General features: G+C 41.6%; 1 long non-coding RNA gene across 1 annotated transcript; it reads right to left on the reverse strand.

The window, feature by feature from the left end:
• Positions 1-22,854: 22,854 nt before the first annotated feature.
• LOC107977306 lies at positions 22,855-50,442 on the reverse strand. The gene is made up of 5 exons (XR_003481997.2): positions 50,393-50,442; positions 43,482-43,554; positions 35,474-35,545; positions 26,987-27,077; positions 22,855-23,972 (listed from the first exon to the last, which is right to left on the reverse strand). It is a non-coding gene; the product is annotated as an uncharacterized LOC107977306 (long non-coding RNA).
• Between the last annotated feature and the right edge of the window lie 21,647 nt (positions 50,443-72,089).

Below are 72,089 nucleotides of genomic sequence, written 5' to 3' on the forward strand. Positions count from 1 at the left end.
CTAGAGCTTCATAGTCAGTTGCTGTCTTGATAAAAGAAAAGGGGCAGCATTTGGGAGTCAGGTAGGAGGGCCAGAAGATGGCTCAGTGGTAAATAACCTTTTTTTGGTTTTTTGAGGCAGGGTTTCTATGTGGCTTTGGAGGCTGCCCTGGAACTCACTCTTGTAGACCAGGCTGGTCTCGAACTCACAGAGATCCACCTACTCTGACTATCAAGTGCTGGGATTAAAGGCATGTGCCACCACCGCCCAGCCAGGTAAATAACCTTTAACTTCTCTTGCAGTATAATGAAGCAGCTTTCTGGAAATCTCAACCCAAGTGATTGGTCCCAACCCACAGGGAGTGCAAATCATTGTGAACACAGCTGTGCTCTGCACCCCATTTTGAACCTAACCTAAAAGGACAACCTGGTCTGCAAAGAAGAACTAGTCACTTGCTTAAGAACACAGGATGCCCCCTTCTGTGTCTTCTTCCTTCTAGTAAAAAATTCCTACTCGGTAAGAGAGGCATGTTTGATTACTGTGAGCTCTTCTTGGATTCTCTGAAATAAACCCTCCTGCATTTGAGTCCATTCTCCTGACCTCTTCTTGCACATTAGTTCCTAACATGGTTCTCAATCCTGGGACAGTTTCTTCGAGCAGGAGACCCTCCTGCAACCCAGACAGCATTGCAGCAGTAGTAGGGCCCCAGGGATAACCCTTGGATCCTGAGGAGAGCCTGAGTTAGTTCCACCCTGTCTCTGAACCTCCCCTTTTCCCCACTCACCCTTCCTCTGCCCAACTTCTGGATTAAGCATTGCAGATTGCCTTGGGACAATAGCTGTCCATACAGACTGCTAGATCCTGGCATGGGCAACTCTCCAAACACTTGGGATTGTTTCTCCAACTGCCCCAAATTTATTCCACCTGGCCTTCCTCTTTTCTCTCCCTCCCTCACCTAAACTCCATCTCCCACTAATTGGCCCCAGAAAACATGAAGGCCATTCCCCCCATCCCCCCATCCAGGTGATGGACTTTTCCTGTGATGATTATGAAATGCCCTTCTTCATCTCTTTTGATTGACTTTAGTTTGAACTCTAATTTGTTAGATATTAGGATGCTACATCAGCTTGATTCTTGGGTCCATTTGATTGCAAAATCTTTTCCCAACCCTTTATTCTGAGGTACAGTCTGTCTTTGAAGTAGAGAGTTGTTTCTTGTATGCAGCAGAAGGATGGATTCTGTTTTTGTATCCATTTTGTTATCCTGTATCTTTTTATAGGCAAGTTAAGACCATTGACATTGTGGGATATTAATTATCATTGATTGTTGATTCTTGTTTGTTTTGGATTTGTTGGTGGTGTTATTGTGTATGGATTGTTATTTGGTGTTTGGTAAGGTGGGACTATCTATTGCCTATGGTTTTTTGAGCATAGTTATCTTAATTACATTGGAGTTTTCCTTCCATTAATTTTTGTAGGGCCGGATTGGTGGATATGTATTGATTAAATCTCATTTTGTCATAAAATATCTCGTTTTCTCCATCTATAGTGATTTAAAGCTTTGCTGGATACAATAGTCTGGGCTGACATCTATGTTCCCATAGAGTTTGTAGAACATCTATCCATGATCTTCTGGCTTTCAAAGGTTCTATTGAGAAATCCGGCATAATTAGGATAGGTCTGCCTTTGTACGTTACTTGGCCTTTTTCTTTTGCTGTTCTTAATATTTTTTCTTTCTTCTGTAAGTTTGGTGTTTTGATTATTATGTGCTGAGGGGACTTCTTTTTGTGGTCCACTCTATTTGGTGTTCTGTAAGCTTCTTGTACTTTCATAGGCATATTCTTCTTTAGGTTGGGGAAGTTTTCCTCTATGATTTTGTTGAATAAGTTTCCTGTACCTTTGAGCTGAATTTCTTCGCTTTCTTCTATACCTATTATTCTTAAGTTTGGTCTTTTTTGTGGTGTCCCATATTTCCTGGATATTTTGGGTTAGGGATTTGTTGGACTTGAGATTTTCTTTGGTCGATGACTGTATACCATCTAATGAGTCTTCAACACTTGAGATTCTCTCTTCCATCTCTTATATTCTATTGTTTATGCTTACATCAGTGGTTCCTGATAGTTTACCCAGATTTTCAATTTCTGGCATACCCTCATTCTGTGTTTTCTTTATTGTTTCTAATTGTGCTTTCAAACTGTGAACTGCTTGAATTGTTTCCTTCATTTGTTTGGTTGTTTTTTCTTGGTTTTCTCTAGATTCTTTAAGCGAATTTTTTTTATATTTCTTGAATTTTTTGGTTTGTCTTTTCCCCCATTTCATGTAATTTTTTGCTTGATTTTTTTCTATTTCTTTAAGGGATTTTCTTGTTCCCTCTTTAATGATCTCCATCATTGTCATAAGATAATTTTTAAGGTCTGCCTCTTCTTTATCCTCTGCGTCAGTTCTTGCTGGTGTGTGTTGTGGACTCCCTAGATTCTGGTGGTGTCATATTGGTCTTTCTTTTGTTGAGTGTGTTCTTACTCTGTCGTCCCTCCATCCCTTTTTCCAGTGGGTGCAGGTGGGGTCTCTCTCTCTCTCTCTCTCTCTCTCTCTCTCTCTCTCTCTCTCTCTGTCTGTCTCTCTCTCTCTCTTAGGTGGCATGTGGAGGGCTCAGGCTCAGGTGGCAGCCGTAGGGCAGAGGGCAGTTGATGGACAAGGATGAGGTGTGTCTGGACTCAGGGTGGGCCTTCTGATCTGGGCAGGTCCACTCTTGTCCAGGGGTGTTCAGCCAGATTGGAACATAGGTTGAGGGGGGAGGTTGGGGGCAGAGCAGCGACCAGACTCATCTGAGGCTCAGGTGCCAGCCGGAGGGCAGAGGGCTGAGGGCAGACAAGGGTGAGGTCTGTCCAGACACAGGGTGGGTCTTCTGGTCTTGGCAGGTCCCCTCCTGTCCGGGGGCGGGTGGGGGGGCTCAGGTAGAAGAGAACAGAGATTGATGGGGGAGGTTGGGGCCAGAGCAGCACCTAGACTCACCTGAGGCTCGGGCACCAATTGGAGGACCACATACTCATCTCCAATGTGACTCTGAATACAGTTCCCTGCAAAAGTTTTTCTGCTGCTGCCCTATGGTAATTAGACCTTGTGCCAAGAGCTTTAGCCTAGGACCCTGCTTCCACAGATGGTCACTAAGAATTGTACTAGGAGCTTTTTGATAGGAATATGCTATTTCATGCCAGTTAGGTGATTCCCCAGATGCCATCCCCAATCCTATATAATCTCTGCACTCTGGAATAAAGCTGAGCAGACACAATGAAGCTGTCTCCTGAATGGCTATCTCTGTTGTACTCACTGACTAAACAAGGCCATGCTTGCCATTCTTCCCCGTTTTCCCCTATGGCCTGGTGGCAAATGGACATTGTCATAAGATAATTTTTAAGGTCTGCCTCTTCTTTATCCTCTGCATTGGGACTTTCAGTTCTTGCTGGTGTGTGGTGTCAAGAAGGGAACCCACAAGCCAGGATTACACAGAGAGACCCTGTCTCAAGAAAAGGGGAAATTAAAAAGGAAAGTCATTAAGTAGACACAGTGGGTCAGCCCAAAGGTGCTGGCTACTAAAACTGAAGACCTGATTCCCATCCCTGGTACCCACTGATGAAAGAACTGATCCTCAAAGTTGTGCTCCGACCACATATATCCCCCATACATGCCCACACACATGTGCATACACACACAGTTGAGCTCAAATTCTGAAACCCCCCAAATCACCAAGAGGCCAATTTCGATGAAAAAGCAAAGAGAGTTTTATTACAGTTCTTTAAGAAACTAACCCCATTAGCTCGGGCCTTTCATCAATCAACTTCAGCAGATGGTTTGAGAAAAGACCCAGAGAAACCACAAGACAGGGATCTTATAGGGCAATGTAAGGGGAGTGTCTAGGGGTGTGCCACAGTTTCAGGATTGTTGCACTTCCAGGATTGGACCTCCTGCCCTTTGTTGATTAGTTAACTGGCTGTTATGGCCTATAGACCCTCCCTGGGCGGTTGGTATGCTCTGCACATCACTGCTGTGCACTTGCATGTAAACCACACCCAGAGCCATAATGCACAGCTCTGCCAGATAACTTCTGATTGGTTCCTTGCCACGAGGATGGCATCTTACCTCCTAGTAACCAGGACAGGGGGAGCACGGTCAGGCTGCTAAAATGGGGAGAAGACTCTGGTCTCTTCAACACAAAATAAATAAATAAAATGTACTAATGTAGGGCTAGACCCAGGCTTTGCTGTCAGAACCCAGAGCCATTGTAACCAGTTCCAGGGGATCCAAGGCTCTCTTCTAGCCTCTCCAGGTACTAAGCACGTACGTAGTTTACATATATACATGCAGGCTAACACACATATACATAGAATAATTGAATAGGTCATTTTTAAATGTAATAAAAACTACAGAAAGGAAGATGGGCTTGGTGCTAGGAAGTCAGTCAGTAAAGGGCTTGCTGCAGAAGTGTGAGAACCTAAGCCGGAACCCACATCCACAGGTGTAGGGCCCAGCACCTGTGACCCCTTTACTGAGGAGTAAGGACAAGAGGATCCCTGGTGCTTGCTGGCCAGTCTAACCACAGCACCAAGTTCCAGGGCTAATGGGAAGCTGTGTCAAAAATAAGATGAGAGGGATTGAGAAAAAACCTGATGGGTCTCTCTCATGCATCCCAGGTTGTGCTGTGGATGACCTTGAACTCTTGCTCCTCCTGCCTCTGCATCAAAGTACTGGATTATAGGCCTGGGCCTCCAGACCTACTATAGAAATATAACTTTGCAAAGTTATATCAACCATTTCATGTAAAATGCTGCACCAATAAGTCATAGTAGCACACACCTTTAATACCATCACCTGAGGCAGTTGCAGGTGAATCTCTGTGAGTTCAGGCCAGCCAGGGCTACATAGTGAGTCCCTGCTCTAAAGAAAATTGTCCTGGCCAAGAGGAGACTGGTTCTGTTGACAGGCCTGGGGACAGATAGCATTTCCCTACCTGTGGTTAGTTGTTGAAACCACCCCACACCTAAGATGAAGTCTACAACCTGTTCTCTTATAAAATAGAGGTATCATCTTTCAGGACAGCACATCATGGGTGTGAACAAACACACACACACACACACACACACACACACACACACACACACACACACCAAAAATAAATACAATACAAATTATTGTTAGGGCTCCAGAGATGGTTTAGCAGTTAAGGTCACATACTGGTCTTCTTCAGACTTGAGTTCAGACTCCAGCAGCCTCATCAATTGGCTAACATCTACCTGAAATTTCAGCTCCTGGGAATCTGACGTCCTCTTCTGCCCTCAACAGGAATCTGGACTCAAAGGCACCCCCCCCCAATTACAATAGTTAATAAGTTCAGGGCTGGAGAGATGGCTTACTGGTTAAGAGCGCTGGCTGCTCTTACTGAAGTCATACAATTAAATGAAAAATGTCTCTCTCTCAGCACCCACATAAAGGGCCAAAACTGTCTGTAACTGAGTCCAAGCTGTCTGTCACACCCTCTCCTGACCTTCATGGGCATCAGGCATACATGTGATATACAGATATACATGCAAGCAAAGCCCAAATACATATAAAATAAAACATAATTTGTTTTAAAAGAAAATAACATTTTGATCAGGCATTGTGGTCACACTTATAACCAAAGCACTGAGAAGACTGAAGCAAGAAATTAAAGAGAGTTCAAGGCCCTGAATTGGAAATGCATTGTATCAAAAAGAAAGGAAAGAAGGAAGGAAGGGAAGAAGAAAGAAAGGGCGGGAGGGAGGAAGGAGGAAAGGAAGGAGGGAAAGGAAGGAAGGAAGAGAAGAATCACTGTTCTGTCTCAGGAGTCCACCATAAAGAATCCAACAATATTCCCTCATTTTTGCAGCCCAGGCCTCTCTTCCAGGCGTCTGCATGGCTGGCCCCTCACTCCTGCTTCTAAGACACTGTGGGTTCAGAAGAGAGGAAGGACACACTAACCTGTGTTCACAGACAGCCATGGGGAGGATTGAAGGGAAAGAGCCTTCAGATTAGAAACACAGAGGGAGTGTCTGGATCTTCCACATCACCAGGATTTGTGGGATGTTACATATCATGTGACCTGTGTGTCATCAGCCTCTAAGGCATGGGATATGGGACCAAGACTATGTAGATGCATGCAATCCATAAATTAACATCAAGCTGGAAGTTAGCTTTGTGTCTCTGGTTGGAACAAGTTTTATCAGTATGAATTGGTGGAAATTATTCTGCGATGCTAAAGATAAGATAAATATCTTCCATGGGAATTCAGTGATGAAATCAAATATTTCATTCATAGTTTGTATATTACAAATAGAGAAGAAAAATTAAGGATTGCTGTTGTGGGATACTTGTCCACTATGTGAAGGTGTATTGCTGTGATTGGTGTAATAAAAACTGAATGGCCATTAGGTACCCAGGATTTCCAGGAGAGAAAAAAAAAAGGAAGAGAATCTAGGTGGGCCAAGGTTTGAGGGCTGTGATTTATCTGTCAACCAGAAACCTGCTTAGAATTATAATCCTATATCACCATGACCAGCTTTCCTCAGCTCCAAAGGGTTTGTATTGTTGCTATTGTTATTATTTTGTTTAAAGAATTTGTTTATTTTTATGTGTATGAGTGTTTTGCCTGCATTTGCATAAGTTCACTATATGTGTGCTTGGTGCCAGCAGAGGCCAAAGGATGGTATTGGATACCTAGAAATGGTGATATAGATGGCTACAAACACAATGGATGCATTGGGAACTAAACCTGGGTCTTCTGTAAGAGCAGCAGATGCTCTTAATGGTTGAGCCATCTCTCTATCCATAAGCTTAGGTGTACTACTTTTCTGGCTAAAATGGAAGTTGTTCTAATTTTTCTCAAATATCCATGTCTTTTTAGACTTGGGTATTGAATCCAGGCCCTCACAAATGCTAGACAAGCACTCTACCACTGAGGTATGCCCTCTGCCCTATCTGTTTTTTGTGTTTGGGGTGGGTTTTTTTTTGTCACAGGACCTAGATCTCACTATGTAGACCAGGCTGGCCTGCAACTCAAAGATTCACCTACATCTGTCTCCCTTTGCTGGGACTAAAGGCATGGATCACCACACCTGGCCCAAGCTAGATTTTTTCAAAGGTATTGAAGGAGGGGTTTCTTAAGGAGGATAAGATGCAATGTAGGGATTCAGAGGAGAGGGCAGTGTTGGCAGACAGGGGTCCCCCACAGGGGAAGTGGAGCTGATTCCACACAGCTGTTGTGAGGTTCTGTGCACTTCACTGCTGTGAGGGGGTGGGGATGGGAATGATGGCAGCAGAGTGACTGAGCAGTAGGAGGACAATGGTCTGCAGATTTGGACTGCAGAGAGAACAAGGAATGAAAGTTGGGAAGTTTAAGACATCTGTGGAGTCAGAGACAGAGCATGCACTGGAGAGAAGTCAGTTAGGTGGATCTCATTGGGGAGACCAAGGCTGACTGGAGAGTAGGGAATCTGTGCACTTTTATGTTTGGGTAAAGAGGCAGACTCAGCAGTCAGAGGCCTGTGGGTAATTTTCCTGACTAAAAAGCTTGTGGTAAGACTGAGGAGGACAACAAGTTCATCTGTCTAACTATGTTCATAGCAACGTTATTTGTAATAGCCAGATACTGGAAGAAACTTAGATGCCCCTCAACTGAATAATGGATGGAGAAAATGTAGTACAGTTACACAATGGAGCACTACTCAGCGGAAAAAAAAACAACAATGGAATCTTGAAATTTGAAATCAAATGGATGAGACTAGAAGAAACCATCCTGAGTGAGGTAACCCAGTCACAAAATGACAAACACGAAATTTACTTCTCATATGGACTTTAAACATAGAGCATAGGATTACCAGCCTACAATCCATACCACCAGAGAAGTTAGGAAACAAGGAGGACCCTAAGAGAGACATATATGGTCCCCAGAGAGGAGGAAAGGAACAAGATCTCCTGAGAAAATTGGGATGTGGGAAGAGGAAAAGGAGTTAGGAGAAAGAGAAGGCAAGAAGAGGACAGGAGAGAGCAGGATGATCAAGTCAGGGGATGAATAGAGGAGAGCAAGTAAAGAGATGCCATAATAGAGGGAGCCATTTTAGGTTTAAAGGGAAATCTGACACTGGGGAAATGTCCAAAGATCTACAAGGTTGACCCCAATTAATAATCTAAGCAATAGTGGAGAGGCTACCTTAAATGCCCTTCTCCAATAATGACATTGATGACTACTTTATATGCCATCCTAGTGCCTTCATCCAGTAGCTGATGGAAGCAGAGGCAAACACCCACAAAAAACACTGATCCGAACGCTGGAATCCAGTTGCAGAGAGGGAGGAGTGATGAGCAAAGGGGTCAAGACCAGGCTGGAGAAACCCACAGAAACAGCTGACCTGAAAAGGGGGGAGCTCATGGACCCCAGACTGATAGCTAGGAAACCAGCATAGGATTGTTCCAGACCCTCTGAATGAGGAAGTCAGTTTGAAGGTCTGGTTAATCTAAGTGGCCTCTGGTAGTGGGTCAGTATTTATCCTTAGTACATGAATGGACTTTGGGAACCCACTACACATAGAGGGATGCTCTCTCAGCCTAGACACATGGGGGAGGGTCTAGGCCCTGCTACAAATTATATGACAGATTTTGAAGATTTCCCCCATGGAAGGCCTCACCCTCCCTGGGGAGCAGGAAGGGGATGGGATAGGGGGGGTCAATTGGGGGCAGGGGAGGGGAGGAAGAGGGAACTGAGATTGACATGTAAAATAAGCTTGTTTCTAATTTAAAGAAAACAAAAGACTGAGGAGCACCATCCAGCTGTCAGAGCTCTGTGAATGGTGCCTGAGAGAGGCAATGAGAGATAGCTAGACCACGGCTGGGTGGTGTGTAGTAGAGCTGGTGGGGTCTAGGAAGAGATGCTGGCTGGGCAGTGGGTTGCTTGTCAGAGGTAGATGGGCAAGGGGCATTTTTCCCAGCTGTGGAGGCCGTACACCGAGTCACTCTGAAGCTAAAGATAAGGAGACCAGGTCTTAAAATGAGAAGTGGCTAAAATGCCAGGTGTTTTAACGGTTCAGTTAAGAATCCATGTGTGGTGGTGAGCTAATCCCTCCAGAGGCTGAGGCAGGTGGATATATGTGAGTTTGAGGCCTGCCTGTTTACTGGGCCAGTTTTAGCTCAGTCAGGGCCATAGTGGGTGTGAGTGTTGAGGTTAGACTTCATATTGATGAAGGGGAACATGTAATGACTTCACTAGATCCAAGATAAATGATAAATGCATGCTTATTGGGGAACACTTACGTATAGAAAAATACAAAGAACCTTGGGAACATTTCTCTGCCCTTCCTAAGGGATCCGCTGACCCACCAGAAAGCATTTGCAAACAGAAGCCAAGCCTCATGCTTCCCTCCTTCTGCTCTCCTCTGGCTGAAGCCACACCCCAAGGGGTGTGACCACTATTACAGGTTCACAGACAAGATGCCTACATGTTGGGTACCATTTGGTCACCTTTTGGTCTCGTGATATTTCTGGAACATGAGTGACTTAGGTTGTATCGGTGTGCAGGGGAATGAGGGGCATAGATTGTCTGGAGTGTAGTCCCAGGAGCTCTTTTTAAGGAATGCTCAAATGATGCCAGAATAGCAGGATTAGTTTGATTGAAAGATCCCAGGGATCAGAGGGAAAATTTTAGTTGTTGTATTTGGAAAGGGTACAAACTAAATAGGATAAAAAAAAATCATCCTGGAATAAATTGGACAGTTTTCAAAGAACACACAGTTCTTCTCTGCTATGATAGAGCTTAGAGCGGAGGCAGAATTCAATTCATTGAGGGCACATAATTGTCATTTCCATGTCCTTACATATAAAATGGGAGCATTGAATAAGGTAGTTTGAAGGGCAGAAGAGGAGCTTCTGGTCTGTGGTAAAGCTCTGAAGAAATGTCCCCCAGTGAAGTGGAAAGGGCCAAGAGCCCCTGAACAAATTGGGAGCATGGGGGAGGGGGAGGAAGATAGAAGAAAGAGGAGGGGAGAAAAGGAGGGGGAGGAGAAAATGAGGGATCAGGAATACTGAGTGGGGAGAGGAATAGAGGAGCGCAAGAAAAGAGACAAATCAATAGAGGGAGCCACTATAGGTTTAAAGAGAAATCTGGCACTAGGGAATTGTACAGAGATCCACAAGGATGACCCCAACTAGGAACCTAAGCAATAGTGGAGAGGCTACATTAAATGCCCTTCCTTAAAAGCCATCCTAGAGCCTTCATCCAGTAGCTGATGGAAGCAGAAGCAGAGATCCACAGCTAAGCACTGAGCCAAACTCCTGGAATCCAGTTTCAGAGAGGGAGGAATGATGAAGAAAGAGGTCAAGACCACGCTGGGAAAACCCACAGAAACAGCTGACCTGGGCAACTGGGAACTCATGAACCCCAGTCTGAAAGCAGGGGAATCAACTTAGGACAAAACCAGGCTCCCTGAGTGTGGGTGTCAGCTAGGAGCACTGTGCAGTCTATGGGTCCTCTGGCAGTGGAACCAGGATGTATCCCTAGTGCACAAAGGAACTTTGGGAGCCCATTTCCCATGGAGGGTTACTCTCTTAGCCTAGATACACAGGGGAGGGCCTAGGCCCTGCCCCAAACGACTTGACAGGTTTTGATGATCCCTCATTGAAGACCTCACCCTCCCTGGGGAGTGGATGGGGGATGGGATGGGTGGGTTGGTGAGGGGCATGGGAAGATGGGAAGGAGAAGGAACTAGGATTAATATGTAAAATAAGATTGTTTCTTGTGTGTGTGTGTGTGTGTGTGTGTGTGTGTGTGTGTGTGTGTGTGTGTGTGTGTGTCAGCATTGGCTTTGCTGCAGGAAATTCCTAGGATGTGTCTCCTGGCAAGGGCGTGGCTAGCTGGGTTCCTGCAGGCTTCCTGATTGCCACCAGGAACCCAAGTGCTTGTTGGTGTCACTGAGCTAAGATGATGTTATCTGGTTCCCAGTGGCTCCTGTGTGTCTGTCTTCTTTCCTGGTATTGTGATGCCCGGGTGCTGAGGAGTATGGATCCTGTGTCAGAATCACAGCCAGTACCTGTGGTGACCTGGTATGAGAAAGGTGAGTGAGGAGTAGATAGGCACAGGGCAAGCCAAACTCTTACTTTCCCCATCTGGGTTCACATCTGCAGAGCCACGGCTGGAAGGTCAAGGACAGTGATTCTACAGCAGCTGCCTGACCTAGGTATTGGGTTCTGGGGTTTTATCTGCACAGGAATGAAAGGAGCCAGGTGTCCTTGGTGAGGGCTCCAGAAGAGCTGTGCACTGCAAGGGTTTTAGTGTCCTTGTTAAAATTCTAGCAGTGGTGGCTTTAACGAGCAGCATGTGACAGTCAGGCCATTGATCCCTGCAGAGCCAGGCAGTGCACTCATGCTTTCATTCTTTCACACACTAAATGGAGATCTTTCAGGTAACTGCACATCCTTTATACAGTTACCACACCTGAGCATGACACAGACTGAACTCTCTGCCCTTCTGGAACTTACTTTCCAGCAGGGAAACATACTAAAAAGAAATAAGGAAAATTGGAGACAGAGAGCCTGGAAGGAGATAGAGCTGGAGGTGTGAGTGTGAGTTTGTAGAGAGCAATGTTAGGAAAGGACTCTCCTGGAGAGTGACGACTGAGCAGATCTGAAGGGGATAATGGAAGATGCCATATGGATGTGTGGTCAAAGGAACAGCAGAGACATAATGGCCCTGAGTTGAGCATGTGTTGTCCCGATCAGTGCAGCAGGAGGAGGGAGCACAGGAAGAGAGGGGGACACGTCTGCTGGGGCTCTCAGTACATATAGTGGAAGGACTTGGAACTGGACTAGGAAGTTTTGAGGGGATGGGTAGCACAAGCTGCCTGCTTTACATTTGCAAGGAATTGTTCTGAGCCCAGTGTGTAGCTAGTGCTGTAGGCACAAGGTTAGGAAAGGAATTCACCTGCATTCAGGAGGCAGAGGCAGGAGGACATGTACAAGTTTGATACCCACCTCATCTACATGGCAAATTCCAGGTCAGCCAGAGCTACATGGAGAGACCCATAAATATAACATAGATTTAGCTAAAGTAAAAAGTCAAATGAAAGCATTATTCTATTGGTGATGCTAGATGTAGTAGCTTGGTGTGTGGGCACATCTGAGGTGGACGTGTGTGTGTGTGTGTGTGTGTGTGTGTGTGTGTGTGTGTGTGTTAGAAAGAGTGTGTGAGAGACAGACAAACATACAGAGACAAAAGCAGAGAGAGATTAGAGAGATAGAGGACATTATTCTTTTAAACCAAACAATGTGGCACCAGAGAGTAATCCCATCACTGAGATGCCAAATCCAGAGGAGCCTGACTTTGAGGCCAGCCAAGCTGACACACGTAGCCAGACTCCTGTCACAAGAGAAATTAAAATTAGATTCTGCTTTTGGGATTGATTAATTTACTGGTCTTTATTTTTGTTTGGAGTTTTTGTTAGTTTTGGCTTTTAAATAGTGTGTGTGTGTGTGTATGTGTGTGTGTGTATGTGTTCCCTCTTACACATGCATGCACAGGTCAGCACATGTGGAGATCTGAGGGTGATTTTGAGAGTCAGTTCTCTCCTGCTACTATGTGGGCCCTAGGGATGGAACTCCGGTCATTGTGCTGATCACCAGTTAACTTTATACAGTAGAAATATTCCAGCCTTTTGTATTGGTTTCTTTAATCACATATAGTCTATGGTAATCCAGAATTTTCTACTTAGCCAAGGATACCCTTCATCTCCTGTTCCTCTTGCCTCTACCTCCAACTGCTCAAATTACAATCATATGTAACCACACCTGGGTAATTTGATTTTTGGAGTCAGTGTCTCATGTAGCCCAGGCTGTCCTGGATTTGATTTGTAGCCAAGGATGACCTTTTCCCTTTTTTCTTTCTCTCTATATTATTTTGTTTTATTTTAAGACAGGGTTCCAGTCTGTAGCAAATGCTATCTTGGAGCTTACTATGTAATCCAGGGTAGATTCAATCCTTCAGTGATCCTCTTGCCTCCACCTTCTGAGTGCTGGGACTGCAGGAGCCACAAAGCCAGGGTCCCAAAGAATACCTTGAATTCCTGAACCTCTTCTTCTGTCCAGGTTATGAGGTTGCAAAAAGTGTACCCCTATGCCCAGCTCTTTTTTTCTGAGTGAATGGAACTGTGTTTTGACACCGGGATCAGTGTATAGACCAGGCTGACTGTGAATCAAGATCCCTGTACACCCTGGGGTGCTGGGATTACAGGCATGTGATGGCTCACCCAGCTTTGGATTTAGTAAATCTGATGCCCTTTTTATAGACCTGGGAGTTGATACAAGGGTGTTTTCAAAGATGGGGACTTTAGTTCAGAGCCATTGGCTTCTGGTTTAAATTTAAAGTCCTGTCCTGGGGTAAGGTCACCCCAGGAGTGAATGTGCCAGCTTCTGAAGTTAGAGTTGACAATGAGGAAACAGCCCAGGAGAGAGACATGAGGAATCATCCTGAGAGGTGGAGGGAGGTCAGGAGAGTTCTATGTCCTGGAAGCCACTGAAGAAAATGTAGAAGGAACAAGCCAAGAGTGATGGCTGACACCTGCAGTGCCAGGGCTGAGGATATCCATGAAGATAGCTGGCTGCAAGTTCAAGGCCAACATGGATCATCTAGAGATTCTAGTGAGTTCCTGCACAGTCTGGAGTGATATCCTACCTCAAATACAAACAACAAATAACAATGAAAAGGAAGACAGCAGGTCAATGGAGCACAGGTAGACAGGTCCATCAGGAGCGGCCTGGGAACTGATTATTGGACTTAGCCATGTGAAGACCTGTGTCCATCATTACAGAAGCAGTTAGAAGCTGATCTTTTTGGGCCAGGTTAATGAAAACCACAGAGAGGAATTCAGTCAGTGTAGCTCTTGCAACACTGCTTCAGACTCCAGGGCTAGAGCCAGGTTCACAGAGGATTGAGATAGATGCTGCGGTGTCCAGCACTCGGGCTGTCACTGAGCAAAGCTGTGTTGTCCTGGAATGCTTGAGGTGCAGGGGTAAAATAACTCACCAGAGCAGAACTGATGTTAGTGTTTTAATGAAGAATAGACTCTGTGGACAGAAACACAGCAAGCTGGTTCTCAGAATGAAATGCTCCCAATTAGGTGTTGTGTGCCTTTTCCTCTGAGAAAAGTTACCTGGCCTTGCTTCATTTTGCCCCTTTTGAACTTGTCTGATGGGACAGAGATGGGCAGTGTTAACCCCATCAGTTGAGAATAAGACCACTAACACAGTTTAAAGGCAAATTTGAAGCAAGCTGTAATTAAATATGGCCAGGTGGATGGGTTTTGGCCAGGTCCATACTTAGGTTCTCAGGAAATGGCTCTGAATCATGTTTTACAGGGGCTTAAAAAAGCAAAACCCATTTCACCACACTTCGCATGAGGTCCAATCAGGGAAATTTTTGTTTCATGGATCTCTTAGGCAATGTAATTAAAACTTAAAATATAACTCTGGCTCTAACAGTCCCCCCTTGAGTTGTACCCTGAATATGCACCCTTGACTATGTATCAGGTAGCTGTTTATATTGGGATCTAATAACCATCAGCTTAATGGTACATGGACAGAAATTGTCACTTAATTATCGGTTATCTAAGAGCCAACCGAAATTTTCAGAAGCAGAAGAGCCAAAGGCCCTGTGATGGCTAACGTCAGAGATACTGTCTAGAAAGAACTGGAAATGAGAATGGGGAACAGTTATTTACTTCATCTCAGGGCCCCCTTTCTGCAATGATTTTTAGGGTACAGGCAGATTACTTCTAATGATTCCTGAGTGGTTTGTAGAGAAACAATAATTTTTCTTGAAGCTGTACAATATTTATTTATTTGTTTTGAAGTTTCTCAAGTTTGTTTTCTTCTATGTGTATGAGTGTTTTGCCTGTATGTGTATCTATGCACCATGTTCGGGTAGTTCCCACAGGGGCCAGAAGAGGATGTTATAGTTCCTAGAAATGTTTCAAACAGATGTGAGCCACCATGTGGGTGCTTGGAGGAGCAGTCAGGGCTCTTATCTACTGAGCCATTTCTACAGTTCTATTTATTTATTTTGAGACAGGATCTCACTATCTAACCATGTTGGTCTGGAACTCAGTATGTAGACCAGGTTGGCCTTGAAATTCCAGAGATATACCCCTGCCTCTCCTACAGCATGTTGGAAGAAAGCCATCCACCACCATGAAAGATGGAATTTTTTTAATCAGGGTCTGGAAAAAGACTGAGTTGTTAAGAGCATTAGATACTCTTGCAGAAGACACAGTTTGGGTCTCCAGCACCCACGTGGCAGCTTAAACTTTTTGTTTCCACAGCTCAAGAATATTCAGGGGCCTCTCCTTGACTCAACAGACACCAGGCACACAGGTAGTGCACATGCATCCATGCTGGCAAAATCCTCACAGATGCAAAATAAAAATTAAATCTTTTAAAATATATTTATGAATATGTATATTGTGTGCTCAAAGATGATCCGTAGGCCGTAAGGCTAAGATTTCTTTATTTAGATAAACACCAGCCAAACGCAAGCCAGAGAATGCCCAGAGGCCACAAGCTAGTGAGGCCAAAGATAAGGGGCCTCCACGTGTCCCAGGCTCCTTAAGAATTGCCCCTGCGTCATCTTCGACTTCCCCTGACCACTCCCTCATGGGCGTGGCCAGGCACACCTGTAGGGGCTACTAGGAGGCGGGGCTACAGTGTCTCCCTACATATGTATGTGTGTGAATGTATTGTGTGCAGGTACCCACAGAGAACAGAAGAAATATTTGAACACAGAGTTGGATTTAGGGTTGGTTGTGAGTTACCAGGCATCAGTGATGGGACATAGGCTCTCTGCAAAAGCAGACCACAGCTTAACCGCTCAACCATCACTTCAGTCTACACCACCACACACACACTTACACTCAACCTTGTACACGCATATCAAATTAATGTCTCTTTCTATTATATTGTGTTTCAATGTTAGATTTTTACAATTTTCTGTTTGGTAGAGCTGGATAGATAGCTCAATAGTTAAGAGCACTGGAGGACCTAGATTCAGTTCCCAGCACCCATATGGCAGCTTACAAGTGTTTGTAACTCCAGTTCCAAAGGACCTGAGATGCTCTTCTGGTCTCTGTGGTTAATGCATACAAGGGGTTTACTGACATACATGTAGGAAAAAATACCCAAGCACACAAAATAAAAATTAAGTAAATCCTTTACAAGTGATGTTTTGATTCATGAATTCCATCAATGTTTTTGTCTTCTAGGATTCTACATAAGCAAGATAAGCACTAACGAGATTATTGGAAAGGAAATACCTGGAATTTATGTCCTGCCTCTAGTGATTGGGAATAACATAACAGAGGTAAAATGGCAGCTCATTCCCTGACAGATTTGCTGAGGGCTTTGATAGGCAGGGCTATTTGAATACTTTGCCAAGAAAACTGTATCACCACTGGTTTGGTTTGGTTTCGAGATACATGATTTTGCTTTGTAGGCCAGGCTGACCTGGAACTTGATGTTCCTGTCCCAGCCCCCTGTGTGTTGGGATGGCAGGCATGTGTCATATTCTCATCAATTCTAATGGAGATAGGAGGGTCTCACCCTGTATATGTCCCCTTTCTTCTGGTGTGATAACAGCACCATAATGAAAAGCAACTTACGTAGAGTTTATATGGATTTATAGTTCCCAAGGGATAAGAGTTCGTTGTGGCAGAAAAGCATGGCAGCAGGAGAAGGAAGGTGAGAGAGCACAGCTTCCACTGCAAACAGGAAGCAGGGAAAGCAACCTGGCAGTGAGTCAAGGCTATGAGCCCTTAACTTCAGCCCCAGTGATGTATTTCCTACAGCAAGGCTGCACCTTCCCATGTCATCCCCAAACAGCACACCAACTGGGGACCACGTGTTTAAATATCTGAACCTGTGAGTGACATTCTCATTCAAACCCTATGCAACTTACGTTCAGTTAGCAGCAATCCCAGCCTTTGATTTCTCACTGCTCCGATTTTAGGAGATGGAGAGCAACATCATGAATAGCAGTTCCCAAGTATGTGAGATTCTTGCTAAGTATTTTGCTAAATTGCAGCAAGGCTACATTGTTGTTACAGTCTCCAAAAGACTCAAGAACATGTAAGTATCCTTTTATCCCATGGTAGCATTTACATGGTATTGATATTACTTCTATTTCAATCAATTGGCTGTAATGATTCAGATCCTCCTATAGCAATGAAAATCGGCTATCCTTAAGGTGTGTGTGTGTGTGTGTGTGTGTGTGTGTGTGTGTGTGTGTGTGTGTGTGAAAATGTTCCTCTGTGTGTGTGTGTGCACATGTGTGAACATGACTGTGGAAGTCACAGGTCAGTGGTGGCTGTCTTCCTCTACCTTAACATTTTTGAAATTTTATTTTATGTTAATTATGTGTGTATGTGATAGGGAGGGGTGGCCATGGGCACATCTGTATGCAGTGCTGACAGAGGCCAGATGAGGACATCAGATCACCTCAAGTTGGAGTTACAGGTGATTGTGAACTACCCATTTTGTTTGTTAGGGGCTGAACTTGAGTCCTCTGATAGAGCAGTAAACACTCTTAAGCACTGAGCCAGCTCTCCAGCCCTCTACTTTATTTTAAAATTTTTAAACTGTATTTATTTACTTACTGTGTGCATGCTGGACACGATGATGATGGAGATGATGATGATGATGATGATGATGATGATGATGATGATGATGATGATATTATGAACTTGTAGCTCCACTGCTGAGCTAGACTGGCTGATTTCGAAGCCCCAGAGACCCTCCTGTCTCTACCTCCTCAGAGCTAATATTACTAGATTACTGCTGTGCCTGGATATTTTGAATTTTCTTTCTTTTTTTAAGGGGAATATGCAATCCAGGCTCAGTTCCTCATGCTTGCATGACAAGCACTTCACTGAGTGAGCCATCTTTCCAGCCCCTCTTGATTTATTTTCTATGAAGATTTGTGTTCAGCCTTAGAGGAGAAAGATTTTGCTACCATGTGGTTTGGGGACCCATGGTGTACTAAATATTTTAATCTGTGAAGTAACAGTTGATACATTCCAGTCTGACAGCCACCTTTGATTTCTCCAGGAAGGAATTAGCTGAGAGATGCCCCATACCTCCCATGAAAGATATGATCTTAGTTTCTGAAAGAAAATTTAAAAGGTAAATTACACTTTTTTCTTTTTTATTACTTATTCATTCATTTATTTTATATTCCAGCCACAGTTTTCTCTCCTTCAAATACTTCTCCCCACGCCCCTTCTGCTCACATCCCCCAATCCACTCCTGCACTGTTCAGGAAAGGGATCTCCTATGGATATCAATAAATTATGGCATATCAAGCTACAGTAGGACTAAGCACCTCCCATGTATTAAGGCTGGGTAAGGTGACCCAGTATGAAGAGTACGGTCCCAAAATCCGGTAAAAGTGTCAGAGACAGCCCCTGTTCCCACTGTTAAGAGTTCCACAAGATGACCAAGTTACATAACTTTAACATATATTCAGAGTGGCTATGCCAACCCCATGCAGGCTCCCTGGTTGTCAGTTCAGTCTTTACAAGCCCCTATGAGACAAGGTTAGTTTATTCTTTGGATTTTCTTGTGGTGTTCTTGTATCCTTTGGCTCCTATAATCCTTTTCCCCCTTCTTCTGTAGGATTCCCCGAGCCCTCCCTGAAAATTACCTGTGGATCTGCATCTGTTTCCCTCGTAAAAGGATGAAAACTATTTGATGAGAATTACGCTAGGTATCAATCTATGATTATAGCAGAAGATCATTGGGCATCGTTATTTTGTTTTTTCCTATCCAGTTGTATTTGATTCTATCCTAGGTCTATGTGTGATCCAGTCTTTGGGTCCTGATGCTTCAGGCAATATCAGGGGTAGGTTTAACCTCCTGGCATGGGTTTTAGACTAGACAAGCATTAGTTGGCCATTCCCTCAATCTATAGGTCACCCTTATCCCAGCACATCCAACAGGCAGGACAGACTGTAGGTCAAAGTTTATGTGGCTGGGTTGGTTTCCCACTCCCTCCTCTTGTAGTCTTGCCTGGTCACAGGAGATGGCCAGGTGATATATCTATGATCACTAGGAGTCTTAGTTAGGATCATCCTTCTAGACTCCTGGGAGATTCCCTTGCACCAAGCATTTACCTGACCTTGAAGTGCCCCCTATTTCCAGTAGTTTTTTTCAGTACTCTTCCCTCTACCCCTACAATTGGATCACTCAGGTTCCCATTCCCACCTGCCTGCAGTCAACTCATGAAATCTTTTTCTATTTTTCCTTCCCAGGTAGATCCAGGCATTCCCCCTCTTGAATAATCTTTGTTACCTAGCCTGTGGACTGTAGCATAGTAATACTTCATAATACAGCTTTTATCCACTTCTGAGTGAGAACATACCATGTTTGTCTTTGTAGGTCTGAATTATCTCACTCAGGAATATTTTTTGTAGTTCCATCCATTTGCCTTCAAATTTCATGATGTCATTGCTTTTAATAGCTGAGAATAGTTCGTTGTATACATGTACCACATTTTCTTTATCCATTCCTCAGTTGAGGGACATCTAGGTTTTTTCCTAGATGTGGTATATACCCAAGAGTGATATAGTTGGCTCTTGTGGTAGATTGATTCCCAGTTTCCTGAGAAACTACAATACTGATTTCCAAGTGCCTGTACCAGTTTTCCCTATCATGAGCAATGGAGGTGTGTTCCTCTTGCTCCAAATCCTTACCAGCAGAAGCTGTCATCATTTGTATTCTTTTTATCTCAAACATTATGCCAGGGACAAAATAGAATGTCAGAGCTGTTTTGATTTGCATTTCCCCAATGGCTAAAAATATTGAAATTCCACATTTTAAAAAAGTTTTTTAATTATTTTATGCACATGGGTGTTTTCCCTATATGTATGTCTAAGAGAATGTCTGATTATCTGGAATTGGAATTACAGACAGCAGTGAGGGGCACAGTGCTGGGAAGCAAACTGAAGACCTCTGGAACTTAACTCACTTAAGAACCTCAGCACTGAACTGTGGAGCCTTCTATCCAGCCCCAACTTTCACTTCTTTAGCCCTGTTGCTCTCTTTTCTAACCTGTATCCACCTGATACTTTGAATTTCTCTTTTCTTTGATATAAAGGCTTGCTTTGTATCCCAGGCTGGACTGAAACACTAACAACACTTCTGCCCCAGACTTCTAGGTGCTAGGACTATAAGCATGTGCCATCACACCCAGCACCCACTCAATTAAAGAAAAAACTTAGTAGTTTGATTATATTTGAAGTCAACTGCCCTTGCCAAACTTATTTCTGCATCATAATCACAAAGAAGCCATCTCTAAGGAGGAAGCAGGAAGTGTCTTGTGATTGCAAAACTCTATGGCACAGAAGAATCATTAGGTGCCATCCCCTCTCTCTCCAACATAATTGAAGGATTTTGTGGAGGTGAGAAGGTTCCAGCCATGTGGCAGGTAGTAGTTGGAGAGTGTGTGTGTGTGTGTGTGTGTGTGTGTGTGTGTGTGTGTGTGTCTGTGTCTGTGTGTCTGTGTGTGTCTGTGTCTGTGTGTCTGTCTGTGTGTGTGTGTGTGTGTGTGTGTGTGTGTGTGTGTGTGTGTGTGTGTCTGTGTCTGTGTGTCTGTGTGTGTCTGTGTCTGTGTGTCTGTCTGTGTGTGTGTGTGTGTGTGTGTGTGTGTGTGTGTGTGTCTGTGTGTGTCTGTGTCTGTGTCTGTGTCTGTGTCTGTGTCTGTGTCTGTGTCTGTGTGTGTTTAGACAGGCAGTTTGACGGTGGTGTGGAGAGACAGGATATAGACTCCATTTATAAGCACAGTTTGAGATGGCAAACCAATGGAGCTGTATTTGAGGCCATTGGAAATGTGTGTCTGAAATTCAAGATGGTGATAGGGCTGGAAACATTCACAAGTCTCAAAGTTTAATATACATTAATCTTGTTTACTTTAAGTTTTATTATGGGGAAATTATAAATATATATGATAGCAGAGAGTAATATAGTGACTACTTATCTACTTACTTTCACCCCTCATTAATATTGGGTAATTTTGGTCTGGTAAGATGGCTCAGTGGACTAAAAGTAGTTGCCAGGCAAGCCTGAACAGATGACTTAGACTGTCCAATCTCTGGAGGAAGGAGAAATCAACTTTAGAAAGTTGTCTCTGCCCTACACACATGTGTTGTGGTACCCACATTCATACTCAATCTTATTTCATATCTCCACCTACATTCCCAGAGTCCATACTGTGACTCATAAATATTTGTAAATTAAAGAGAAGAAGCATTTAAACTGGGTGTGGTGGCTGTAAGAACAAGGTAAACTGGAGAGGATCAAATTAACTCCATCCTCAGAAAAAAATCTCCTTAAGAAATTCCCTGTGGGGCACAAGTCTAATTCAGCTCTAGCCAAGGAAACATAAACAGTTCCAAGAAGCACTCAAACTTTGCCCACCGGACAAAGTGACCCCATCTGGGTGGTCAGGCAATGGCTAATTTTGGTAAATAACATCTTCTTGTTGCAACGGTCCTTGTGGGCAACTGTTAGTAACAATTTTGAAGTTCCCCTAGCCCCCACATCAGTGAATCCAAAGGTCATCTACTCTTACCCAATCTTGAACAGCCAAGGTACCTACCACCCTACTTGCGGCTTTTTCCTTTAAAAAAAACACTTACAATTGAGGCCAGGCACCCTTTTCCTGCAGCTGCTGTGCCAGTTTGCTGGACAGGGTCCCTGCCGAGGCTTGTAATATTAAACCTTATGCATTTGCATCAGTGAATCGGCTCCTTAGTGGTCTCTTTTGGAGTCTCACAAACTTGGCATAACAATGGTATATGTCTTTAATTCTAGCCTTCAGGAGATGGAGACCATAGGATCTGAAATTTGAAATCAGTCTTAGCTACATAGTGAATTTGAGGCTAGCCTGGGATACATAAAACAACAGCTTAAAAAAAAACAAAGACCCCAACTGAGGTTTAGAAATATACTATTTACTGAAGACCTTGATGGAAGAGTTTAATAAAAATTGGTTCCAAAGTAGCTGTAAAAGCTGGGTGTCATGATACAAGCTTTCATCCCAGGATTTGGGAGGCAGAGGCTGTCAGCTTTCTGAGTTTGAGGACAGCTTTGTGTAAGCATTAAGTTCCAGTACAGCTAGAGGTACATGGTGAGATACTGTCTCAGAAAAAAAGGGGGCTTGGGGTTTAGGGAAGGTGGGCTAGAGAGGTGGCACAGTGGTTAATAACCATTAATTGTTCTTGCAGACTGGTAAAGCCACTTTGCAGCTGTCTTAGCTCCAGCATTTGGTCCCCAGGCAAACCAACAGTGAGTCCAAAGCATCATGAACACAGGTTCTCTGCAACCTATGTTGAACTCTTGAGATACAACCTAACTGCAATAGGTCAACCCTGTCTGCAAAGAAGAACCAGTAACTTCCCTAAACACACAGCCCCCCCTTCCTCTCTCCTCCTAGATTGGTAAAAGTTTCCTAGTCTGTAAGAGAGGCATGCTTGCTTAATGTGAGCTCTTCTCAGTTTTCTCTGAAATAAACCTGCCTGCATTTGAGTCCAGTCTCCTGACTTCTTCTTCCACATTATTTCCTAACATGGTTCTCAATCCTGGGACAGTCACTCTGAGCAAAGACCCCTCTTGTAACCTAGGGAGCATGTGCAGCACCTGGGCAACCCAGAGCTAACCCTTGGATCCTGAAGGGTCCCTGAGTTAGTTGCCCCTGTCTCTGAACCTCCCCTACTTTTTCCCCTCCCCTTTCTCTGCCAGCCCTCTGGATTGAGGATTGCAGATTGCCTTAGACTGAAGACCTGTTCGTTCATACTGATGGGTCCTGGCAACTCTCAAAACACTTGGAATTGTTTTCCAACTGCTCCCTAGTTAATCCACCAGGCCTTCCTCTTTTCTCTCTCTCCCTTGCCCAAACCTCTGTCCCCTCCACTCTTTCTCTCCCCAGTTGGCCCCAGAAATAATTAAGGTCATTCTCCCCTTGCAGTCAGACATCCAGCCTGAGGCCATCCTCTGGTCTGTGAGATGATGAGTGTCTTCTGTCTGGACGAGTCTTTGGGACTCCCTCATCTTCTCTGTGCTCAACCCTTCTCTCCAGGAGAGGATCACCATCTCTGTTAGAGCTAGGGACCCCCATCTTCTAACAGACACATTTACTTCTCACCCCTCCTGGCTTCTTAAAAACTCAGTTCTTTGGGCTTGTCTTCAGCTAACTCAACCACCAAGTAGATTTTATTTCAATATATCCACGTGAAATATGAGGTGAGGTCCACAGAGACCGCAGCTCTTCCACACTGGAAGAAGAGGCTGTGTGGAAGAAGACAGGACTCTCTCTGCCTTGTGTTGGGACTGGGGAAGGAGACTTGATTTCATCCAGGGCTGGTCATAACAGGGTGGTGTTTGTTCTGACTCTGAAGGAAAGCTAGGATTCCAGAGGAGGAAGCTTTAGCTAGTGAGAGCAGGAGGAAGGTGTCTTATTAGAGATCCAGCCAGGGACGCAGACTGTCAAGGAGGGCGTGTCTTGAGTACAGCAGAGAGATGTGGTAGCATAGCTTCTTTCTCCCCATGCTGCATTGTGGTTTATAGCCACAAATTTCTTGTCCCCTAAGTTTCTCCTCGTTGATACATTGTGTTTCCTGTGGCAAGATTCTTTCTCTCATTATAGATAATCCTCTCATTTAACTGCTCAAAAAATTTTTATTGAAAATGTTTGAAAGAATTTGTTAAGTAGGATGCCAAGTAGAGTGGGATTCTGAGACACCGACTTTGTAAAGGAGGAAGTGATGAAGTTGTATCAGGATGACACACACTTTTAACTGAAGCACTCAGGAAGCAGATGCAAATAGATCCCCATGAATTTCAAGGCCAGCCTGGTTTGCATAGAAAGTTCCAGGAGATCCAGGATTACACAGAGAAACCCTGTCTCAAGAAAAAGGGGAAATTTAAAAAAAAAAAGTCCAGAGACTTTGGGGAGCCCCTTTTGAGGGCCTTACCCTGCCCAGGGAGTGGAGAGGGATGGCTAGGGGCAGGTGGGATGTTGGGGGGAAGGGGAGGGAGAGGGAGAAGGGATTGACATCTGAAGCAAGCTTGTTCCTAATTTGAACTAATAAAATTTTAAAAAAAAAAGTCCAGGTAGCTATACCAGAGGAGCAGCAGGTGGCAATTGAATATCAGGGGTCCAGCTCACCAGAATGGAAGACACTGATTATTGAATTTCTGATAGGCAAGGCCCCAAGGACTTTGGCTCTAGAATGTCCCTTGCTACTGCTGTGCCTTTACATGTTTGCTGCTGCCATTTTTCTCTATGAAAATGGTGTGAATTGGTTTGGGGGAATCCCCACTGCCTTTAATGTATTGTGATTACTCATGGAACTATCCTGTTCTATTGGGCAATTTTACCTGTGGGTTATTATAAAGATGATTTCTGCTTAAACTGTACTATTTGGTTGAAGTAATGATTTTGTACAATTGTAGTGATAGCTTAAATAGAGTTTTGATAATTAAGGGTTTTTAATAAATGTAGCAAAGGGATTATGATAAAGGTTATTTTATTGGGAAATTAATATAAGTATGGGAGGAAATAGTGGTACCCCCACCCCTGTTAAAGCAGAGCCTGCAGAGGATAGAAAATAGGAACAAGGAAGAGTCACACAGCTAGGACTCAAGTGTTTTACTTGAGGAGCCATACAGAATGGTTTACATTAATGATTAAGGGGGAAAAATCGAGTCCTAGGAGTCAGACTGGCTTGGGTTCTTTTATCTTGATGTTGGGAAATGTGTTCACCAGTTTCAACAAACAAAGCTTTAAATAATGACTTCGAGTAGCTCAAAAGCAAAGAATTGGATGGTCATTTAAGATAATTGGACTGGACTCTAAAACATAAAAAGCATGTAACATGAAAAATAAATGACCCAGAGACTGATATTGGGGTTCAAACTTAAGATGAATATCAGAAAAGCAAAGCAGCCAAGCCACCCGCTCTTAACTCTAGCTCATGCTGAAAGGGCTGATCTATGAACCATATCTTCACCAAGTCTCAAACTGCTGCCTCTCCTCACTGTGGTTGGAGAATGAATGCCTCTCTGAGACCTTGCTTCTGTCTTCTGTCTTATACACTTTCCTAATGCTGGGATTAAAGGTGTGAGCTATGAAACTCTTTTAGACTGATTCACTCTTGGGTGGCCTTGGACTCACAGAGATCCCTCTATTTCTTAATCCTGAGTCCTAGGATTAAAGGGGTGCGCCACCACCTCCTAGCTTCTGGCTGCTGGTATTAAAGGTGTATACCTGGCTTCTATGGTTTGTGGCTGACTTTGCTTTCTGAATCCTCAGGCAAGCTTTACTAAATCATAAATAATATCTCACCATAAAAGTGAAACAAGTAACCCGTCTTTCTGGAAATTATAAAAACTACTGCCTATGTGAAAGGTTATGGCTCAGTCTCCTGATCTGTGAGAAGTCTAAAAGAGAAATGTTTAACTGACCTCATGCTCTTAATGAGCATAGCTCTGCTTATTGCCCTCATGGGTCACCACATCCGCAATAATATGAGTTGTATGAAAACTCTAAGTGGGTTTCTAGCCCCTCACTTGGTAGTGTAACTGGTATGTACAGTAGTAGTAATCAACTTTTTCCAAACATTGCTGCTGGAGAGGATTAATGACTCAAACACATCACCCTTAGAAAGAAGTTAGACATGTATATTGTTAGTAAAGTTAGGTTAAGATGTTTTGGTAATGACTGTGAGGTAGAAAACCATGGGGAACAATTTAATTTTAGAAAGGCACACTTTCAATAGGTGAGTGAGAGAATCGCTTTGGTCATGGAACAAAAGAGTGGAAGCCTGGCTATTGTTGGATTTCATGCTAGGATGGATTGGTGATCAAAGGTGATGATTAATTTCTTGTACACATTTCTGCCCTCAGCTTCCCGATGTGATTTAATAAAAAACTGGCTGGGCGTTGGTGGCGCACACCTTTAATCCCAGCACTCGGGAAGCAGAGGCAGGTGGATCTCAGTGAGTTCGAGGCCAGCCTGGTCTCCAGATCGAGTACCAGGATAGGCTCCAAAGCTACACAGAGAAACCCTGTCTCAAAAAACCAAAAAAAAAAAAACTGAGGATTTAAAGTAGACATGAATGGTTGTTTTATATATAAAAGTTTGGATTTATGGTTCTTTTAAGATTTTTTATAAGGTTATCTTTTGAGTTAAGTAATAAAATACTTGATTCTTTCTTTGTAGTCACCAATCTATAAGAAGTTTCTTGGACATGAATGTATGTGGGTTCTTGGGGATAATTTTTTTACCTGTAATACATAAAATATTTAATTATGTAAGGCATATGGGAAACATGCTATTTTTACTTGTATTCATTGTAATCATGCACTTGGAAACAGAATGTAATCACATTATAATTTTTATAATGCTTGAAAGATTCTGCTTTGGTATATAAGCTGTAATGGAAAAAATAAAGAAGTGAGAAGGAAGTTACCAGTAAAGAGAAAGAAGGGAAACATCAGAGTAGAAGAACAGAATAGAAAAAGAATTGAGTAGAACAAGCAACAGAAAGGATAATAAAATAAAGAACTAAGTTTGACCCTCAGAAAAGAAATCTGTGTTTTTCTTGACAAGTCTGTGTCATGCTCCCAGTCTCTCTGACCTGCAGAAGGCTGGACTGACTGCAAGAAAGAAAGTCATTATGTCAGCACAAGCTCAGGGGGTAATGGTTGGCTACCAAACCTGATAGCTTGAGTACCATCCCTAGTACCTAGATAGTGGGAGAAGAGAACAGATTTCTCAAAGTTGTTCTCAGACCACATATTCCAACATGACATATGCATAACCACACACATATGTCTACACACAAAATAAATCATTAAAATTTAATAAAAATGTAGGGCTAAGAGATGATCCACTGGTTAAACATACTCACCACTTTGGTAGAAGACTTGGACTTGGCTGCCAGAACCCAGAGCCATCTGTAACTTCATTTCCAGGGGATCAAATGCTCTTTTCAGGCCTCTCTGGGTACCAGACATTTACATGGCTTACATACATGTAGTCAAACACATATATACATAGAATTGAAAGAATCTTTTTTTAAAGACAATATTGACAACAATGAAAAGAAAAATAGGTTTGGATCTAGGGAGACACTCCATCAGTGAAGGGCTTGCTGCAGAAGTGTGAGAACCTGAGTCAGATCCCACATCCACAGGTGTAAGGACGTGCTCCTGTGATCCCCGTGCTGAGGAGTAAGGACAAGGGGGTCCCTAGGGTTGCTTCCCATACAGTCTAATCACATCAACAAGTTGCAGGGCTAATGGGAAACTGTCTCAAAAATAAGGTGAGAGGGATTGAGAAAGAAACCTGATAGGTCTCTCTCATGTAGCCCAGGTGGTGCTAGAACAGTCTATGTACCTGTGGATGACCTTGAACTTTGGCTCCTCCTGTCTCTGCCTCAAAAGTGCTGGAATTATGGGCCTAGGCCACTATGCCTGCTATGGAAACATAACTTTACAGAGCAGAATTAAATGATAACATACACATCAACAGTTTATGTAAATTGCTGCACTGACCAGTCATGGTAGCACACACATACTAACACTTGAGGCAGAGGCAGGTGAAGCTCTTGAGTTCAGGCCAGCCAGGGCTGCATAGTGAATCCCTGCTCTAATCGAAACTGGCCTGGCCAAGCAGACAGGTTTTTTCAGACAGGCATGGGGACAGGTGGCTTTCCTCTCTCTGTAGTTGGTTGTTGAAACCAATCCATATGTCAAATGACATTTACATCCTGTTTCTTCATAACACAGAGGTATCACTTTCCAGAACAAACAAACAGAAGAGCAGAACAGCATGGATGTGAACGCACGCGCGCGCGCACACACACACACACACACACACACACACACACACACACACTAAAGCAATCAACCAACCAACAATTAAATAAACAAATACAAATTAATGTTAGGGTCTCCAGGAATAGATTAGCAGTCACAACTGACTGCAATTCCAGCTCCTGCAGATCTGACGCCCTCTTCTGCCCTGCATGGGAACCTGCACTCACAGGCACATATCCTCACATACAATATTTAATGAATCATTTGAAACTTAAAAAGTTGATTTCAGGGCTTATTGGTTAAGAGCACCTGCCTGTTCTTGTTGAAGTCACAGATGAAATAAATATTTCACTCTCAGCACCCACATGAGGGATCAAGACTGTCTGAAACTCAGTTCTTGCTGGTCTGACACCTTCTCCTGGCCTCCATGGGCATGTGATATATACACATACGTGCAAGCAAAGTCCCATACATATACAATAAAATTTATATTAAATAATTAAATTTAAAAAGATAATGTCATTTTGGCCACACATAAAATCAAAGCCCTCAGAAGACCAAAGCAAGAAATTTAAGTGTTCAAGGCCCTTACATAGCAACATGTTGGATCACGAAGGAAGGAAGGAAAGAAGGACGGAATGAAGGAAGGAAAGAAGGAAGAATTCTGCTGTGTCATGAGTCCACCATACAGAATCCCACAAGACTCCCTCATTTCTGCAACCTAGACCTCTCTACCCTGGCATCTTCACGGCTGGTGCCTCACTCCTGCTTCTGAGATACTGTGGCTCCAGTAGAGAAAAAGGACACATTAACCTTTAGCAGGGATTTAGTTGGAGAGCTAGAGCATTGTGTTCACAGACAGCCATGGGGAGGATTGAAGGGAAAGAGCCTTGAAATTAGAAACACAGAGGCAGTGTCTGGCTCTTTCAGGTTTCCAGGAATTGAGGAATGTTCCATGTCAAGCACAGGATAAAAGTAAGGGCAGCAGATGCATACCTCTGTAGTTGCACACATGCCTCTATAAACTCAAGTCAAGCTGGAAGTTAGGAAATGAACTTACAATTTTGCCAATTTTGGGGTTTGGAATGTTATTTTGGTTTTTACACCTGCAAGGCCATGGGACAGCTAGTGGTTTTTCTGGGAATGGCGTGACTTATACTTATTTTCAAAACTTGGGTGCTTTGGAGCAAGGTAACCCATAACAATTTTTAGAAACCAGACAGTCGTTGAAGATAATAGAAACTACTAATAATAACAATTTCCAGAGACTGGTCATCATGACAGACCATTTCATGTGTTCTTTGTCCCATGTGTGTGTAGCCAGAGTGATTTTCAACTACATGCTGGTGGGTATCAGTCTGGGTTGAGTTAGGGTCTTTCATTATCAGGAAGCTGCATGTGACAGTCAGGTCATCGGTCCTACAGAGCTGGGCAGCACACTCATGCTTGCATTCCTTCACACAGTAAATGGAGATTGATCAGGCACCTGCACGACCTTTATATGACAACACCTCAGTATGAAACAGACTGAATTCTCTGCCCTTCTGGAACTTATTTTCCAATGGGGAAACATAGCATAAGGAAATATGTGGAATGTGTCATACTGTGATGAGTGGAGACAGTGGAGGAGTGGAGACAGACAGAAAGCCAGGAAGAAGACAAAGCTGGAGGAGTGAGTATGAGCTTGTAGAGAGGAATGTTAGGAAAGGACTCTCCCAGAAAGAGACAGCTGAGAAGGTCTGAAGGGAATGAGGGAAGATGCCATATGGATGTGTGGTCAAAGGAATAGCAGAGGCAAAGGCCCTGGGCTGAGCATGTGATGTTCAGATCAGTGCAGCAGAAGACGGGAAGCACAGGAAGACAGGGGTGACACATCTGCTGGGGCTCTCAAGATAGGATTTCTTGCAAAGATTGACTTCAGCAGTAAATAGAATGATACCAAATTCAGAAGATAGACAAATAATAATTGATTCTCTGGCTTTTTGAAATGCTAATTCTCAATGCAAAAAGATAATTAGGCCTTTAAAAGCAAGGTCAGCACCTTTGGAGGAAAGGATCTGAGATACAATCAATTTTGAACCTAATGACCATGATGATGCATGTATAGGAGAGGTGATTTCCAGAAGTTTGAAGAAACATCTGCTGTCAAATGTTTTAATTGTGGCAAACAGGGTCAACTTAAAAGGGTCTATAAACAGGAAGTTCTTAGAAACATTGTTTTTTCTAAGCACAATCCAAACAGAACACCCTCCCCTTCTGGATTATGCAAAAGCTGTGGCAAAGGCAAACATTGAACTAGTGCATCAACAAGGGACATGCAAGGTAACGCTTTGCCATTGGGAAACTACTTGAGGGGCCTCTCGAAGACCTCCAAGTCAAATTCAGCTCAGTTGTCTCCTGTCATTATAGAGGAAACTCCTTCCCAGAGCAATTTAAAACCTAGTGCCTATTGTAAAAACCCATACTGCTCTGGATGATAGAACAGATTTAGAAAAGTAAAGCAAAAAATTCAGGAGAAACCATAAAGCAAATATTATAAAGATTAGATTTGAACAAGACAGACCTTTTGATTAGAAGAGGTGATAGTTCATCAAACAGCATGACTATTAAATCTAAACTAACTTATACAACTAACAAATGCTTCTCATTTGGTCAGATATAAGTTGCCAAAAGGGAAACTCCCCAAAGTTAGGGTTGGTGACAATTTTGTTTTGTCTTTCCAGGAAAATAAAAACAAACACCTTGAGCAATTTAAAGAACTTGGGAAAAATAAAAACCTAAAGTACAAGGGAGAACTATTGGGAAAAACTAGTAAGAAAAGGATTAATCTGAACTAATGCAATCTCTGAAGTCTCCAAAAAGAAGATGGAACCCCACATTGACAATTCCACCAGGACTATTATTATACCACTAAGCTGAAAACATCACCTAAAGACTGGCTTTGGACTACAAACTGCTCAGGACGATTTTGAGGTGGCTAGCTGAGATGATCCAGCCTCACAAACTACTCTAGCCAAGACTTGAGACAAGCCCTGCACTTTTCCATTATAAAGAGACTGGACAAAAATGATACAGCTACCTCTCCCAGGACTTAAACTTAACCCAAATTTTGATTTTCGGGATCCCTAAAGATGCTGTTGCCCCTAGACAGCTGGAAGTAAATTTAAGAACATGATGTCCAGCCCATATTCCCAAGAGGTGGGGTGGGTGATTTTTGGTCTTTCATTGGGTTATGGATATTTGTCATTGTTTAGGGTGATTGGTTACAATTTGATATTGGTAAAGGTCAGGAAAATTAAACAAAGAAGATTAGATTCAGGGTTCTTGTTTTGAAGAGGAAAAAGAGGGATACATAAATAATAGGATAAAGAGATAGATTATTGACTCTACTCTGAAAAGAAAAGAGACAGTATATAGATATAAGATAAAGGTTAGATTATTGAATCTACTTCCAAAAAGCAACTACTAGTCTTAAATATTTTACATGGAACTTTTGTATATTGTATTCAAATAATGTATATTGATACAAATTTGAGGTTAATTTTGTTAAAATATATGGTACATGCCTTTCTAATCTTGTTCAAGGTATTGTACCTATGCAACTCATTTAACAATGTAATGCAAATTTTTAACCCTTTAGGGTTAAAAATAATTGGTATTATTACCAATTATTTAGGATAATAAGGAAATGCAGATTAACAATTAGTCACGTATTATAGTTAAAACTGTAGTCATATTAGGTATGTTTTCAAGGTCAAAAGAGATATAGTTTAGCTAGGCAGGTCATTTTCCAACATTTCAGATATCTACAGAATATGGCATTTAAGATGTTGTTAATAACATGCACTTCTCTTTTTTATGACAATGAGACATGCCTGCTCCTGGCAGTACCAATCTACATCAAAGAAACTCTACATGGAGTTTACTTTCTTTGTGGCAAAAGTAAGCCTCTGGGCAAGAAAATGCCCTTATGATGTGGAATAATGTTCTTTTTTACTGTAAAGATTTGTCACTGGAATTCATTTAATAAAATGCTGATTGCCCAGTAGCCAGGCAAGAACTATAGGCAGGGCTACCAGACTAGGAGAATTCTGGGAAGAGGAAAGGCAGAGACAGAGTTGCCAGCCAGACACAGAGCAAACAAGATGAGAATGCCATACTGAGAAAAGGTACCAAGCCATAAGTATAGATAAGAATTATGGGTTAATTTAAGTTGAAACAGTTTGTTAGTAATAAGCCTGAGCAATAGGCCAAAGAGTTTATAGTTAATTTAAGTCTCTGTGTGTTTATTTGGGACTGGATGGTTGCAGGACTTGGTGGGACAGAACCTTCTGTCTACACCCTTGCCTCAACTGCTGACAGTGTGTTGTCCAAATTGGATAAGCAGGACACAAAAGAAAGGACTGATGAACTTTGCCAAGATAAGGTAGGACAGTTCTTCAGAATATCCTGCTTCTCAAAAAAGTCTGTCAGATATGCTAGGCCTGTAGGTGGAAGATTGAGGCTCAACATTGCAGAAGACTCTTGGGTGATTTTCCAAGAAGTCAGCTGTTTCCATCATTTCTCACATTTTTGGAAGTAGCTTGTGTAAAGTGAATCATTTTCTAAAGTAATGAAAAGAAAAAAATGCACATGTCTAGGGAGACAGTCAGTCAGTAAGTGCTCACTACAGAAGTGTGAGAACAGGGTCAGGTCCCATATTCACAGGTGTAGGAACAGGTACCTGTAACCCCTGTGCTGAGGAGTAAGGACAAGGACATCCCTGGGGCCACATGACCAAGTTCCAGGGTTAATGGGAAACTGTCTCAAAAATAAGGTGAGAGGGATTGAGAAAGAAACCCGATGGGTCTCTCTCGTGTAGCCAAGGTTGTCCTGGAACTCTCTGTGTAGCTCTGGATGACCTTGAACTCTTGCTTCTCCTGACTTAGCCTCAAAGTGTTGGGATTATAGGCCTGGGCAACCATACCTGCTACGGAAACATAACTTTACAAAGGAGAATAAAATGATAACAGCACATTAACATTTTCATATAAAATGCTTCTCCAGCCAGTAATGGCAGCATACAACTTTAATACACAAACTTGGCAGCAGAAGCTGGAAAACCTTTGTAATTCAGGCTGGCCAGGGCTACATCATAAGTCCCTGCTCAAAACAAAATTGGCTTGGCCAAGAAGAGACTGATTTTGTTGAAAGGATAGGGGCAGGTGCCATTGCCCTCCCTGAGGTTATTTGTTGCAGTCACCCCATACACCAAATAAAGTCTACATCCAGTGCCTTTATAACACATAAGCACCACCTTTGAGAACAAACCAACAGAGAAGGGAAATACAGCATGGGTGTGAACACACGCACGCGCACAGACACACAGTGACCATGCCTCCTAACAGCTGGCTACAGGTGTGCCCAACCATGCCTGTCAGGGCATGGTCAAGATGATGTCAGGGTGATGTGAAAGAAGTTTAAAGAATTAGGGAACGCACATGGTAGAGCCTCTTTTTCCCTTCTGCTTTAGCTTGCTCTGCTTTCCTGCGGGTTGGCTAGGAAACTCTGAAGTAAGGCATTTCCCCTAAATAAAATATCCTAACCATTACCCGATTACGTATTGGTAATTAACACCAATACACACACACACTCTAAATAAATAAATAAATAAATAAATAAATAAATGTTATACAAATTAATGTTAGGGTCTCCAGACATGGTATAGCAGTTAAGGACACACACTGTTCTTCTCCAGGACTTGAGGTCAGACCCCAGCACTGTCATCATTTGGTTCACAACTGCCTGAAATTCCAACTTGTGGGGATCTGATGTCCCCTTCTGCCCTGCGCAGGAACCTGCACTCACAGAAACATATCCTCCACATGCAAAATTTAATAAATCATTGAAAAATTTAGAAAAATTAATCTTAGTACTGGAGAGAGATGGGTCATTGTTTAAAAGCACTTGTAACACAAACTCTAATAGACCTTAATAATAAGAGCCCTGAGTCAGATATAGGGATAAAAGCTGAAGGATCAGAAAAATGAAGGAGCAAGCTACAGCCACACCTTATCTTGCCAAATTCCTGGCTGAAAAGAGCTAATTCCTGTTTCCTCCTGCCTATAATCCTTTCTCCACTCAGTCATCTTACTTCCTGTCTCCGCCCAGCCATCTGACTTCCTATCTGTTATCTAGCAGCAAGCTGCACCCTCTGATCTTCGACATCCTTTATTTGTACAAATAAGAAAATACAATATATCCCCTTTTGTCTAAACATAAAAAGTTATAACTAATATAAGAAAAACTATATACAATAAGTACAATAACTACATACAATTATACAGGCAATAAGTACCAACATTGTCTAGTCCATTTGCATTTGACAAATTCAGAGAAAACACTCCATTATCTATCCTATTTTTGTGAGTCCAAAGTCTTGTACCTACTTTACTGTCCATTCAAATTTGCATTATCAAATTATCTTTTAGTGTCTCTCAACATTTTACACTTCACACACCTTTAGTGAGTTTCTTTTCTGAGTCTGTTAAACAGTGAAAATTATAGCAATTATACTATCAATTCTTCAACCCCATCAGAGACCTGAGAGGGAGTTAATATTAACTGAGTAAACAGGAAGTGCAGGCAAGTGACTTCCAAAAACTGTGAGAAATGACAAAAACACATGGGGCTGCTTAGACAGTCACATAAATTTCTTCTACAATGTGTGTGGCATCCATCTGCAGCCTATAGACCTTGCTTCTCTAATGGACCTTTCTGTGAAGCAGGATATTCTGAAGGACTGTCCTGCCTTGTCTTAGAAAGGATTACAGTCAGTCTCTTCTGTGTCCAATTTGGCTGTCAGCAGTCAAGGCAAGGGCACTTTATTGGCCAGTGGCTACTTTTGTCACAAAGAAAGTAAACTCCATGTGGAGTTTTTTCAATGCTTATCATTTTCTCTAAAGTAGATTCGTGCTGCCAGAAGCAGACATGTCTCATTGTCATAAAAAGTACCTATGCTATTAAAACATTTAAAATGACATATTCTGTAGATCTCTGAAGTGTTTGAAGATGATCTGTCTATCTGAAATATATCTCTGTTTGACCTTGAGGACATTACCTGATATGACTACAAGTTTGATTATAACAGTTGCATAATTACTAACCTACATTTCCTTATTATCTTATATAGTTGGTAATAATAACTTTCAAGGACTAGAAATTTGCATTACATTGATAAATGAGCTGTATCGGTACAATACCTTCAACAATATTAGAAATATATGTACATATATTAACCAATTAATTTCAAATTTATACCATTATACAATATTTGTATGCAATAGGCAAAAGTCCCATCCAATGTAAAATATTTAAAACTAGTAGTTGCTTTTTAAGAGTAGATTCAATAATCTGTCTTTTTATCTTATATCTTTTATCTTCTCTTTTTCTTTTCAGAGTAGATTCAATAATCTACCCTTGTAGGCTATCATATCTGTATACCCCCCTTTTTTGACCATTACCAAGAACAACTTGTAACCAATCTTTTTAAACAAGGACAAATATCCATAATGCAATGAAAAACCAAACCCCCCTACCTTTTGGGAATGTGAGAGTTATTTTCTTAAAGTTTCTTCCTGCTGTATGTGGCAAAGCATCTTTAGGGAATCCTGAAAAATAAAATTTGGGTTAAATATCAAGTCCTGGGAAAGGTAGCTGTATCACTTTTGTCCTGTCTCTGCATGATAAAAAAAAAGTGCAGTGCTTGTCTAAAATCTTGGCTAGAGTAGTCTGTGAGGCTGTATTATCTCATCTAGACAAGTCAAATTTGCTCTGAGCCATGTCTGTGAGGCTGGGCCATCTCAGCTGGCCTCCTCAAAATTGTTCTGAGAAGTTTGTAGCCCAAAGTCGATCTTTAGTTGGTATTGTGCAGCTTAATGATGCTGTCATTGTCCTGGAGAGATTGTTGTTGTGGGGCCCCATCCTCCTTTTGGATACTTCAAAGGTCACAGTTAGGCATGGTCAGTGGCTCACTGAAGAAAACTGGTAGAGACTCAAACCTGAAATCATGTACAGGAAGGTAGAGGAAACCTTTTTCAAGAATCAGTTAGTACTCTATATGGCCATTGATATCATGACAAAAACTTTGAAATACATATATATTAATCTTTTAAATATGTATGTAAATATAATATTTATGTTTTAAGAAAAGCTGTTAAAAATCTATATAAACCAAATGATTTAGAGACTAGTGGCAATACAACAGTCCATAAATATTTTTCTTCTGTCTCACAAAAGGTGGATCTCCTGACATGAGAGAGAGATTTAGGATTTTACTTTATGAAGCATGCTTGGATTTAGAGAAGGAAAGAGCCACATTCCAACTCCAAAGCCATCTTTAATCTTTAATTGGGCTAGAACTACAGAAAGGCCATTTGCATTTTATGTCTCTAGAGAAAAGCAGAAACAATTATTTGGGAAGATCTATGAAATTTTATCCTGTTGGAAATATGATGCACCAATAGACGAATTTACTCATTTTCTTGGGACAATTTTTCTGACTTATTTGTTCTTTTTCTTCAGATGTCTCATTTGTCCAGTGGTCACTGGATTCCTTAGCTGGATCTTTGTTCTCCTGAAAAGACAAAAATAAAACCCTTCCCCAACCCTAATTTTGGGGAGGTTCTCTTTTGGCAAGTTATATCTGATCAAGTGAAAAAGCATTTGTAATTTTTATAGGTTAGTTTGGATTAAACGGTCATGCTGCTTGATGAACTATCATCTCTTCCAATTAAGATGTGCCTTGTTGAAATAGAATCTTTATCAATTTGATGGTATCCATAGATTTTCTTCACATGTGGAAACAAAAGCAAAACCTCTTTCCCAATGTAACATATGTCCTGGTTTCTGTTTGAAGGTCAACACATCTTTGAAGTATACCAGTTGATTTAATTCTGTAGATTTTTCTATTATCCAATGTCTCTCCAAAGCTCTTGTTACTTTCTCATTAACGTTCAGAAAATTCAAGGTTAATAAAACACAATACAATCTATTTCTGGGGTTCTTTATTATCCATTTCTGTTTATTTACCATACCCTTTAGAGTTTATTTTATCTTTATATAACTGCCTGCCCTGGAGGATTATGTGGTATACCAGTAAAATGCTTTATATTATAATGAGCAAAAACCGTTTCATTTCTTAGAAACAAATGCTGGAGCATTGTCTGACTTTATTTGTTTAGGTATACCCATGATGGCCATAACTTGTAGCAAATGTGTAATTACTGAATCTGCCTTTTCCAAACCCAAAGTATTTGCCCATTGAAAACCTGAATAGGTATCAATGGTGTGGTGTACATATTTTGATTTTCCAAATTCTACAACAAGGAACACATTCATCTGCCAGATTTCATTCCTTTGAGTACCTTTTGGGTTACTTCTTGAAGGTAGTAGAGTTTGGGTGTTTAAAGAACAAGTAGGAAATCTGCTTGTTGCCATGTGATGGAAAAGTCTTTTCTCAAACCTTTGTTTTTGACATGGTGCTCCTTATGAAATTATGGGGCCTTTAGCACATTTCCTTTCAATAGTTGATCAATTTTATATTTATCATGTGCTAGAGTACCTGGAAGACCCATATGGGATCATATATGAGATATATATGATATGATGTATATATATAGATATAGATATATAGATATATAGATATATGGGATAATTCCTGTTCCTGATCATGACTTGTAACTGAATAAATAATAGTCAATTCTGTATCATCTGTATGATGTATGCCTGTAGGATGCAACCATTCAGTGGTTACAGTATGCAAAATAACTCTTTCTGTATATTGTAAATCAATAACTATGTTGTGAAGTTCTTTATGATCCATTAACACCATGAGAATAGCATATAATTCTGACTTTTGGACAGAATTATAAGGACTTTGATCCACTTAACTTAAAAATTTCTGATTTAAAACCTGCCTTTCCAGATTTATTTGAATCAGTATAGAATTTAGGGGCTCCAGTTATTGGTATTTGTCATACAATGCTAGAAGGATCCAGTTAGTTCTTTTTATAAGTTGAATTCTCTTGCCTTTTGGATATTTGTTGCTACTGTATCCAAAAAATTACTATAAGCTCTTTGACAGAGGACACTTTTGTCAATTTCATTTTTATTAAAAGGTACTATAATTTCTGCTGGATCTATTTCTGCTAATTGATGAAGTCTTGATTTTCCTTTTAGAATCAACTCAGAGGTCTTTTCCACATAAGTTTTTAAATTTTTACTCAGTTTGTGTGGCAAAAAGATCCATTCTATGACATCTTCCCTCTTCATTAATATTTCTGAAGGGAATGCTTAGGGGGTAATATGACCATAATGCAGTTAAGCTTTGGATCCTCATGGACCACAAGTACAATCTGTAATTACTCTTCCACCAAAGCCAATTCTTTCTCAGCTTCAGCTGTTAATTCCATGGAACTATTTAAATCCTTATTACCATCTAAGGTTTTATTTAAATTGATCAGTTGATCAGGTTATATCCCAATAATGTACTGTAGATTAAAATGTCTCTTAGATGCATACAGACACAGCAGACATACAAACTAACAGACAGATAACAGCCAGCCAGTCAGCCATCATACACACACACACACACACACACACACACACACACACACACACGAAAAAAGAATGTCTCTTAGCCATCTTTGAAAGTCATTAAGAATCTGCAATCAATCTCACCTAATTTGCACGTTTTGGGGTCTAACTCTGTGTAAACCTATTTTATAGCCTAAATGGTTAATAGAATATCCTCTTTGTATTTTTTCAGGAGCAATATGCAATCCCCAACAAGGCAAATTTTTCTTTGCTTCTTGAAACATTCTTTCTAAAGTATCTACATTTGAGTCAACTAGTAAAATATTGCCCATTAATTGGTAATTTATAGATTGAATAAATTGCTTACATATCATTTCCAACAGCTGCTGTACAAAATATTGGCACAGGTTGAAGCTATTTAACATTCCCTGTAAGAGAACCATACATTGATATCTTTTGGCAGGCTGAGAATTATTATAACTAGGCATTGTGAATGCAAATTTTTCTCCTTTTTCTTGTAATGGTATCCTAAAGAAATTATCTTTTAAATCAATAACTATGAGAGGCCATCCTTCAGGCACTAGAGAAGTCAAAAGAATTCCAGACTGTAGAGAGTCCATTGGTTGCATCACCTTATTAGCAGCTCTTAAATCTGTTGCCATTCTCCATTTTTCAGATTTATTTTTAATAACAAATACTGGAGAATCCCAAGGGATGGTTGATTCCTCTATATGCTGAACATTAAATTGCTCTTGTAACAACTCTTCTAAAGCCTGCAGTTTCTCAGTTGTTAAAGGCCATTGTGCAAGGCTGTAGGTGTCTTTGGAAGATTAGCAGATGCTATGTCCTGTTCTTGCACAAAGTGAGTGGTTTGTGATTTTTCTTTATAATACCTTCTTTTAAATTTTCTAGAATTGTGTTTTAATTTAGTTTGTGTTTCTAAGATTGGGGGAATGTTTATCTAAGTATCCCATTGCTGTAACAGATCACGTCTGCACAAATTCATTGCAATATTAGCAACACATAGCTTTAACATTCTTCTCTGTCCTTCTGGCACTATACATTGGAGCCATCTCTAGCTCTGTTTTACCTAAGATAAAGTTCCAATCCCTTATTGTTAAATATTTACTTCCTGAAGAGACCAATTTGGATACCAAGATTCTTGTGATATAATTTTTACATCCACACCTGTGTCTACCAGACCTTCAATGATAACATCATTTATTTGTAGTTTTAATTTTGGTCTCTGTCCAATATTAGAAGTTTGCCAATATACTTGTTTTGTGATATTTTTCTGACTTTTTGTTATCTCTTTTATAGCTCTTCTATCATCTAGAGCAGTATGATTTCTTACAATAGGTATTGACCTCTTTAATTGCTCTGGGAAAGTGTTTCCACTGTGATAGCAAAGAACTGAATTATTTTGGGGCCTGAAAGAGAGCCCTCAGGCAGTCTCTGTTGATGGAAGTTTTTATTCCATCTGGGCCCCTAGCCATTTAGTACCAAATAAACACACAGGTTGATATTAATTATAAACTGTTTGGTCTATTGCTCATGCTTCTTATTGGCTAGCTCTCTGTTAGTTATTAACCCATTTCTATTAATGTTTGTATCTGCATGTGATCATATTTTGCCAGAGAATGTCTGAGCCTCCTACATCCCTAATGGCTACATGATGTCTCCTCTGTGACTCTCTTCTGAGTTCCCCTTCCCAGAATTCTCCTAGTCTGGTAGCCCTGCCTATACTTCCTGCCTGTCTATTGGCCAAAACAGCTTTATTCATCAACTAATAAGGGAAACATATATTAACAGCATAAAGAAGGACACCCCCCATCAAGTTTCCCAATGGCAACGAATTGCCTTAATGATCTCTATTGACCTACATTCTTTTGTTCAATGCCTACCTTCGTCACAACTTCTGAATAATCCAGAAAGGAGGGGTGTTCTGTTTGGATTATATTTATAAAAATATATGTTTCTAGAAATGCCCTGTTTACAATCCCTTTTAAAGTGAACTTGTCTGCCACAATAAAAACATTTGACATTTCAGGTTTTTTTTTTCAAGTCTTTTGAAATCACCTTTCTTATGCACACATCATCATCATAGTCATGATCTTCATTATTAATTGTATCTTATATCTGATGGGAGAAGTCCTTCAGTGTGTTTGTCTTATTGGTTGATAAATAAAGAACTGGTGGCCAAGAAGGAAGCAAGATACGTGGGGCTAGGAGTTGAAGAAGATTCTGGGAAATGTAGTAAAGAGGAGAGTCGCCATGTGATCCCGGGAAGAGAGAACACATGCTGCTGACATCCTCAATAAGATAAGTCCTTATAAAAATATATAGATTAGTAGTTGTGGTTGATAATTAAGACAGAGCGAGCAAATAAGAAATCCTAGTCATTGGCTGGCAGGATTGTAACTAATATTAATCTCTGTGTGTTATTTGGGGGTCCTAATGCTCTGGCAGAACTCAGGCAGCTGGTGGAAAGAGTTATCATTTCATATTTCCAATACTCCTAAGCTGCTGACCTTACCTTTAAAGGTTGAATTATCCTTCTGCATTGATAATTAGCATTTTCAATGTCAGAATTACAATTATTTGTCTAACTTCTGATTCTGGTATCATTTTCTTTCCTATTGATGACAGTCTTTGTAAGAAATCAGTGAAGACTTGGGCCCTGAATAAGTTTTGCAAATTTTACTTCCTGCTTCTCCAATTCTTTCCCAAGCATTCAAAGTGGCTGCATGGCATAAACCCAAGAGGTGATCATCATACAGACATTGCCTTTCTAATGTAGCATAATCTCTTCCAAGAATTTGATCTTGGTAAATATCTATATATCCTGCTTTATCCCTTCGTTCAATGTTCCTAGCCTCCTCTCTTAACCAGGAAGTCCATCTGAAATATGATTCAGGCACTGAAACAGCTTTTTTAAAGATCTTATTTATTTGTTATGTATACAGTCTTCTGCCTGCATGCCAGCAAAGGTCAAGGTCTCATTTAAGGTGGTTGTGAGCCACCATGTGGTTGCCAGGAATTGAATTCAGGACCTCTGGAAGAACAGTCAGTGCTCTTAACTGCTGAGCCATTTCTTCAGCCCACTAAAACAGCTTTAATCAAGTCTATCCAGTCTATAGGGATATCCCTACTACAAATTGGCCGCATGTTAATCATCTGCTTCACAAATGGTAAATGCATGCCATATGAGACCACTGCTTCCTTGAATTTCCCTAAATCTAATATTGTCACAGGCTTCCAAGCAGCTCTTATAGAACCATTTTCATTTGGTGATTCCTGTAAAGTTACTGAATTTATTAAGGTTGGTTCTCTTAAGACCTTAGAGTTTTCCTTTTTAATATGAAAATGCAATGTTGAACTTGTTTCCTCATTTAATTTCTCAGTCTGGGTTTGAATATCTTTATAATCTGATTTCATAAGTTTTTCTAAGGCGTGCATCTTGGCACTCATATCAACCAACATTTTTAGAGATAAACCAAGAATTATCAAACTGATAATTTATAGTATGTCAATCCTGGTTGATTTGATTATCTCTTTAATTGTTCCATTTTTAAATCATGCACAGACCAGGTTGTCCTCAAACTCAGAGATCTCTGCCTGTTTCTGCCTCCAGAATCCTGGGATTAAAGCCTGTGTCACTATGCTCAGTTTCTCCATCAACTTTGGAACCCATTTTGATCAAACTGTTGATGAAGGTCTCCAGGACATAGTATATTTTTAACCTTGATTTGAGTTTTTTGTTTTGTTTTTTGAGCTACTGTTTTATGTGTCCCAGTCTAACATCAAATTCACTATGTAGCCAAGGCTGTTCATGAACTTGAGATCCTACTACCTCCATCTCCTGAGGGCTTGAATAAGACATTTGCCACCACACACAGTTTAAATGTTTCTCGTCTTTAGTTGACAAATATTTATGTGTCACAGTATGGGTCTTTGATTTAAACTACTCTGACCCCCATACTCTCTAGTGAGAGAGTATGTGGGGATATTTGATAAGATTGAGACTGAATGTGGGTACCATTCAGTGTGTGGAGTGCAGAGACAACTTTCTGGGGTTGGTGTCTCCTTCCAGCAGGGATCTGACAATCTAAGTCAGCTAGTCAGGCTATCACTATTAATCCACTGAGCCATCTTACCAGACCAAAACTAACAAATAATATCAATGGATAAAATTAAGACCAGAGATACTCACTCTATTACTCTCTGCTTTCATATATATTTATTTTATGTGTATTTTCCCATAATAAAAGTTGAAATAAACAAGATCACTGTACCTAATATATAAATAATTTATATTAATGTTTATATGCATGTCTAAATGAATCCTATCCTGTCACAATCTTGAAATTCAGACATGTATTTTCAATATCCTGAAATTTTTCAATGCTCTATTGGTTTGCCAATCAAACTGTGCTTACAAATGAAGTTTACATCCTGCCTCTCCACAGCATAGTCAATCTGCCTGCCTAAACAAACATACACACATGCCTTCTATTCCTCCCCAGTGACTCTCTGTCTCTGTAAATGTCAATACTATTTAATAAGTTTCTTTAACTGATAGCTTGGAGAAATCTGCTGTCTGTGGAGATGGTACAGTAGGTAAAGACAGATGCTGCCAAGCCTGATGACCTGAGTTTGGTCCCTGAGAACCACATGGAAAAAAGACACAACTGACTCCCTGAACTTATCCTCTACTTTCACAAGCACACCAAGGCACATGTGTGACCTCACACAATACATAAATACATTTAATGGAAATACTATAAGGGGCTTGAGAGTTGACGTATTAGTTGAGCATTAATGCTCTTCCAGAGGACCCAAGTTAGGATTCCAACACCCACAACAGTTGCTTCACAGATGCCTGTACTTGGTGTCCCACAGCTCTCGGTAATTCCTGTTCCAGAGAATCAGACATTCTTAAGAGAATGCAGACACAACACTCATACACATAAAATAATAAAAACAAATGTTTTACAAACCAGAAGTTACCTTCCTGTCATTCTAGCAGAAACTGAGCATGTCTTTCAGGGGAGGTATTAGGCATCTCTGAACCATTGCAGTACTGAAAAAATCAATGTTGACTGTTAGTTCTGAAGGTCTTATTAGAATGTATCAACAGTCACTTTATATATTGAGCTATTTAATCCATCATGGGTTCCCAAACCAGAGTTACATGATCTTCCTACCCTATGGAAGGATACAAAAACAAATCTTTCATAGACTATAAATCACAAGAGGCTGGGGTGATGGTTTAGTCAGTGAAGTGCTTGTCATGCAAGTGTGAAAAACTGAGTCTTTATTACATGTTACCCTTTAGAAATAAATATGGAGATGGAGAGAGAAACAAAGGAAGAATAAGAGAGAGAGAGAGAGAGAGAGAGAGAGCAAAATATCCAGGCATAGCAGTAATATGGTAATAACAGCAGTGAGGAAGCAGAGACAGAAGGGTCTCTGGGGCTTGCCAATTAACCTGTCTAGCTTAATATTGAGCTACCATTTAATGGAGAGACATTTCTCTTCATTTTTACCATCACCATCACCATCACCATCATCATCATCATGATGTGGTCCATAACAAACCTCACATACTAAATAAATATGGTTAAAAATTTAAAGTATCTACATGGTGTAGGGGCATGACTTTAATCCCAGAATTTTGGAGGCAGAAGCAGGCATATCTCTTTGAATTGAAGCCAGCCTCGTCTACAGAATGAGTTCCATGACACCAGGACTACACAGAGAAACCATGATGCAAAAAATCAAGACAACCCCTCCCCCACCCACAGCACCCCCAGAGACCAGGCAGCAGCACCTGCTCAGCCAACAACCTCTCCATTCATCCTCCTCCTGATGCCTCACCAGCAACCACCAGATCTCTTCCTGAACCTAAAGGGATGCATGAGTATCTGAGTTCCAGCCTGGAAAGCCCTGCTCTCCAGGCACTAGCCTTCACCTCTTCCCTACCCAAGGCACCCCCAGCAACCAGGCAGCAGCACCTACTCTGTTTACCATCCTCTGCCACCACTCCAGCAACCACCAGAGCTGAAGGCCCAATTTGCACCCATAGGAAGAGACCCAGCTACACCTGAAGGAAGAGTGACCAGCAGAGCTACAGGCCCCAGCTGTACTTATTGGAGGAAGAGATGGGTAGATGGCAGTGTAAGAATGTATTGAACAATACAAAGAACAATATTGCACCACCAGAAACAAGTGGTCCTACATCAGCAAGACATGAATAGCCCAACACAGATGAAGATGAAGGAAATGTTAAAATAATTTTATGAAGATGATAGAGTCCATTAAAGAAGAAATGAAAAATTCCCTTAAATAAATGGAGGAAAAGAGAAATAACAAATTAGAAGAAATCAATAAATCCCTTAAAGAAAGCCAAGAAAACCAAGAAAAAAAAAACAACCAAACAAGTCCAAGACTTGAAAAACTGAAATAAATTCCATAAACAAAACATGAATCAATGGAATTCTGGAAATGGAAAAGATGAGTAAACAAACAGGAACTGCAGATGCGATCATAACCAACAGAATACAAGAGATGGAAGACCAAGTCTTAGGCATTGAAGATACAATAGAGGAAATAGATTCATTGGTCAAAGAAAATGTTACATTTAACAAATTCTTAACACAAAATATTCTGAAAATCTGGGATACCATAAAAAGATCAAACCTAAGAATAATAGGGATAGAAGGAAAAGAAGTCCAGCTCAAAGGCACAGAAAATATGTGCAGCAAAATCATAGAAAATAACTTTCCCAACCTAAAAACGGATTTGCCTATAAATGTACAAGAAGCTTACAGAACACCAAATAGACTTACCAAAAACAGGTTCCTTTGCCATATAATAATCAAAACACTAAACATACAGAATAAAGAAAGACTATTAAGAGGTGCAAAGGAAAAGGCCAAGTAAAATATAAAGGCAGAACTATCAGAATGACACCTGACTTCTCAAAGGAAACTCTGAAAGCCAGAAGGCCCTGGACAGACATTCTGCAGACAGTAAGAGACTATGGATGCCATCCCAGACTATTATACCCAGCAAAGCTTTCAATCACCATAGATGGAGAAAACTCGATATACCATGACAAAACCAGATTTAAAAATAACTATCTACAAATCCAGTCCTACTAGATATTACTAGAAGGAAAACTCCAACCCAAAGAAGTTAGCTGAACCCACAAAAGCATAGGCAACACATAACCTCAAACCAGCAAACCCCAAAGAAGAAACACACAAGCACTACCACCAACACTATCAAAACCAAGTATAATAGGAATTAACAATCACTGGTCATTAATATCTCTTATTATCAATGGTCTCAATTCACTTATAAAAAGACACAAGCTAAGCCAGGCGTTGGAGGTGCATGCCTTTAATCCTAGCACTTGGGAGGCAGAGGCAGGCTGATCTCTGTGAGTTCGAGGCCAGCCTGGTCTCCAGAATGAGTGCCAGGATAGGCTCCAAAGCCACACAGAGAAACCCTGTCTCAAACCCTCCCAAAAAAAACACAAGCTATCAGAATTGAGAAGAAAACAAGATCCATACTTCTGCATACAAGAAACACATCTCAACTTCAAAGACAGATAATACCTCAGAGTAAATAGGTGGGAAAGTGTTTTCCAATGGAAGAAACCTAAGAAACAAGCAGGTGTAGCTATCCTAATATCCAACAAAAAAGGCTTCAAACTAAAATTATTCAACAGAGATGAAAAAAGTCATTTCATATACATCACAGGAAAAAATCCATCAAGGTAAAGCCTCAATTCTAAACATTTATGTCCCAAATACAAGGGCACCCACATTTGTAAAAGAACCATTACTAAAGCTTGAATCATACATCAAACTCAACATACTAATAGTGGGAGACTTAAACACCCCACTCTCGACAATGGACAGGTCTTCCAGACAGAAACTTAACTGAGAAGTAAGGGAACTAACAGATGTCATGATACAAATGAACTTAATAGACATATATAGAACATTCCACCCAAACACAAAAATTATACCTCCTTCTCAGCATCTCATAGAACCTTCTCTAAAACTGACCACAATCCAGGTAACAGAGCAAACCTCAATAGATACAGAAAATTGGAATAATCCCCTGTATTTTACTGGATCACCATGGCTTAATGTTAAAATTCAACACTACTAATTGCAGAAAGCCAACAAACTCATGGAAATTGATCAGTGCTCAACTGAATCATCACTGGGTCAAGGAAGAAATAAAGAAAGAAATTAAAGACTTCTTAAAATTCTATGAAGATGAAAGCACAACACACTAAAGAATTGGAACAGCATGAAAGCCATGCTAAGAGGAAAGTTGATAGCACTAAGTTCCTACATAAAGAACTTGGGGAAATCTCCCACTAGTGAGTTAACAGCACACCTGGAAGCTCTAGAAAAAAAATGAAGCAAACTTACCCAGGAGGAGTAGATAGCAGGAAATAATCAAATTGAAGGCTGAAATCAATAAAATAGAAACAAAGAAAACAATACAAAGAATCAATGAGACAAAGAGTTGGTTCTTCAAGAAAATGAAGAAGATAGATAAACCTTCATCCTCACTAACCGAAAGACACAGAGAGAGTATTCAAATTAACAAAATCAGAAATGAAAAGGTGGACATAACAACAGACATGAGAAAATACAGAGAATCATTAGGCCATACTACAAAAATTGTACTCCACAAAATTGGAAAATTTAAATGAAATGGACAATTTTCTGGAGAAAAATTAAAATTAAATCAAGACCAGGTAAATAATTTAAATAGACCTATAACCCCTAATGAAACAGAAGCAGTCATCAAAAGACTCCAATCAAAAAGTGCCCAGGGCCAGATAGTTTCAGAACAGAATTTCAAAGAAGAGCTAATACCAATTCTCTTCAAATTGTTCCACACAATAGAAACAGAAGTAACATTGTCAAACACTTTTTATGAGGCTAATGTTACCGTGATACTGAAACCACACAAAGACTCAGCTAAGAAAGAGAATTACAGACCAATCTCCACCATAAACATTGATGCAAAATGTACTCAATAAAATACTGGCAAACTGAATCCAATAACACATCAAAAAAAATCATCCACCATGATCAAGTAGGCTTCATCCCAGAGATGCAGGGATGGTGCAATATATGAAAATCTGTCAGTGTAATATACCTTATCAACAAACTGAAAGAAGAAGCCATATGATCATATCATTAGATGCTGAAAAACCTTCAACAACATCTAACACCCCTTCGTGATAAATGTCTTGGAGAGATTAGGGATACAAGGAACATACCTAAATACAATAAAAGCAATATATAGTAAGCCAACAGCCAACATCAAACTAAATGAAGAGAAACTCAAAGAAATTCAACAGAACAAGGAATGGCTTACCACTCTCTGCATATCTATTAAATATAGTCCTGGAAGTTCTAACTAGAGCAATAAGACAACAAAAGGAGATCAAGGGGATACAAATTGGAAAGAAATACATCAAACTTTTGCTATTTGCAAATGATTTGATAGTATACATAAGTGATGCAAAAATTTTTACACATGTAGCAGGGCACAAGATTAAAAAAATCAGTAACCCTCCTATGTACAGATATTAAATGGGCTGAGAATGAAATCAGAGAATCATAACCCTTCACAATAACCACAAACAACATAAAATAACTGGGTGTGACTGTAACCAAACAAGTGAAAGACCTGTATGACAAGAACTTTAGGTCTTGGAAGAAAGAAATTGTAGAAGGTATCAGAAAATGGAAAGGAACATCCATGCTCATGTGTGGGAGTACATAAGTGACTCAGTTTCCATCTGGAGTCTACTCTGACTTGTAAGTAATTTGAGTTCATGCTTGCTTGTTTTGGTCCTTTTGAGAGCTGTGAGAAAGTTCTGATTAAGCCCATGGAAAAGCACACACTATCTTAAGATGCAAGCTGGTGAAGGCCAGCCAAAAAGACAGAGAGACAGAATGAAACTGCTTTCTCCTAGTGGAACTCACATGATAGATAGCAAGCCTGCCTGCGCTGATGCAAGGACAGGGCAGTAGGATGATTTACTGACTATGCTGCTCTTTGCTCTGCTTTGCCTCTAGTCTATATATAAGCAGGCTCCAAATTAAACTTGGAGCAGTCTGTTGTGCTAAAAGGCATGGACTGGACAGTCCTCCCAAATATATCCTGCATTTCTGTCTCTGTTTCTTTTATCTGCCATTTCTCAGTCCTAGCACCCCATTTCAGGGTGGAGCAGCTCATTGGAACAGGCTCCAACACTCATGGATAGGTAGGATCAACATAGTAAAAATGGCAATCTTACCAAAAGAAATCTACAGGTTCAATGCAATCCCCATCCATATTCCATCACAATTCTTCACAGACCCTGAAAAGGCAGTACTCAACTTCATATGGAAAAACAGAAAACCTAGGATAGCCAAAACAATCCTGTACAATACAGGGACTTCTGGAGGCATCACCATCCCTGACTTCAAGCTCTTCTACAGAGCTAAAGTAATGAAAACAGCTTGGTAATGGCACAAAAAAAGACAGGTGAAGCAATGGAATAGAATTGAAGACCCTGATACTGATCCACACGCCTATGAACACCTGATTTTTTTTTACCAAGAACCTAAACTTGTACAATGGAAAAAGAAAGCATCTTTAACAAATGGTGCTGCATAAGTGGATGTGGACATGTAGAAGAATGCAAATAGATTCATATCTATCCCCATGCACAAAACTCAGGTCCAAATGGATCAAAGACCTCAACATAAATCCATCTACACTGAACTTGAGAGAAAAGAAAGGGGCTGGAGAGATGGCTCAGGGGTTAAGAGCACTGAATGTTCTTCCAGAGGTCTTGAGTTAAATTCCCAGCAACAACATGGCGGTTCACAACCATCTGTAATGGGATCTGGTGCCCCTTTCTGGCCTGCACTGTATACATGATAAATAAATAAATATTTTTTAAATAAGAAAAGAAAAGAAAGTGGGAAATAGCTTTGAATGTGTTGGCACAGGAGTCCCCTTCATACACACAACACCAGTAGCACAGACACTGAGAGGAAAAATTAATAAATGGACCTCCTGAAATTGAGAAACTTCTGTAAGGCAAGGGACATGGTCAACAACACAAAATGGAAGGCTTACAAAATAGGAAAAGATCTTCACCAACCTCCATCTGACAGAGAGATGTTCTCAATAATTTACAAAGAAGTCAAGAAACTAGACATCAAAATCAAAATAGCAAATAATCCAATTAAAAATGGGATACAGATCTAAACAGAGAATTCTCAACAGAGGAATCTCAAATGGCTGAAAGACACTTAAGGAATTGTTCAACATCCTTAGCCACCAAGGAAATGCAACTCAAAATGACTCTGAGAAATTATCTTACACCAGTCACAATGGCTAAGATCAAAAACATTGGTAACAGATTATGCTGGAAATGATGAAAAGTAAGGGGAACAAGCTTCCATTGCTGATAGGAGTGCACACGTGTACAGCCACTTTGCAAATCAGTATGACATTTTCTCAGAAAATTGAGAATCAGCCTACCTCAAGACCCAGCAATACCACTCTTGGGCATATACCCAAATAACTTCACACTCATACCAGAAGGACATTGCTCAACTATGTTCATAGCAGAAATAGATACCCCTCAACCAAAGAATGGAAAAAATATGGTACATTTACACAATGGAGTAATACTCGGTAGAAAAAGAAAAGAAAAGAAAAAAAAACAAAAAACAAACAAACAAAAAAACAATGACACCTTCAAATTTGCGGGTAAATGGATGGAGCTAGAAAAAAAAACATATTGATAATGTGGGAAATTACCAATATGGAGTCAGGTAGAAGTACAAGGGTATTTAATAGGGAAAAGCCTTACTTACAGAGCAACCTAGCCAGCTGGTGCAGCAGCAGTCTGTACAGCAAGCCGAAAAGGAAACCGAAAGTGCCCAGTCACCTGACTACCTCTCACTCTACCTCACCCTGACCACGCCCCCGCAGGCATGGTCAGACACATCTGTAGCCAGCCCCTAAGTAGGAGTGGCTACAGCTTCCCCTACAATTCCCCTTTTAGTCTAAAAGAGGATGAAGACTTAACAGTGTAAAGTATCCAAAATTAACAATCATAAAGGTGAAATATAAGAAGACACAACAATCTGCTTATGTCACATCCTATCTATCTATTTTAACTAAACCCTAAAGTCATCTGAAAGAGGTGTCCAAGCCTGAACACCACCTTCCAATCCCAACCATAAACAATAGGAAGCTATCCCTAACTAGGTATATACACTATCCTAAGTGACAACAATGGGCAAAAGGGGGGCGCAGCATCCTCCAAGTTACTTCCTGCTGAAATGGGATGATGACATCCTTATGGGGTCCTGTAGGGAGAAAATGTTAGTATAGTAAAAGTCTTGAATGAATTGTATCCAGTCCATGTTAGATGGGATTTGCTTGTTTGAAGACCCCCCCCTTGAAATCCTCAACTTGATTAAAATCAGTACCAGCGAAGCTCTGGCGGCAGTGTCGGTTGAAATGGAGCAAGTTGGATCCAGTGCAGTCAAGTAGGTGTGGCTCATTTTCTTTCCAGAGTGTCCAGGGATTGCTGTCAGGGAGGTCTTCATTGGCTTTGTGGGACTCAAACATAAACAGCAGAGAAATGTTTGCTTGTGATGTACACATACTGGGAAAGGCAACCAGGGGATAATAACAATTATGAGAGGATGTACACCTTGAAAGAAAGATCCAAGAAAAGAAAAAGACAGTCCCCTAAATTCTTTTTTATTCTGTATTACATCAATTGGCTTCTTGATACAACACAGACACTCTAAGTTTAGTTAAATAACGTGCTTGGATTTTAGAGAAGGAAAGCCAAATCCACCTCTAAATCCAGCATTGGTTTAACTGAATAGGGACTGGAAAAGAGAAATAGAGTTCTCTGAGAAACAGCTGTAAAGTTTACCGTACGGCACATTCCTTTTGTTTGATGGTTATAGCTACATTCTCTTCTTAAGTATCTACCCATGCAGTGTCCTTTGCCTTCTGGAGATGAGTTTTCCTGTGAAGATAAAAGCAAAACACTTCCCTTTCCTTTGGGAGGCTTCTATTTAGTTTATAAGATATACCTTAGTAGAATACCTGTCATTTCTCCTCGTCGTCGAGAGGCTTTTCCTTTTCAACTCGAATCTTGGTCAACTTTGATAGTATCCAACGTTTTCTTCTCCTGTGGAAACCAATGCAAAACCCTTACCCCATCGTAACACATGTGCTGGTTTCTATACAGAGGCTAGTACATCTTTGAAGTATACTGGCTGATTGAGTTCAGCAGTGTTTTCCGTAGTCCAGTGTCTTTCTGCAGTTGTTTGTCTTTTTTCATTGGCATTAAGAAAGTTTAGTGTTAATAAAGCATTATGCAACCTATGTTTGGGGGTTTAGTCTTCCAAGCTTGTTTGTTGAGCATCTCCTTAAGTGTTCTATTAGATCTCTCAACCACTGCTTGTCCTGTAGGATTGTGTGGTATGCAGGTAACATGTTTTATGTTATAATATTTGAAAAATTGTTCTAATTTTGTAGAGACATATGCTGGAGCATTGTCAGTTTTTATTTGTGCAGGTATACCCATAACTGCTATCACCTCTAGCAGGTGTGTAAAAACAGAATCAGCCTTTTCAGAGTTCAGAGCAGTAGCCCATTGGAACCCTGAGAATGTGTCTATAGTATAATGCACATATTTCAATTTTCCAAATTGTGCAAAGTGAAAGACATCCATTTGCCAAACTTCATTTCTCCAAATGCCCTTACGATTACAACCTGCTGGCAATGGAGTTTGATTATAAAAAGAAGAAGTAGGAGAGTTTCTCACTATCTCCTTGGCTTGTTGCCAAGTGATGGAGAAGTCCTTTTTCAAACCTTTGCTATTTACATGATGTTTCTTATGAAATTCTGAGGCTTCTAAAACACTTCCAATTAATAAAAGCTCAATCTCATCATAACCTTGTGCTAGTGGGCCTGGCAGACCCACATGGGATCTGATATGTATAATGTGTATAGGACTACTTCTGTTTCTGATAGTTTCCTGTAATTGTAAAAACAGAGAAGTTAATTCTGTATTATCAGGAACAAATTCTGCAGTCTCAATGTGTAAGACGACTCTCTCAGCATATTGGGAATCAGTAACTATATTAAGAGGTTCTGTAAAATCCATAAGCACCATGAGAATTGCATATAATTCTGCCTTCTGTACAGATGTATACGGACTTTGAACTACTTTACTTCCCTCACCTGCTATATAACCTGCCTTACCTGATTTGTTGGCATCAGTGTAGAAGGTAAGAACTCCAGAAATGGTAGTTTGTCTTACAATACGTGGAAGAATCCAGACTGTCTTTTTTATGAATTTAATTTTGTCAGTTTTGGGATAATTGTTGCTAACTGTTCCCAAAAAGTCAGTAAGAGCTATTTGCCAATATTCATTATCCTTTCACAAGGAGGAAATTTCCTCATTAGTTAAAGGTACTATAATTTCTGCTGGATCTTTTCCAGTCAGTTGGCAAAGTCTTAATTTTCCCTTTAAAATCAAATCAGAAATCTTTTCTATATATGTCTTTAACTTTTTACTCTGTTTATGTGGCAGAAATATCCACTCCAATATGGTGTCTTCCCTCTGCATCAGAATCCCAGAAGGGTATTCTCTAGATGGCATGATAACCAGAATACAGTCTAAATTAAGGTTTATCCGATCTACATGTGCATCCAATATTCTGTTTTCTACCCATTGTAACTCTTTTTCTGCGTCAGCGGATAATATTCTTGGATTGTTTTGGTCCTTATCACCTTTAAGGGCCATTTTTAAATGCTTTAAGTCATGTATTTCTCCACCAATAATCATCTGTAATTGAGAAATTTCCCCTAATAGTTTCTGAAGAGAATTAAGAGTTTGATAACAATCCCTTCTAATTTGTACCTTTTGAGGTCTGATTCTTTATAAATCTATTTTGTAACCTAAATAGTTAATAGAATCTCCTCTTTTTATCTTTTTTGGGGCAATCTGTAACCCCCATCGAGGCAGAACTTCCCTCACCAAGTCAAACATACGTTCCAAAGTTTCCTTATTGGAATCTGATAAAAGAATATCTTCCATGTAATGATAAACAAGAGATTGTGAAAATTTCTTTTGAAAAGACACAAAGTAGAACTATTTAGCATTCCTTGTGGCAAAACTCTGCACTGGTATCTCCTGACTGGCTGTGAATTATTAAGAGTTGGTACAGTAAATGCAAATTTTTCTCCATCATTTTCCTGAAACGGTATTGTGAAAAAAATGGTCTTTTAGATCAATAACTATGATAGGCCATCCTTTAGGTATCAAGGAAGGCAATGGCATTCCAGGTTGCAGAGAGTCCATTGGTTGAATTACCTTATTTATGGCTCTCAGGTCTGTCAGCATTCTCCACTTACCTGACTTCTTTTTGATAGCAAATACAGGAGAATTCCAAGGGCTGGTAGATTCCTCTATATGTCCAGGGTCTAGCTGTTCCTGTACTAACTTTTATAAAGTCTCTAGCTTCTCAGAGGTCATAGGCCATTGTCCTACCCAAACAGGTTCATCTGTAAGCCACTTCAATGGCAGGGCCTTTGGCTCCTCTGAAGGTCCATCATTTGTACCTAGTATCTGTACAGCATGGATGGTTGGTAAACGTTTTCCATAGCATCTTACCAGATCTTTCCTACTATCTAAAGATTGTACATAATTTGTAGCCAACACTGGAAGAATATTAATCCGAGTATTCCATTGCTGTAAAATATCACGACCCCAGAGGTTTATAGCTATATCTGCCGTGTATGGTTTCAGTCTCCCTTTTTGTCCTTCCGGTCCAATGCAGACCACCGAGTTAGCACTCTGTTGAACTCTAGATAGAGTTCCAATTCCTAAATATTGTACATTCGCCTCTCTAAGAGGCCATTTCTGAGGCCAAGACTTTTGGGTAATAATAGTCACATACACCCCAGCTTCTAGTAAGCCAGAAATAACTTTATTATTAATTTTCACTTTTAACTAAGGTCTTTTATCATTAATAGAAGTTTGCCAAAATATGCGTTTCTCACTTTGTCCAGTCACATTTGATTCTTCATCACTATTCAAACTACCATCTAGAGCAGTATCATTTTTCACAATAGGCTAAAAACTATTCGTCCTGTGAGAGATTGTCTCCCACTGCTACTGGGAATGACCAGACCTTTCTCAATGTGGGGGACTTCTTGAGGCCCCCCCCTCAGGGTTTCACGGCCTTAACAGGTTTCCTTGAATGTCTCTGGTCGATCTAATTCATTGGTCCAGTGCCTGCCTTTACCACATCTTCTACACAATACAGAAGGCAATGGCCTTCCATATGAGGCATTGTTAGAAATTTGTCTACAATTTCTCTTAGTATGTCCCATTTTACCACAGCTGAAACATCTAGGTTCCTGGCGCCTTCGTGGTCTCCAGGGGAAGGCTCTTCCTACCCAAGGTTCTGCTTCATAGTAGTAGTAACGTCTAGTCTCTTGGTACTTATAGAGAAAGGGGCTTCTCTTTCCCAAGCTCTTGCATCCTCACCTCTAGAACTTTTAATCTCCTGTTGCCTTTTTAAACCTTTGGAGATGGCTTCTCCTACCCAAGCTCTAGTATCTTGTGCATTATAGTGTATGTTGGCTGCATACAAAACCCATTCTTCTAGCGGAGCTGATCTGATCTTTAAAGGCAAAACTATTCTTTTGCATATTGGGTTTGCATTTTCATAAGCTATTGTATATATAATTGATTGTCTTGTTTCCGGATCTGTTACCTGTAATTCTACTGCCCTAGTTAATCTTTGTAAGAAGTCCTAGAACTGTTCTATAGGTCCCTGTTCTATTCTGGTATAAGCTTCTAGGCATTCTCCTGGCCCACGAACCTTATCCCAGGTGTTCAATGCTGCTTTCCTGCATAGGGACAGTATATGGTTGTCATCTTCAGCCTGAACCTGTGTGTTAGCATAAATACCCTCACCAAGAATCTTATCTAGGGGGCTTCAAAATCTTCCTTTATGCCTTGACGCTCAAGGAGCTTCGTCTCTTCCCTGAACAATGCCCTCCACTGGATTTGGCATGAATTCTCAAGTACAGCTGCTACCAATCGTTCCCTATCTGTGGGTGTCACCCTGTTAAAGGTTGCCCATGAATGTAATAGCTGTTTTACGTATGGGCTATGGAGACCATATGAGACAACTGATTCTTTAATATTTTTAAGATCTTTCAGCTGTATAGGTTGCCATTCATAAGCCACCTGTCCCTGAGGGTGTTTCTTAGAAGCTGGCTTTTCTACCATGGTAGCTGGGTACACTAATGGTGTATAAGTAACAACCTTAGAGGAATAGTCATGATACCTGGGTGGAGTAGGTGCCCTGGATTGGAGTGATTCTGCCTCTGAGGCATCCCAATGATCTTTAATGATATCCTTATCAAAAGTTTCAACTCCTTAATCATAAAAGATTCCAAGCATGTTAGTAAATCTGTAAGTTGCTCTAACTGATCCTCTACACATTTTTCTAGGTCTTTAATACAGTCGTCCTTAGGCAGCATCTGGATGGTATGGAAACTGCCTTCTAGGTATTGGAGTCTAGATTCAAGGTCATGATTTGCTGATTTTGAGTCCTCAGCAATCGACGGTATGGACCTATGTAATCTGTCAGCCCTGTACTGTAATTATCTTCCAAACATTCAAATCTAGACTCAAATTTGTGATCTGCTACCTTAGATGCTTCAATAATTGATTGAATGTCACTGTCCAATTCTTCAACCCTATCCTGGGTATTTTGCACCTTTGCATCTAGTTTCTGGGTAACAGTGCCTATCTGAGTTTCTAGCTGGCTACAGATATTCTTTAGCTCGCCATGGTCTTCTGACAGCCTAGCCTCTAAGGCCTCAGACATGGAGGATCTCTGTGTTTATCTTATCATAAATACATTGCATCTCATCTTGGGTAACAGATAGCTCTGTCTTTAGTGTATTGGACCCAGAGCCAAGCTTATCATCCAATTTCTGTTCCACTTGCTGCACAATTGTGGTCTGACCTAATTTATTCTCCAAAACCTCACTGTGTAAAGCTGTTATTTCCTGTAAGTAGGTGGTGAGGTTATCCTTATCCCTGTTCCTGAGTCCTCTGGCTAGTAATATTATTTGTACCAGCAAGCTCACTGCCATTATGGCATATAGGCTGGTAATTGGCAGATTAGCATCCTCCTCAAACATTGAATTCACGTAATTAAGTAAAAATATTACCAATTTTAGTGAATGATAAATATTCCACCATAATTTTACCTGATTTCTACTCCAGATGCAGTAGCTATATTTGACCAGTAGGTAGCGCAGGCATTCAGCTACCTGGCACAGCATTTGGCAGTGGTCAGTGGCAGCAGTGGAGAGAGGTCACAAAGGGCTGCACTTATCTTAGAGAGTATACGGCCTTGTGGCTGCAACCACTGAAAGAGATGCGACTTTACCACCACAGCAGCCAGGGGAAGCCTCAGGCCCTGCTGAAAGCCGCAGAGGCCTACTCGTCTCTAGGGCAGAAGGCCTCCGGGGTGCAGGTAGGCCACAGTCCGGGCTGGTTCCAGGTGTAAGATGGTAAAACCGTGGGAGGTCGAGAAGTCTCCAGCTAGGCAGATGGTTCTGATCAGCTCAGGAGCAGCCAGGCGTGCTTGTGTGGCACAGCGGGTCGGCTGCAAGCCTGGAGCACCTGTGGAGAAAGGATGCTTTCCCAGCCTAGGCCGGAGTCCCGGTGGGACCCGGGACTGTCCCAAATGGAGGCTAGGTTTCCAGTATCCCATTCATGACAACCAGATAATGTGGGAAATTACCAATACAGACTCAGGTAGAAATACAAGGGTATTTAATAGGGAAAAGCCTTACTTACAGAGCAACCTAGCCAGCCGGCGCGGCAGTAGTCTGTACAGAAAGCCAAAAAGGAAACCGAAAGTGCCCAAGTACCTGACTGCCTCTCACTCTACCTCACCCTGACCACGCCCTTGCAGGTGTGGTCAGACATACCTGTAGCCATCCCCTAAATAGGCGTGCCTACAGCTTCCCCTACATATTGAGGGTAGTAATCCAGACCCAGAAAGACAAATATAGCATGTACTCACTCATAAGTGGATATTAGACATAAAAGAAAGGATAACCAGCCTACAGTCTACAAGCCCAGGGAAGCTACATAACAAGGAAGACACTAAGAAAGACATAGATGGATCTGCCTAGGAAGGGGAAACAGACAAGATCTCCTGAGTAAATAGGGAATGTAGGAGAGGAGGAGAGAGGAGGAAATGGGAGAGAGGGAGGAGTGGAGTGGCAATCATGAGGAAATGGTTGAATTGGAGGAAGGACAGAGAGTAAGAGCAAGGAAAGAGATACCTTGATAGAGGAAGCCATTATGGGGTTAGCGAGATACCTGGCACTAGGGAAGTTCCCAGGAATCCACAAGGATGACCCCAGTTAAGACTCTAAGCAATAGTGGAGAGGGTACTTGAACTGGACTTCCCCTGTAATCAGATTGTTGACCACATTAATTGACATCATAGAACCTTCTTCCAGTAACTGATGGAAACAGATGCAGAGATCCCCAGCTAAGCAGTAGGCAAAGATCCTGGCGCCAAGAAAGATCTCAAATAAACACACTGAGGCTTATAATAATTATAAATGCTCAGCTGATACCTCAGGCTTCTTACTACCTAGCTCTTATAACTTGGCCCATTTCTATTAATCTATGTGCTGCCCTGAGGGTGGTGGTTTTTATCTCTATTCCATTTTGTGTGTCCACCTCGTTCGGTGTCAAGCTAGACAATCCCCTGACTCCTGTGACTCCCACCCTTCTTCTTCCCAACATCCTCTTAGTCTGCATTTCCCATCTATACTTCCTACCTGACTATCAGACAATCAGCTTTTATTATCCAATGAAAGTAATACATACTCATAGTGTACAAAAAGATTGTTCCACAGCAAGATCCCACATCCACAGATGCAGGGGTGAGCACCTGTGATCTTTGTGCTGAGGAGGAAGGACAAGGGGATCCCTGCAGCGTGCTGGCCAGACAGTCTAACCACATCACCAAGTTCCAGGGCTAATGGGAAACAGTCTCAAAAATAAGGTGAGAGGGATTGAGAAAGAAGCCTGATGGGTCTCTCTCATGTAGCCCAGGTTGTCCTGGAATTCTATGTGTAGCTGTGGATGACCTTGAACTCTTGCTCCTCCTGCTTCTGCCTCAAAGTGCTGGGATTATAGGCCTGGGCCCCCATACCTACTATGGAAATATAACTTTACAAAGCAGAATCATGTAAAATGCTGCACAGATCAGTCATAGAAGCACACACCTTTATTTTTTTAATTTTTTTATTAGTTCAAATTAGGAACAAGCTTGCTTCACATGTCAGTCATTTCTCCCTCTTCCTCTCCCTCCCCCTCTCCCTCTCCCTCTCCCTCTCCGTCCCCTCCCCAACCCACTACCAGCCCCCCACCCCATCCACCCTCCACTCCCAGGGATGGTAGGGCCCTCCATGGGGGCTCCCCAAAGTCCACCACATCATCCTGGGCCGGGCCTAGGCCCTCCCCCATGTGTCCAGGCCAAGAGAGCATCCCTTCCTGTGGGATGGGCTCTCAAAGTCCCTTCTGGGAGAGGAGGAAATGGAGAAGCAGAAAGGTTGAGTCAGGGGAAGAATAGAGGAGAGCAGGATGAGCAATACCATAACAGAGGGAGCCATTATAGGTCTGAGAAGAGATCTGGCACTAGAGAGATTTCCGGTGATCTACAAGGATGACACCAATCTAGGCAATGGTGGAGAGGCTACCCGAAATGCCCTTCCCCTATAATGAGATTGATGGCTAGTTTTTATTCCATCCTAGAGCCCTCATCCAGTGGCTGATGGAAGTAGAGGCAGACACCCACAGCTATACACTGAACTGAACTCTGGAACCCAGTTGCAGAGATGGAGGAATGAAGACCAAAGAGGTCGGGACCAGACTGGTGAAACCCACAGAAACAGCTGGCCTGAACAAGGGGGAGCACATGGACCCCAGACTGCTGTCTGGGAGGCCAGCACAGGACTGATCCAGACCCCTGAATGTGGATGTCAATGAGGAGGCCTCAGCACTCTATGGGGCCCCTGGTAGTGGATCTGTATTTTTCCCTGGTGTAAGAAGGGACTTTCATATATGAATTTTACACATAGAGCAAAGGTTTACCAGCCTACAATCCTCATCACCAAAGGAACTAGAAAACAAGAAGGACTCTAAGAGAAAAATCCATGGACCCTGGAGAATGAAAAAGGGTAGGATCTCCTGAGCTAATTGGGAGCATGAGGGTAGGGGAGAGGGAGCTGGTAGCACACATCTTTAATACCAGCAACTGAGACAGATGCAGATGAATGTCTGTGAGTTCAGGCCAGCCAGGGATACATTGTCAGTCCCTGCTCTAAACAAAATTGTCCTGGCCAAGAAGAGACTAGTTCTTTTGACAGGCATGGGGGCAGGTGGCATTCCCCTCCCTGTGGTTGGTTGTTGAAACCATTCCAAACCTCAAATGAAGTCTATATCCTGTTTCTTGGAAACAGAGGTATCACCTTCCAGAACAAACAAACAGAAGGGAAGCACATCTTTTGGTATGATTTAAGACAGGTTTTTCTCTGTGCAGTCATGGTTGTCCTACACACTATGGTAGACCAGGTTGGTCTTGAACTCAGAAATCCACCTGCCTCTGTTTCCCATGTGCTGGGGAAAAGGTGTGGGCCACCATGCCTGACTGAGAATGAGGTGTGTGATCTGGAATGAGATAGGTGCGTAAGCATTACATGGACAGAGGGCATGCAGCACTCTTCCTTTTCCAGCCTGAGTTCCCATCTGTAAAGCCAGAGCTGGAAGGGCAGGACAGTGATTCCACAGCCCCTGCCTGGCCTGATGTTTTGGGATTTGGCAACTGCTCTGCACTTGAAGGAAAGGAGTTTTCCTTCCTTTGGTGAACTCTCAGAAAGAGCTGGCAACTCTAGAGTTTGTGCTGTCCTTGTTAAAATACTAGCGGCTATGGCATCACCCAGTAAGGTGCCTCTGACCGTCAGGCCATTGGTCCCTGCAGAGCCAGGCAGCGCACTCACGCTTTCATTCCTTCATACATTCAATAGAGATCTGCCAGATTCCTGCATGTCTTTTATACAATTACCACACAGCACCGACTACACCTGAGCATGACACAGACTGAATTCTCTGTCCTTCTGGAACTTACTTTCCAGCAGGGAAAAATACTATGAAGAAATAAGGGAAAGTTTCCAATGGTGATGAGTGCTGTGGAGACAGAGAGCCTGGAAGGAGCTGGAGCTGGAGGTGTGAGTGTGAGCTTGCAGAAAACAATGTTAGGAAAGGACTCTCCCAGAGAGTGACAACTGAGCAGGTCTGAAGGGGATGAGGGAAGATGCCATATGGATGTGTGGTCAAAGGAACAGCAGGAGGCAAAGGCCCTGAGCTGAGCCTGTGACATCCCAATCAGTGCAGCAGGAGGAGGGAGCACAGGAAGACAGGGGGACATGTCTGCTGGGGCTCTCAGTACAGTAGAAGGACTTGGAACTGGACGAGGAAGTTTTGAGAGGATGGGTAGCACAAGCTGCCTGCTTTACATTTGCAAAGAATTGTTCTGAGCTCATTGTGTAGCTAGTGCCTGTAAGCACAAGGTTAAGAAAGGAATTCACCTGCATTCAGGATGCAGAGGCATGCGGATTTCTGTAAATTTGAGACCTGTATGACCTACATGGCAAATTCCAGGTCAGCCTGAGCCACATGGGGAGACCCAAAAATAATAATATATATTTAGCTAAAGTTAAAAATCAAATGAAAGGATAGCTCTACTGGTGACACTAGATGGTCATGCAGACCCTCCTAGTGGTTACTGAAACAAAAACTGTGACTCTGAGCTCTGAGGAGAAGCTGTCATTAGAAAGAAAGGGACAGAGGAACAGAGTCAACTGTGACCACAGGGAATTCAGGCTGCTTGTCCACAGAGAAAACTACAGAGATTCTCAAGGTCTTTGGGAATCTTGATTTATTAGCTGTGAAGACTGGTTTTCTTGAAGACTCCTCTTAAGGAGAGTCCCTGTGTAAGATTCAGATCAGTGACCTGTTTGTCCTGGAGACCCCCTGGCTTTATCCTGTAGATAGTCAGTTGTTCTTCTCCTCCTGTGATTAGGTGAGGAGGAATCAGGGCCAGGCACATTCCGTGGACTGTAGAGAGGGAGGAGAGAGTCTCTATGGGATCAGGACTTATGGATTAAAGGCATGACAGCCTGTCCATCTTGCCCCACAGTGTCCTTATTTCTGTTTTAGCTGCTTTGCTGAGAATAAATTGTAGGTGTCACAGAGAGCTGCAAGAGGACACTGCAGTACCTTAAACCTAGAGATGCCTTTGGCTCAGAGCTGTGTAGTGAGGGATGTGTGGTAACATGAAGTATAGGGAAGTTGTAGAACTTTGACATAATGGAGGGTGGCATCGAGTGATTTTGATATGGTGTGAGAGAGAAAGGGGCAGAGACTGCACCACAGCTTTTGCTTTGACAATTCAAAAGTGATGCCAGTTTACCAAGATGGAGTATCTGGGAGTGTGAGCACATCTGAGGTGGACTTGGTGTGTGTGTGTGTGTGTGTGTGTGTGTGTGTGTGTGTGTGTGTGTGTGTGTGAGAGAGAGAGAGAGAGAGAGAGAGGGGGGGGAGGGACTGAGAGAGAGGGGAAGGAGAGAGAGAGAGAGAGAGAGAGAGAGAGAGAGAGAGAGAGAGAAGATTATTCTCTTCCAGCAGAAGGAAGAAGCAGCAAGATCCTGAGTTCGAGGCCAAACTGACACATATAGCAAGACCCTTTCACAAACAAACTAAAATTAGATTCTGTTTTTGTCTCTACTTAATTTAAGGGTCTTTATTGTTGTTTCAGGTTTTATGTTACTTTTGGCTTTTAAATGTGTTTTTTATTTTTATTTAATTTTGCATGTGTGTATTTCTGTGAGCTTGATTTCTGTAGGGAGTTATGGTGTGTGTGTGTGTGCATCTGTATCTCTGTGTTGCTGTGTGTGTGTGTGTGTGTGTGTGTGTGTGTGTGTGTGTGTGTGTGTGCGTCAGCACATGTCGAGGTCTGAGGACAGTTTGGAGAGTCAGTTCTCTCCTTTTCCTATGTGAGTCCCAGGGATGTAACTCAGGTCATTATGCTTGGCAGCATATGTCTTTCCCAAATGTAGAAACATGCCAGCCCTGTATATTGGCTTCTTTAATCTCATATAACCCCTTGCAACCTAGATTTTTCTAGGTGGCCAAGGATACCCTTGAAAATTCTGTTCCTCTTGCTTCTAACGCTCAAGTGCTGTGATACAACTATGTTAATGTGTCTGGGTAATTTGATTTTTGGAGTCATTGTCTCATGTAGCCCAGGTTGTCATGTAGCCCAAGTTATCATTTAATTGATATGTAGCTTAGGTGAACTTTTCTCTTTTTCTTTCTCTCTGTTTTATTTTGTTTCCATATTTATTTTAAGACTGGGTTTCACTATTTAGCAAGGCTGTCTAGGAGCTCACTATGTAGTGCAGGCTAGCCTCCAATCCATGATTCTCTTGCCTCCACTTTCTGTGTCCTGGGATTATAGGAGCCTCAAGTCCAAGGTCCCACGGTGACATTGAACCCTTGATCCTCCTTCTACTTTCCATGTTGTAAGGTTACAAAAGAGTATACCACTATGTCCACCTCATTTTATTTTCTGGGTGAGGGCCTCTTTGTTGTAAATCCAGGCTCAGTGTCCAGGCTGACTGTGAATCAGAATCCTCTGTCCCACCCTGGGATACTGGGATTACAGGCACGTGATGGCACACCCAGCTTTGATTTAGTAAATCTGACGCCCTTTCCACAGACCTGGGAGGAGTTTCAGGGGTGTTTCAGGATGGGAACTTCAGTTCAGAGCCATTGGCCTCTGGCTTTAATTTAAAGTCATGTTCTAGTGTAAGGTCACCCCAGGAGTGAATGTGCCAGGACTGGGGCCACCACAGCTTCTGGAGGTGTAGTTGACTATGAAGAAAACCAAAGAAGAGAGAAAGGAAGGACCAACCTGAGGGGTTGGGGGAGGTCAGGATAGTTCAGTATCCTGGAAGCCAGTGAAGAAAATGTTCCTTGAAGAAGGAAACAAGCCAAGAGTGATGACTGACACCTGCAGCCCCAGGGCTGGGGGAGCAAAGGAAGGTAGATGGCTGCAATTTCAAGGACCGGATAGATTATCCAGTCACCAGTGAGATTCTAGTAAGTTCCTGTACACTCTAGAGGGATGCTCCATCTCAAAAACTAACAAACAAAAACAATAACAAAAAAATACCTCACCACCAACACCAACAAAAAGGAACACAGCAGGTCAATAAACCACAGCTAGAAAGGTCTGTCATGAACAGCCTGGGAACTGATGATTAGACTTAGCCATGTGAAGACCTGTGGCCATCTTGACAGAGGAATTTAAGAGTGTGATCTTTTTTGAATGTGTTAAAGAAAACCACAGAGAGGAATTAGAATTAGTGAATAGGGACAGCTTTTGCAAGGCTGATCCAGGCCCCAGGGCTAGATCCAGGCTCACAGAGGATGTGAGATAAATGCTGCCATGTCCAGCACTCGGCATGTCACTGAGCAAAGCTGTGTTGTCCTGGAATGCTTGTTGTGCAGGGGTAAAAGAATTCACCAGAGCAGAACTGAGACCAGAGTTTAATGCAGATTAGACACTATGGACAGAAACACATCAGGCTAGTTCTTAGAGAGAATTGCACCCCAGCAGGTGTTAGGCACTCTCACCAGTGTTAGGAACAGTTATCTATCCTTGCTTCATTTTTTCCTCTGTGTAGCTGTTTGAGCAGACAAGGGCACAGCTCACTATTTGTCAAGTAGAGACTCCTATCTCACTGTTTGTCCATTTGGGGTGCAGGCTCCTTAAGTTCTAATTGTTTGTAAAATACCACAGGTCACTCTGTCTGAGAAGCAGGGGAATTGGTTTTCATTTTTTAGTCTTTGCTTGTGTGAGCCTCAGGCACTTCATGTACCTCATCCTGGTACTGGCAATCCTCTTGTTTCAGTCTTCTTAGTGATGAGATTACAGATTTGTGTCAACACACCTGACTCCCCCTTGTTATTTTTATTAATGCTAAGTAACCAAGAATAACAGTGAACTTCTAATCCTCCTCCTTCTGCCTTCCAAGTGCTGGGACCACATGTGTGTTCTCCTTGCCCAGTTTATACACTCCTATGGTCCTGTCGGAGGCCTGGTTCATGCTGGGCAAGCACTCCATCAGCAGAGCTACTTCTCCAGCCCGACATGGCCTCCACAGCTTGTTAGCTCCTGACTACAAAGTTATGCAGAAGTTGTCTTTTATCTGTTCCTGAAGAGGGGAAATTCATGTGACATCAGCTTCACCATTTTCAGTGCACAATTCATCATCATTGAGCCTGTTCACCAGCTGAGGCACCACAACTTCCCTCTAGTTTCAGAACCATCAGCACCCAGGAAAACCTCCATTTGGGTTAAGTCCTTGTCTCCTTCCCCTCCTCTCACACCTGATAACCTCCTGCCTATTCTCTATGCTGTGTAGTTTCTCATTCTGGACATAACAGGTGAATGATCAGATAATTTCTCTTTTGTGTAGGTTATTTTACGGAACATGCTTTGAGGGTCATCCAGGTTGTAGCATGCTCCAATACTTCATTCCTATTCATGGGTGAATAGTATTCCATTGTGTGACTATACCACAGGTTGTTCATCCAGTAATGGACATTTGGCTTGTTTTTTTTTTCCTTTTTCTATTACCAACAATACTACTGTAAACATTTGTGTGATGTTTTATCTGGATGTGTGTCTACATTTTTCTTGAGTAAAATCTTATGAGTGTAATTGCTTAGTCATTTGATCATTACATGCTTAGCTACTTTTTAGGGAGTGCCACACTTTTCCACAGGAGTTGCATTGTTACATTTCCACTAGTAGGACACAACTGTTCCTATATCTCCAGGTTCTTGAAGCCTGTCTGGTTGGAATCAGAACTTTGTTCTTTTAGCTTACATTTCATTAAAAACCAATGGTGCTTTTGGCCATTCCCTGTCGACTTGGAGATGTGCTTTCCACCTTTTCCATTTTTTATATAGTTTTTGATACTTGATTGTTTTAATGTTCTTAGGGTTATTTATTTATTTTCTTTGTGTGTATGGGTGTTTGTCTTTTAAGTTTGTCTGTACACCAACTACATGCAATGCCCACAGACGTCAGAAGAGTGTGGTCAAACCTCTTGAATGGTTACAGACAGATATAAGCCACCATGTGGGTACTGGTAGGAGCAGTCAGTGCTCTTAACTAGTGAGCAATTTCTAAGTTCTATTTTGAATGCCTCTGTCTTCTAAATGATGGAAGAAAGGAAGCCACCACCATGCAATATATATTTTTACATTTTTTTAACTTGGAGCTGGAGACATGGCAGAGTAGTCAATAGCATTAGATGCTCTTGCATAAGATCCAGGTAGGGTTCCCACAGCCACATGGCAGCTTACAACTGCTTGTACCTCTATCTCCAGAGGAGTCAGTGCCCTCTTCTTGACTCTTCACGTACTAGGCACATAGGTTTTGCACATACATACATGTAGGCAAAACACACACATAAAAAGATCTTTTAAAAGTTGACCTTTATGTATATGTACATTTATTTGTGTGAATGTCTTGTGTTCATGTGCCCACAGTATACAGAAAAAATAGTTGACCCCCAGAGTTGGATTTACAGGTGGTTTTGAGTCACCAGACCTTGGTGCTGGGACTTGAGACCTCTGCAAAAGGAGTACACAATGTAACCACTCAACCATCTCTTCAGTCTACCCCACTCCCACCTACATATACACACACACACACACACACACACACACACACACACACACACACACACTTTATTTTCTTTCTTTCAGGGGGTTGTTTGTTTGTTTGTTCTAGACAATATTTTCCTGTGTAGCTCTGGCTGTGCTGGAATTCACTCTGTAGACAAGGCTGGCCTCAAACCCAAGAGATATTCCAGCCCCTGACTCCACTGTGCTGGGATTAAAGACATGTGGCAACACACCAAGTCTCACGCATTATTTCTTAATTGTACTATTTGTCTTTCTATGGTGTAAGAATTCTTTATATCTTCTGGCCATTGAACTCAGATACCTGTATGACAAATATTTTCTTTCATTCTGCAGGCTGACCTCATTCACTGCCTTCCAGTTTCTTTTAATGTGGGTTGAGACAGCATGAGGAATGAATGTGTGGTTGAGAATAATATGGCAACAGTATTCTGAATATGAAAAAATTAATTCAAAATCGAGGGTGAAGTGAACTGAGTTGTTCTGGCAGTGTTGGCATCTCCCACTCCACTGGGGCCTTGGTTCTCAACACCAAACACATGCACTTTGCATTGTACCTGCTATGCTGCCCTGAGTGCCAACAAATGCTGCCTCAAACACTCTGCTCAGATTTCAGGCTGCTGTATGTTGAGACCTCCAGATCTTTTATTGTGTATACAATAGTTATGCCCTTATAGAAACAGTTGTTTAATTACCAAAATCAAGGACATTTAAAATATTCTTCAGCATATAATTATCAAATTAATGTCTCTTTCTATAATATTGTGTTGCAATATTGTGATTGGGGATGTCCTTCTATATATGTGTTTCTCTTAATGGCTGATGAATAAAACACTGTTTGGCCAGTAGAGGCAGGAAGATAGGCAGGGCTAGGAGACAAGGAGGATGCTGGGGAGAGAGGCAGAGAGGCCCTGTAAGGAGAGTCGCCATGTAGCAGCCAAAGGAGTAACAGGTCCGGCCATTCTCAGATAAACCAAGACCACGTGGAAATACATAGATTTATAGAAATCAGTTAATAATTAAGACAGAACTAGCCAATAAGAAGCCCTAGTCATTAACCAACAGTTGGATAATTAATATAGTGTCTGTGTATTTATATGGGGCTAAAGGGCAGGTGGACCTGGAGGGACAAGTAAAACCAACAGCAATATTGGATTTTGGAAATTGCAGTTTAGCAGGGTTGGATAGATGACTCAGTAGTTAAGAGAACTGGAGGACCCAGGTTCAGTTCCTAGCACCCACAGGGAAGTTTACAAGTGTTTGTAACTCCACTTGCAGAGAACCTGAGATCCTCTTCTGGATTTTGCAGTTACTGCCCCTAAGGATGAACAGGCATTCATTTAGGAAAACCACCCATACACACAAAATAAAAACTTAATGTTTTGACTCATGAATTTTGATCATTGTCTTTTTGTTGTCTACAAAAACTCTCATATGCAGATGACATCATGGTTGAAAACACGGTAGCTATAATTTACATCCTGCTTTTGGGGGGGTCTATAAAACCTGATGGAGGTAAGATGGCAGCTCTTTCCCTGAGAGGTTTGCTGAGGGGGTTGGTATATTATCCGATTTGAATGTTTTGCCTTACAAACCATATTTTCAGTGGTTTTGTTTTATTTTGTTTGGGGATGCAGGATTTTACCATGTAGCCCAGTCTGGCCTGGAACTTGATCTTCCTGCACCAGCCCCTGAGTATTGGCACTGTAGGCGTGCGCCAGCATGCTCATGAACTTTAATGAAGATAGGAGGGTCTCACCCTATGTAAGTCATTTTTCTGTTTCTCTGATAAAAACAACATGATGAAAAGCAACTTAGGTACGGACTTCTGGTTTCAAAGGAACAAGAGGTCATCATGGCAGAAAGTCATGACAGCAGGAAAAGGAAGGTGATGGAGCATAGTTTCCATTACAAACAGAAAGAAGGGAGAGCAACCTCAAAGTGTGGCAAAGCTATGAGCCCTTAAATGCCACTTCAGTGACGTACTTCCTACACAAAGGCTGCACCTTTCCATATCATCCCCAAACAGCACACCAACTGGGGACCACATGTTTAAATATCTGAGCCTATAGGGGACATTCTTGTTCAAACATCCTTGAGATTTAATCAGTTCCTTTCTTAGAGAAGATGCCAGTTCCCAACAGTCCCAGCTTTGATTTCTCACTGTTCACTTTTTAGGATATGGAGGACAAGGACCTGAATGCAATTCTCCAAGTGTGTGAACTTCTTGCTAAGGATCCTAAATTGTACTGAGTCTACATCGATGTTGTATTCTTCAAAAGACCCCAGATGCTATAAGTACCCTTCTATTGCATGGTAGCATTGACACAGAATTGCTGTTTCTTCTATACCAATGAATTGACTGTGATGACTCAAACACTCTCACAGCAATTAAAAAAAGGTATCCTTAAGTTGTCTCTGTGAGAAGCTTTGTGAACTTAGTTTATTTTCTTTGTGTGTGTGTGTGTGAATGTATGTGAGTGTGTGTGTGTGTGTGTGTGTGTGTGTGTGTGTGTGTGTGTGTGTGTACATGTTTCTCCATGTGTGTACACAAGTGTGAGCATGAGTGTACTGTGGAGGTCAGAGTTAAGTGTTGGGTGACTTCCTCACTTGCTCCCTAATTTAAATTTTTTTAATTTAAAAAGCTTTATTTTTTTAATTGTGTGTGCATGTTGTGGCCTTGGGGTGAGCACGTGCACATGTGACTGCAGGGCTCACAGAGGTCAGAAGAGGACCTCAGATCATCTCAAGCTGGAGTTACAGATGATGTGAGCTACCCATGTGGTTACTACTGAACTTGAGTCCTCTGTAAGGGCACAAACACTCTTAAACACTCAACCATCTCTCCAGCCCTCTAGCTGAAAAATTTGAAACTATATTTATTTATTTACTGTGTGCATGCTGAGTAACATGATTCAGAGGAGGAAGAGGAGGAGGAGGAGGAGGGGTAGGAAAAATATAAGAAAATGTGTCTCAGTTAAGCTGGAGCTCACTATTGAGCTAGGCTGGCTGAAAGGCAAGCTCCAAAGACCCTCCTGTCTCTACCTTCCCAGTGCTAACATTACCAGATTACTGCTCTGCCTGGAATTTTTTCTTTCCTAAGGGGAACATGTAATACATTCTCAGTGACTCACATTTGCATGGCAGGCGCTTCCCTGACTGAGCCATCTCCCCAGCCTCTTGTGATTCATGTTCTATGAAGATTTGCATTTGTGTCCTTCCTTGGGGGAGGAAGATCCTGTGACTCTATGGCTTGGGGACCCAAAGTTTATTAAATAGCTTAATCTGTGAAGTGACTGTTGATACATTGCAATCTGACCTTCAGAGCTGCCAGCCACCTTTGATTTGTCTAGGAAGGAATTGGCCAAGAGATGTTCAATACCACCCATGAAAAATATGATCTTGTTTTATGGCAGATGAACATTCAGGTAACTTCCACTTTTAAAAAATTAGCTTTTATCATCTTATGTGTATTGGTGTTTTTTCCTGAATGCATATCTAAGAGAATGTCTGTCTCACTGGAAATGGAGTTACAGAGAAATGTAAGCTGCCAAGTCAGTGCTGGGAATTGAACTTAACACTTCTGAAACTTAACTATCATAAGAACCTCAGGTCTCAAATGCTGAGCCTTCTCTCTAGCCCCAAATTACACTGCTTTATCCCCATTTTTCATTTATCTAGCCAATACCACCTGATACCTTTCACTCCTGATTTCCTTTTGAGATAACATCTTGCTGTGCATACCAGGCTCACCTCAAACTCTGACAACATTTCTACCTCAGCCTTTTAAGAGCTGGATTATAAGCATGTGCCATCAAACTCAGCACCCACTCATTTAAAGAAAAACTTAGTAATTTGATTTGCTCGAAAAGTCAGATCCCCTGAAGCTGGAGTACAGGCATCTGTAAAGCAAACTAATGTGGGTGTTGGGATCCTAAGTGGTCCTCTGGAAGAGCAGTGCACACTCAACTACTAAGCCATCTCTCCAACCACTAAAACTAACTTCCATCACATATATTTATGTATTGAGTGTTGTCACAAGTGTGCCCTGGTGTGCTTGTGAAGGTAGAGGACAAGTTAAGGGAGTCAGTTGGGTCTTTCTTCCATATGGTCCTCAGGGATCAAACTCAGGTCATCAGGCTTGACAGCAGCTGCCTTTACGGGCTGTATCTTATTCATAGAGAGGATTCAAGGATGTTTCCAAGTTATCAGTTTGAGCAACTGGCTGAATAGTATTGTCATTTATAGAGACAGGGGATGAACCTAGGGGCTGTGTGTGTGTGTGTGTGTGTGTGTGTGTGTGTGTGTGTGTGTGTGTGTGTTTAGGCAGGCAGTTTGAATGTGGTGTGGAGATACAGGATGTATTCTTCATTTGTAAGTACAGTTTGATTGACAAACAACAGAGCTGAATTTCAGGCTACTGAAAATAAATACTTGTCTAAAGTTCAACATGTTGGTAGGGCTGGATGAATTCAGAAATGCATATATACATTAATATACATTATATACAAAGTGTATAAATTAATCTTGTTTACTTTAACATTTAAAATGGGAAATTATAAATATATACAAAAACAGAGATTAATGGAATGAATATCGCTGGTCCCTCAATAACATGGATAATTTTTGTTTGGTAAGATGGCTCAGAGGATTAAAAGTGGTTGCCAGGCAAACCTGACCAGCTGACTTAGACATTCGGATCCCTGGGGGAAGTAGAGACCAACTCCAGAAAGTTATCTCTGCCCTCCACACATGGACCAGGCACCCAAATTCACACTCAATCTTTTCCCATATATCCACACAGTCTCCAGTGGTCAGAGTAGTTTAAAGCAAAATCCCATTTTGTGACCCAGGAATACTTGTCAATTAAATAGAAGTATTCAAACTAGGTGTGGTGGCACTTGTCTTTAATCCAAGCCCTGAGGAGATAGAGGCAGTAGTAGCTGAAATTCAAGATCAGCGTTAGCTACATAGAAACTTAAAGCTAGCTGGTGACACATAAAACAGTGGCTCAAACAACACAAAGAGCCCAATCTGGGTTTGGAAATATACTATTTCATGGATACCTTGATGCAAGAGTTTGATCAACAGGGTTGGTTCAATAGTGGCTGGAGAAGCTGGGTGGAGTGACACTGGCTTTAATCCCAGGATTTGGGAGGTAGAAGTAGTCAAATTTCTGAGTTTGATGACAACCTGGTGTAAGCAGTGAGTTCCAGGACAGCTAGTGAGACCCTGTCCTGCAATAAATGGGGGCTGGGAGTGGGAAGGTGGTCTAGAGAAATGAGATGGCTCAGTGGCTAACAACCCTTGACTGCTTTTGCAGAATGATGAAGTGACTTTCTGGTGACCTCAACCTGCAATTGGTCCCAACTCCCAGAGAGTGCAAAGCATTGTGAACACATCTGAGCTCTGCATCCCATTTTGAACTCTTGAGACACAGCAACCTAACTGCAAAAGGCCCACCTTATCAGGAAAGAAGAACTAGTCACTTGCTTAAGCATGCAGACCTGCTTCCTCTCTCCTCCTCCTAGCTTGGTAAAAGGTTCCTAGTCTGTAAGAGAGGCATGCTTGCTTAGTGTGAGCTCTGCTCAGGCTCTCTAAAATAAACCCGCCTGCATTTGAGTCCAGTATCCTGACTTCTT

The sequence above is a fragment of the Cricetulus griseus genome, chromosome 2 (assembly GCF_003668045.3).
Source record: "Cricetulus griseus strain 17A/GY chromosome 2, alternate assembly CriGri-PICRH-1.0, whole genome shotgun sequence".
In the NCBI taxonomy this organism is placed as follows: domain Eukaryota; kingdom Metazoa; phylum Chordata; class Mammalia; order Rodentia; family Cricetidae; genus Cricetulus; species Cricetulus griseus.